The following is a 72,089-nucleotide window of genomic DNA, read 5'->3' on the forward strand; positions in this document are numbered from 1 at the left end:
GCTTAACTCTGGCTGTCACAATCAGGGACAGTCCTCGCATCCCTAACAATCGCAGCATTTAGGAGGCTAGGAGTGTTGTCCCTCTTCCAACTGAGCAGGATGTGATCTTAGGGCCCTATAGTTACCATGGCAACCCGAGGTCATCATGATGATCTCTGGATCAGTAAACTACAGCAACCCTGTTAGACCATATCAGGTGCCTTGTCTTAAGAGGCATGTGTCAGTGCAAGTGCATTAAAATACATTATACTAGATATCAGACTAATAAAAGTTAATGGACAATATAGGGACTAAGTAAAAAAAAGTTTAAAAAAAAATCTGAAAAATATTTTTTAAAAATCTTACAGAACAAAAAATATAAAAAAATGTATACCAATAAATACATTTATTTATGTAAAAACAATAATATACAAAAGAAGGACACAATCCCCACATAGCAAAAATGGTCTTTTCGTTATATAGCTGGCAAAAAAGTTGAATAAAATGTAATCAACACGTCATATATGTAAATAAAAATAAATATAAATCTGCTATCACTGTAATCATACTGACCTGAGCAATAAAGCCGCCCTATCACTTATACCACAATACAAGGTAAATGGTGGAAAATATAGTAATAAAGCCAATTGTTCAACTGCTGTTGATTTGATTACTCTGACTCCAAAAGATTGCTCAGCTCACATTCATCCTGTGCTGTATGGTGAGGTCCGACATCGGGCATTACATGTAAACCTCTGAAAAATATGATTCTGACAAAATTCCCAAAGGAAAATTCATTGAAATGAGGCAGAGGGAGTCCCTTTGAATGCAGTTTTTGGGATTTTCACAGAAACTCCTACATAAGCGCTCAGCAGAGATCACAGCATAAATGTGAACAAAGCCTTATTCCGAAATTTGGGAGGTAGACTGAACAAATAGACAGTGGTATGTGATAAGACAGCTCTATTCTTTGTATGGGTGCGATTACAGTGATAACTGATTTACAGTACAGACCAAAGGTTTGGACACACCTTCTCATCTCTAGAACAACTGTTAAGAGGAGACTTTGTACAGCAGGCCTTCATGGTAAAATAGCTGCTATGAAACCACTGCTAAGGACAGGCAACAAGCAGAAGAGACTTGTTTGGGCTAAAGAACGCAAGGAATGGACATTAGACCAGTGGAAATCTGTGCTTTGGTCTGATGAGTCCAAATTTGAGATCTTTGGATCCAACCACCGTGTCTTTGTAGAAAAGGTGAACGGATGGACTCTATATGCCTGGTTGCCACCGTGAAGCATGGAGGAGGAGGAGGTGTGACTTGTGGGGGTGCTTTGCTGATGACACTGTTGGGGATTTATTCAAAATTGAAGGCATACTAAACTAGCATAGCTACCACAGCATCTTGCAGCGGCATGCTATTCCATCCGGTTTGCGTTTAGTTGGACCATCATTTATTTTTCAACAGGAAAATTACCCCAGACACTCCTCCAGGCTGTGTAAGAGCTATTTGACTAAGAAGGAGAGTGATGGGGTGCTACGCCAGATGCTCTGGCCTCCACAGTCACCAGACCTAAACCCAATCGAGATGGTTTGGGGTGAGCTGGACCGCAGAGTGAAGGCAAAAGGACCAACAAGTGCTAAGCATTTCTGGGAACTCCTTCAAGACTGTTGGAAAACCATTTCCGGTGACTACCTCTTGAAGCTCATCAAGAGAATGCCAAGAGTGTGCAAAGCAGTAATCAAAGCAAAAGGTGGCTACTTTGAAGAACCTAGAATATAAGACTTATTTTCAGTTGTTTCACACTTTTTTAAGTATTTCATTCCACATGTTTTCATTCATAGTTTTTATGTCTTCAATGTGAATCTACAATTTTTAGAGTCATGAAAATAAAGAAAACTCTTTGAATGAGAAGGTGTGTCCAAACTTTTGGTCTGTGCTGTATGTTGGGACTTTTATATGGTGTGCTTCTATCACACAGTAAAAATGCTTATACATGTACATATGCTGTATATACTGTATATATATTATATTTTTTTTTCTTGCCATATTCTGGGAGCTAAGACTTTTTTATTTTTTTGGTAAGCAGAACTGAATGAGGGCTTATTTTTTGAGTGATGGGTTGAAGATTTTTTTGGTACCATTTGGGGGTATATGACATTTTTTGATAACTTATTATTCAAATTTTTTAGATGCACAATTAACAAAAAACAACAACTCAGATATTGTTTTTATAAAAAAAAAATTGAGCAGTAAAAGTGATAAAACTTATTTCTTTTTTTGGGTCAGTACAATTAAAGCAATACCAGATTTATACAGTTTTCTTACTGCTTTGCTACTTTTACACACTAAAAACACTTTCTTTGCCATATTCTGAGACTTTCCTGTAACTTTTTTATTTTTTTGCCAAATGAACCATATTAGAGTTTGTTTTTTATGGACCATTTGGCATTTTTTTTTTATCTCTTTTATTAAATTTTTTTGTGTTGTCAGTATGATGAAAAAGCTACATTTTTGGTGGGGTTTTTTTCAATAATTTTTTTTATAGGTGTTTACCATAAGAAATAAATAACATGAAAGTTTTAAAGTTCAGGTTCCTCCAGATGTGGTGACACCAGTTATGTGATCATTTTTTTGTTTATTTTTCTTTTAACACACAGGCTGCATTTTTAGTGGTGAAACGAGTTTTCAGGATTTTTGTGCACTTTTGTTTATTTTTTGTTATGTTTAACGTTTTTTTAACATTTAAGGGGTTAATTGGCCTCAATCGGTTGCAAAACCGAATGTGATCAATGCAACAGTTTGTCAGCTGCCACATAGCTGTCACCCATGGGATTTTCAACTGCTGGGGGCACTATACACTTAATCCTCGGCACCGTGAAAAAACGGAATGGCATCGACATGGGTGGTGAGGCTTTTTTATTTTACCAAGGGGAAATGTGAAATCGGAAGCGGTTTTCCTAGTAGTAAAAAGTAAAAAGTGTCATTTGTGATTAATTTAGAGAAACCACTTGTCATGTTAGTTTGTGTTGTGGTACTTGCATTGTTTTTGTTTCATTGGCTTATTATGAAGAGCAGAAGTTTTGTACCTTTTGCTAATAAACCTATTCTGCAATAGGAATAGGGGGGTCGTGAATATTTTGATTGCAAATGTATCCATAATATATACTGTATATCATTGTACAGTTAATTATACTGTTTTTCCAAAAAATAACCCCTCCCCTAAAATAAGCACTAGCAGGAATTTTCAGCATTTTCGGCATAAGGCTTAAATATGAGTCCTACCCCGAAAATAAGCCTTAGTCGCGGTTCAATAATGAAGGGTTCATGCAGCTAAAAAAAGATAAAGAATACTGCAGGACACTTTATTATAGACAACGGACACCAACCAAAAGAGAGAAGGAAGAAGACAGAAGACCCCACGATCATACTCACAAGATGCCGAATGGGAGGACCTGCGGTGGAGCGCACACCCATACACATGAGATCGCACTCCCACACAGAAGATCGCACACCCACACACGTGAGATTGTGCACTTAATCAGATCACACACCCACACACATCAAAATGCACACACATCAGATCACACATCAGATCGCACATACACACCACATTGGGCGATACTGATTACTTGTGACTGACAGAGAATCCTGGGACGCAGTGTGGTGGAATGCATAGAAGACCTACAGTGGAACGCATTGATGCATTCCACCGCGGAGTCCTCCATGCATTCTTCTGAAGGTCATCGCGCTCCATTCCATCCTCCTCCGCTGACCGAAGCAATCCGTATCGCCGTATATGGTGAGTGTGTGTGTGATCTGATGTGTGTTTGTGTGCGCGATCTGATGTGTGATTGTGTGTATATGCGTATGAGTGAGTGTGTGCGATCTGATGTATGTGAGTGTCGGCCAGAAGCAGGGGGGACCACATGGAGCATTCCTGCTAGGAGTTCTCACCAAAGATCCCAGGAGAACCTGGGAGCGATGCAGATGTCCGAGATCTGGTAAACATCATTTTCCTGGGAAGGGGGGTTTGCTTTTTTGGGGCGGTAAACTTACCACAACCGTGTTTTCCCAAGAATAAGACTTAAGGCTACTTTACACACTGCGATATCGGTCCCGATATTGCTAGTGTGCGTACCCGCCCCCATCTGTTGCGCGACACGGGCATATCGCTGCCCGTGGCGCACAACATCGCCCAGAGCCGTCACACATACTTACCTGTCCGGCGACGTCGCTGTGACCGGCGAACCGCCTCCTTTCTAAGGGGGCGGTCCGTGCGGCGTCACAGCGACGTCACTGAACCGCCGCCCAATCGCAGCGGAGGGGCGGAGATGAGCGGGACGTAACATCCCGCCCACCTCCTTCCTTCCGCATAGCGGCCGGGAGGCAGGTAGGGAGACGTTCCTCGCTCCTGCGGCGTCACACGCAGCGATGTGTGATGCCGCAGGAACGAGGAACAACCTCGTTACTGCTGAAGTAACGATAATTGGGAATGGACCCCCGTGTCGCCGATTAGCGATTTTTCACTGTTTTGCAACGATGCAAAATCGCTAATCGATGTCACACGCAACGGCATCGCTAATGCGGCCGGATGTGCGTCACGAATTCCGTGACCCCAACGACTCCGCATTAGCGATGTCGTAGCGTGTAAAGCCCGCTTTAGTCGAAAATAAGCCCTAGCACTTTTTTCAGTGCAAAAAAAGTATAAGACAGTGTCTTATGTTTGGAAAAACACAGTACATGGGTGAACATCTGCCTCCCTCTTCGTCTCCTTTTTTAATGTTTTTATGTGGTTGTATAATGAAGCAGACATATTTTTGACACTTTGTAGTTTTTCAGAAAGAAAAAGCTGAACATTTCGGTAGTAATATCTTGCTGTTTGTCATTTCATGAAAATTACTTAAATGTACACCATAAACCAAAAAAAGAAAGCCAATAATAATTTTGAGCCTATCCAAAAATGTCAATACAATCCGATACAAGGAAATTCTACTGCGATAAGTGAAAAAAATCTTTATTCAATCATGATTATATTAAAAGATTACAATGACAAGAATTTGATGACATGTCAGGCAGTGGATGATGTTGCAATGCGATGCCAGAGCCATATCCAGCTGTTTTGTTATAGGTAAACTCACTTCACTAGACATGTGTCTCTCAATGTAACAATCCGCTTCTTACACCTTCCTAAGCCCCATCTGAAGAAGCTAATGGGAAATGCGCATCAATGGATGATCTCTGGTGGACACACTGTCTTTTTGGTATTATGTAGTACTTTATATTGCTTTACAAGGATGCCTTGTACTCTACTATTTTTCAGTTTGGGTTTGATGTGGAACTGTACTGATAATACTGTTCTTATACATCATATTTTTCATTTGATGATCTAAGAGACTTAAAGGGGTGGTTTGAAGTCAAACTAAACTTCCACCTAAATCTCTATCTATTTAGTGCTATAAACTAAGCTATTTTCTAATATACTTGTATTAAATATTCCCTACCATTCCTTATCTAAACTATCTTACTAGTATTCTTTGTTTTTCCTATTTCCTATCTGATGATGCTTTGTTTGAGAATCCCAGTGCATGCTGGGATACTCAAAAAAAGCGTAATCAGAGCAGGGGACAGAGGTTACAGTCACTGTCACAGCCTCTGCTCCTCCTTAAAACAAAGTGTCATCAGTGACGCTCGTTTCAGGAGCAGCTCTGTCCCCACTGTGTCCCTCTCTACTCTCTCAACACTGTGCGATGTGCACAGTGACAGCGTCTGATCTTTTGCCAGCTCAGATGATTAATAATCTGCTGGCAACAGAGAGGTGTCAATACAGGGCAAGCAGGAGATTAGTGCCATCCCGAATAGTGACGTCATTGGTAGAATCCAGGTCGCTTCTCTCTGTATCATTCATATTGTACGTCTGCCTACATAGTCCTCCATTTATTATGCACCCCCGTAGTCCTCCATATACTATCATGCAACTCCATATATATGCACAGCCCATAGTCCCCCATATAGTATAGTGCACAACCCTTGTTCCAGTGTACCCACTGATTTAATAACACCCAAAAAATACCCACTTCTCGGCAGGTAGCGTTCCAAAGCTGTGTCTTCATTATTTTGCATGGTGGACGTGATGAGGTGATGTCATTACACTTGCTGTGCTGAGCTGTCAGCTCTCAGACGCAGCAAGAGAATGATGAAGGAGGGACTGGACTGTGTAGCGCTCCCACATTATTGCTTTCAATTGTATAGGCATGCATGATGGTGATACAGTTGAAAGTGTTATGCCAGGCAGGGGAAGGGCCCGCTGATGGCGCTGACAGTTGGCCCTCTTGACTGGTTGGCCGTGTGGTCTTCCGCCATAAAAATATGTACTGTATATGTGGTATGTTTTCCTGTACAATATTGATGACCTAATTGGGGGACTGAGTCTTGGCACTCCCACTACTCAGTTGTTTGCAGCACTGTCAGAGATCAGATGTAAACAGTTTGTGGGCGACAACCACCACCGCTCCATCAGTGCATCACACTGTTTAGTGTTTTTAGCCAGGTACTGCAGATAAGCTCCAATTGCTTGAATATTAGCTGTACAAGGTAAAAAAGAGAGACAAGCTTACATAGGCTGATATAGGGTGATATACAGGAGTGGACATATAATTGATGCAACATGAGCAGCTACACAGGGGCTTAAGATTTTAGGGGGCCATTTCTTTTGAATCAGATCATTTTTATTGAGTATAAAACAGTTGGTACAGAGCAAATGAGGGTAGACCTCGCATAACATTTATGTCGTCACCATAATGATCTTAAGCGGGCTTTACACGCCACGATATTTCTAGCAATTGCTAGCGATATCGTACGCAAAAGCACCCGCCCCCGTTGTGCATGCGATATCGTGTGATCGCTGCTGCAGCGAACATTATCGCTACGGCAGCGTCACACACACTTACCTGGTTGGCGTCGTCGCTGTGACTGCCGAACAATCCCTCCCTCAATGGGGAGGTGCGTTCGGCGTCACGGCGACATCACCGCGACATCACTAAGCGGCCGGCCAATCAAAGCGCAGGGGCGGAGATGAGCGGGACGAACATCCCGCCCACCTTCTCCCTTCCTCATTGCGGGCGGGACGCAGGTAAGGTGAGGTTCCTTGCTCCTGCGGTGTCACACACAGTGATGTGTGCTGCCGCAGGAACGACGAACAACATCTTTAAACAACCATTAACAATTTTTGGTTTTAGGACGACCTCTCCATGGTGAACGATTTTCACCACTTTGGAGGACGTTTAAGGTCGCTGGTCAGTGTCACACGCTGCGATACTGTTAATGACGCCGGATGTGCGTCCCTAACGACGTGACCCCGACGATAAAACATTAACGATATCGTAGCGTGTAAAGCCCCCTTTAGTGTCACAATATTATTCAAAATTACAAATCCATTCTGTTATCAATAGTTTTATTTTCCATAAAAGAACAGTTAAACAACATAACCTTGTAATTACCGAAAATTAAAGATAAAGTTTACACCAGTACATCTGTCCAACTTAAAATCATTTGATGGTCGCGTTACTCCATAACACCCATGTCCAACCCTCTCTCCCCCAATTGGTTATCAGATCAGTTCCTCCCACTCTCTCCCGACAGTGCTTTCCAAGGTTCTGTGACAATCCAGGAGTAGCCAGACCCCATCACCGAAATGACACCCTTTACTGCAGGTACAATAACAGATGGTCCAGCATAGCTTCCTGGACCAACGCATCAGAGGGAAGCCCTGGTACCTCCATCTATGGCTGCCAAATCTTATAAAGTTTACTAAGTGCTTTCCTCTTTAAGTAGACTCCTCTTTCCAGTCTAAGGACACCATTCATCTTGTTTTTTAGTTCTACTATGGTTGGAGGAGAGGGATCTAGCCAATGATATGCCAGCAATTTCTTTGCTTGGTAGGGAATGCATGTTATACCAAGGGCCGTTGCAGAATCCGGGTTCACCAAGCAGATACAGGGCGAGGGCTGTATTTTAATGTGGTACACCTGCTCTATAAGTCTCAGGGCTTGCTTCCAAAATTCACCTATATGTCCACATTCCCACATGACATGCATTAAATGGGCATAATCCTGTCCATATCTGACACATTGTGCATTTGTTCTAAGTCCTATCTTAAACAGGAGACTATGTGTCTTATATGCCCTATGAATAAGAAAGAGTTGGTAAATCCTCTGTCACTCCGAGAAATCTGCTCCAGTATGTCAGACCACTGGTTATCAGATAAAGGGCCTAAGTCCCGCTCCCATTTGTGTTTGACAGTTAGCGGATATTTATCTAGATGGACAGGCAATAGCCTCTTATATATTTCAGATATAAGACCTCTAGAGGACTCAGATGTAGCTAGAGTATACATCATAGAATTACGTGTCACATTCACAGGGCCCGACCTCCTCTGTCTACCCAGTGCATGTCGTAGCTGTAAATATTGGTAGAAAAGTACATGTGGGAGATGAAATTCAGTCCACAATTCCTCACAGCTTTTAAGAACGTCATTATGTAAAACTTGGGACACCAGGCAGACCCCCTTATCTTCCCATCCACTAAATCCTTCAAGTTTCTGGATTTCTTGCAGGTACGCGTTCCGTCATAGTGGCCAATACTCCGCAGGCCCACTAACTTTCAGAAGAGATTTGCCCCTATTCCATATCTTAAAGATCATGGCTAGCATTGGGTGTCACACTCTGTTCACCTGCCTGTGTCCCACCTCTAGCCGACTTAGTGGGTATTTCCATTCTGATCCCTCTCTCACCAAATCACCACTTACATCGTATGCCGCCTCCTTTCCCCAGCCTCTGAGGTGTTGCAGCTAAGAAGCAATATAATATAAATATGGATTTGGTACAGCCAGTTCTCCCTCCTCTTCTCCCCTCTGCAGTACCTCCAATCAGAGCCTAGCATGTTTTTTTTTTCCATATAAGTTCTCAAAATAATGTGTTAACTTTGGTAAAAAAGTCCATATGTATCCACATTGGGAAATTATATGTAAGTTATAGCAATTGTGGCATCAATACCATTTTAATTAAGTTGGTTCTGCCAATATTTGACAGGGGGAATCGGCACCAGGTATTGACCTTTACCCTGAATTGCGCCAACAGGGGATCAAGCTCGAAATGCATTCGTGTTTGGGCTAACATTTATTCCCAATTATTTAAACTCTTGGACAATGGAAACTGGGATCTGGAGGTCAGAAAAGCCCACTGGGATCTACCGGTATCAGGGCCGATTTGGACTAATTAATCCTGAGGTCAGAATGATGTCCATCGCTGGCAAGATTGAGGCGTGCACCCTATCCAAGTATAAAAGAAAATCATCAGCATAAAAAGATATTTTCTGTTCTATAGCTCCACATTGAAAGCCCACAACCTCCCTGGACATTCGTATGGCGACCGCCAATGGCTGAATCGCAGTAGTGAATACCAGAGGGGAAAGCGGGCACCCCTGTCTAGTTCCTCTTTGCCCTGGAAAAGACACGGAGACCCGACCGTTCACCCTGACTCTTGCCACTGGTGACTGTGCTCTGTGTGACTCGTAAGTCTCCTTTACAATGAAACCCTATGGAGCATCAGAATGACGCATAATAGTCAAATTTTCTCTCCAGGAAAGGAGACAAACTCTAGCGCAGCGCCACCTATTGGAAGTAGCGATTTTAAAAGTTAAATGTGGATTTTTAACAATCCTTTACAAATAACTTACGCTATATAAGCCAGATCAGAATTCCAATTTGCAGACACGGTGTTTCGGGGTGCTTGCCCCTCGTCAGTGCAAAGTATGGGGTGTCTGATCTGGCTATGAGAAGCTTTGTGGGACCACGGGGGAACACTATTCTCCTTATGGAGACTTTGCAAGCCAGTCTGACTGGATGCTAGTAAGGTGTCAGGTTTCCGGGTTTTCCAGTTCTCTTTTGACAAAAGCTTGCCCTCGGTTAACATGGAGTTTACTGTTCTGTTGCCCTACTTCCTGTCCAGCTGCTTAAAAGGCCACCTCTAAGCCTAGTCCAGTGCCTGAGTATACTGCTTGCTGTGTGCTCCTGCCTTGCTGCTTCTAATTCCTGATTGCCTTTGGATCCTCCTGAAAGAATACCGACCGACTCTGGACCATACCCGGTTTCTTCAAGCTGTGCCTGGACTCCGTCTGCCGTCTGTGTTCAGCACTTCTGCCCGGTTCCTTCCGGTTTGTAACCACTCTGGACTATCATACCGTACGGACACTCCTGGACTTTACCACTTGCCCCTTGTGTCCCGGCTGCTGCGCATTTAGGCCTTCCGGGGTGATTGCCGGACAGTCCCTGTATAGGGGTTCGCTCTGGTGGTCTCCCTGGGGGAGTCCGGTGCGTGGCCCCGGGAATTCCCTTCGCTCCGTTTCGGGAAAGTATTTCGTGTGTTTGTTCTGCTGTGTTTGTTCCGTTCTGTACCTACCGTGGTTACATATTATAAACATCTTGTACCAAGAACTCGTCTCTGGTTGTCATTGCCCTAACGCTATCGAAATCCTCAGAACATACAATAGTATTACATAAGGGGACTTATAGCTGCATAATAGTCATTCATTGTAAAATTGATTTCCAGCTCATGCATAGCGCATAGAACAAGCTGTCTAGTCAGAATTGTGGTGATGTCACAGAGAAGCAGAGAAAAATGGTGCTGGATCGCAGTAGGGGAGTATATTATCACACTCTCGCTACATTACATGCATGTACACTAACATTTAATGAATAAAAACGATAGTGAGAGTGCTTCTTTAAGAAGAATTATTGTTACATGGACACAAGGTATTGTGATTGTCAAGGATGCATACAAGGAGCATTATTACTTTCTAGGGAGTACATTGTGGGCATTGTTTTCTTGGGCAAAGGCACAGGGTATTAATCTTTTTAGTCCACTTTTACTATCTAGAGGACACAATGGATACTTTGTTATCTATGCAATCTGAGTGCAGTCCGATTTACGCTGACACAGACTATGGAGAAGATGGAGAACTTAATCTCTCTCGGTCTTCGCCTCCCCTGTGCTCTGATTGTCTCATGTGAGAGAATCGGATCACAGTAAATGACGGTCATCAGCAGAGCGTCATTAGTATAATTGGACCGATTCCCTTGTATGAGAGAGTCCACGCTCATGTGACACCCAGCCACACAGAGACAACAGGGTATCACAGTATATGGGGGACATCAGAGAGATAGATGAAACGGGAATGATTGTTCAGGCGAGCCATCTATTGTTTATAATAAAAAACAAGCACAAAATCAGTATAATTTATGCAAAACTTCTTTTTCAACTTTACTAAGTAGAACATGTAAAAATAAACCACATACTCAGTATTTTCACCCAAAAGGGCTTATTTATATCATTAAAATTCATAGCTTTTCATTCAGTAAGTCACAGGAGAACAGTTTCTGGAGGGTGGGTTTGAAATGGATAACTTGTTTGTACAAAAGTAATAAATAATCTTTGTACATTATTTGTAAAGTCAAATCTCAGAATATTTAATGTTTTCTCTATGTGTCTACAGCAGCCTCATTTGTATAAATTTCACTTAATTTTCAGTCAAATTAGACTGGTGCACATTAATATAGATGGTTGAAGGATTAATCATTCTACTGTGTCAGTGCATGAAACTAGTTTCTGTTGACAAACAAAGCTCTGTTGTTATGTAAATAATTCTTTAACGTTCAGTTTTATTTAGCTAGGGAACAGTCCACTAAATGGCACAATGCCGGTGTATATCTGATAGAGATTGATAATGTGCTACTAGCACACATTCCAGAAGAATTGTATAGTGGAGTTCTAGCAACTCCACTGACAGACATGGCACAAGCCACTCCGACCAGCAGGTCCCAGGGAATGCTTTGGTTTACATACTCTTCCTGTGCAGAAATTAGGCCTTCACTGCTGAAGTCCCTGGGTTGTATCCATGGAGTAGCTGCTGACATAAAAAGGAATTTAAAGTGGAATGGTTGGGAACCTGGGCAGTAGATAGGGACAATATCTCAGAGAGATAGGGACAATAACAGAAGGCAGGAATATGGTCAAGGGGAGTTATGCAGAGACTTAAGCCAAACAGGCCAGGACTAGACATGAGTGAACCCGAACAGTAAAGGTCGATGTTCATACTGAACATGGACTTTACAAAAACATCAATGTCCTAGTTTGGAGCTCGAGTGCTTTTCGTGTGTTAACCACTCGATTGAGTGTTCGGGTACACTTGCTGTTCAACCCAATGCGAACAGCTTTCAGTGTTTAAATGGCTCACATTGGGGGTAAAAATCAGCATTATAGGATGTAGTGTGTACAAAAAAAAATATAAATGAAAAACCCCTCCTCTGGAAGTGTTGTCTGGCTGCATGTGGGCAGAGAGTCGACCTGTCCAATCAGTGAGCGCCAATGGGGTTCAGGTCAGGTCCGGGTCCAGAACTGAACTTTATCTAAAATTCAACTGAAACAGTTCCGCTCATTTCTATTCATGATCAAATTCAGTAAAGCATCCTCACATTTAAAAGCAGAATATTGGGTCAAATAAAACAAGGCATCAACACTATCGGTACTAACAGTTGGGAGTACTAGCTCGGTTGCCAGTATGCTGCCCATTGATGAAATAATCTTCACGGCCCACAGTGTCAGCAAAGGAGTTTAGGAGCTTATGGGTTTCCAGTTCAAGAGTTAACGGAGAACGGACAGGACCAAAGGACCGAATAATATTGCACGCCCCACTTTTCAGTTTATTATTTTTTATAAAAGTTCAAATTAAGCTATAATTTTCGTTCAACCTCACAATTGTGTCCCACTTGTTGTTGATTCTTCACTATAACATTACAATTTTTTATCTTTATGTTCGAAGCCTGAAATGTGGGATAAGGTTGAAATATTCAAAGAGGCCGAATACTTTCGCAAGGCACTGTATTTTTTTTCTTAATTCTTCGTTTTTGAGGAAAATGCTAGAAAATAGGAAATGTTACATGTTCTATGAATTAGTATATTTATTATTTATTAGTATATATATATATATATATATATATGTCGTTTTGGTCAGAATTTTCTAAACTCAGCTAAAAATAAAAAAAGTTCACATACATCTTTATAGCAAATAAAATAGCGTTTTCTTTCATCACCGAAGTAGATGTTCCATGGGAGCTGTAGATGCTGTGATATGGAACAATATAAGCTAATAAAAAAAAATCTCTGAGGAAGGTTACAGCTAACAGTTTCCGAAAACCTATAATTGAAATGAAATGTAATTGTAAATGCAATTATAAGATTGGCAGGCAAAAGTAAAATTGTTCCGAGCTTAGTATGATGGGAGTAAACAGGTGACATATTACCACATAGAACTATTAATTTGTAATTGGAAAACATGATAAATAAAACTCAGGTTTACCGATGTGTCATATGTAACATGAAGGAATGTTTGCGTGCATCGGAATCAGAAAGTACAGCACACATGATTCCAAAAAACCTGGTCATATGGTCATTTGACATTGTTCAGGAGACCAGCACGAGTCACAGGACTGAGAGAAGAAGAACGACACCAGTCCGGGAGGTAAATATAAATATTGTTTCATTTATAGAGGTCATTAATAAGAATTTGTCTAGTCCTGGACAACCCCTTTTAATATCTCTGACGGAAATAAAGGTTTGTCCAGTTGTGGACAACCCCTTTCAATGTCTCTGAAGGACCCTTTAATGATAAATTTCACTTGAAGTTTACTATAGTTCCCTATAAAGGTTTCGCTATGTCGAGAATTATTTTGACACACTTTTGAAGCCCCCATATACCTTAGACTAAAGTTGAGCAAACCTAACGGGATCAACCAACCATCCAATGTATATGGGGGACTCCCAAATCTCCACAGATATGATGTTGAAGGCAAAAAATATCAGGATGGTGAAATAAGTGCTAAGCTACATTTACAAATCCTTTGTTTCTCTCATGTCATCTGTTTTGCCTTCATTTTACATGTGTGTGTTAGATCTGGTGGTTTTTTTCATGAAAAACTAAAAGAGGTCAACTATTGAACTATTTTTCATCCATTCAGTCTTAACAGTGAAAAAGTTAAAAACAGTTGAATAATGGATGGAACTCTGAAGAATAAAGTGAATTTTCAGTATTTCAATAGATGGCAATAAACTTCGCTGCTTAACCTATTCACTACCTTAAGCCTTCTTCAGACGTTCGTGTTTCCGGTACATGTGGTGTCCGTTTACACACATACCGGAGATATACACATGTAGACCCATTAAAATCAATAGGTTTGATCGCATATCCATGTTTTGACACTGACTGTGTATTTGTATGGTGTACAAGCGTGTCCATGTGCTCCACACGGAGACATGTCCGTTTTTAGCAGCACAGATGTCAAACGGACCACACACTTATGTTATCTGTCTGATATCAGTGTGACATATACCGAGGACACCCATTCACTGAAATTACCGTAAATGGATTTTTATTCTTACCTGTCTCTGGCGCTGCTGTCTCCGGCGGTGCTGTTGCTTGCTCATTAGAGTCATAGAATCATAAAATGATTATTAGTAGAGTTGGAAGGAACCTCAAGGGCCATTGGGTCTAAACCCATGCAAGTGCAGGTTTTCTTAAATCATCACAGCTATATGTTTATCCAGTTGTCTGGGCAATCATGCGGCCACAGTGACTGCAGTGATGTTGATTGCATAAAGCAGGAAGGTGACGGCTGCTTCTGACAGCACGGCACCAGAACTCATGGCCATGGGGGGGGGTTTCCTAGCACCACCATCTCCCGCAACTACGATTGATGGTCCCCCCCATATTATGATACCAAGCACAGATAGTATAGGTCTACAGGCTGCAGCCCCGAACCGTGTGCTTATCTTGGCTGTGTATTAAAATATGAAGGACCGCATGCATTCTTTTTTTTTAAATTTCAATAAATAATTTAAGAAACAGCGTGCAGTCCCCCCAATTTTGATACCCAGCCATGATAAAGCCAGATAGCGGGGGGCTGGTATTCTCAGGCTGAGTAGACCCATCGTTATTGCCCCCCCCAGCCTAACAATAGCCTGCAGACGCCTAGGATTGTCGCATCCATTAGATGCGACAACCCCAGGAACATTACCCAGCTCTTACCAATTGCCCTGTTGCAGTAGCAATCAGGGTAATGAAGGGTTAATTACAGTTCATAGCTGCCACTAAGCCCTAGATTAGTACTGGGAGAGGTTTATGAGATCCCCCATTACTAATTTGTAAGTGAGAAGAAATAAAAACAAACACAGAAAAAATACTTTATTTGAAGTCAAATACAAAAAACCCACCCTTTTTAACTCCTTTATTAACCCCCAAAACACCGAGGTCCGACATAACCCACACAAGGTCCCACAACGATTCCAGCTCTGCCACATCTGAAGTAACAGCGCGCGGCCATAGAACATGACCACCCCTGAGGTCACTGAGTTTAATGAGGTTACCTGAGGTCAGGTTACTTGCAATCACGGGTGGAAGACCATGGGAACCTCAAGCTCTGACCACAAATAATTAGAGTGACGTCACTGCTCATCGTGCAGCTCATTTATTCTCTGCCTGAAGCTCACCGCAGGTGGTCACATTCTATGGTCGAGTGCTTTGCCTTCAGATGTAGCAGAGCTGTAATTGTCATGAGACTGCACGTTGATTACATTGGACCTGGGCGTTTTGGGGAATAGTAAATTGGTAAAAGAGGGTGGTATTTTTAGTATTTTATTTCTAGTAAAGGATTTTTTCAGTATTTGTGTTTATTTATTTTTAGTTTAGTATTGAAGGGGGTCTCATAGATACCTTCTATCACTAATCTAGGGCTTAGTGGCAGCTGCGAGCTGACATTGGCTCCCTATTACCCTGATTGCCACCACACCAGGAAAATCGGGATGACCCGGGTAAAGTTCTGCTATATTTAGGCTGGGGGGACCAATAAGCATGGATTTGCCCAGCCTGAGAATACCAGGCCCCAGCTGTCAGGTTTTATCACGGCTGGGCATCAAAATTGGGGAGACCGCATGCCTTTTTTAAAATTATTTATTTAAATAATTTTAAAAAAGAGCTGCATGCAGTTCATCTTATTTTGATATACAGCCAAGATAAGCGCACTGCTGGGGGCTGCAGTTTGTAGCTGTATGCTTTATCTGTGCTGGGTAAAATTATATGGGGAGACCCTACTACAATTTTTAAAATTTATTCAGTTTTACATCATGATGGAGACCTGCAAACAAAGTCTGTGATTGCAAGCAGCCAGACCAGACACGCTGGTACACAGCAACCAATCACATACGCCAGGACTGCCAGTGGGTGAGGAAAGCAGTGAATATGCATGAACGATAATAAATGGCCCCAGAAGTAGAATGAGTGGCCCGGAAGCAATTACAGGTGCGCCGGAGACTTGGTAAGTATAGCGCCCTTGCACTAATCCCCCTATTACTTCTACCACCATTTTTAAGCGCTGGATTCTGATCCCCATAGACTTATATGGGGACCAGCGTCCGGCCATATATCTGGGATCAATTCTGGGCTGGAACCGTTTTGTTTTCTTTTAAATCCGTTTAGTCCCGCTGATCCCAGATATCTGCGAGTTCGTCCATCACTCACAAGAATATATTAGCAAAATTACTGGCAAAACATAGGTATTCCCCGATCATGTACCCACCAGTAGTCTGAATGTATACACTGCATGAAAGAAAAAAAAACATATAAAACAAGGAGCCATTTCAAAATAAATTGGGTCGTTTCTTTAACCCCTTGAAAATGTAGCTATTTTGGAACTTTTTCTGTTTTCCATAGCTGTGTGCAAATAATTATAACTTTTTTATTTTTCTATCAACACAGTGGTATAATTTTGGGTTTATTTATTACTTATTGAAAAAAGAGGTTTTTCGTTTTTTTTTTTGTTTTTTGGGGGTAGTTGTTTCTCCAGATGTCGCCATGCCATGCTGTATAAATGATACATTAACTTTATTCTGCTGGTAAATTTGATTACAGTCAATCAAATTTATATAGGCTTTTTATGCCTTACTACTTTTGCAGAACTAATTCACTTAAAAAGTAATTTATTTTTATGTTTCAGTATTACAAGAGCCGTACATTTTATGTTTCTATTGACTCAACTGTGAGGGCTTGTTTTTGCTGGACGAGCCATGTAGCTTTTATTGACACCATCTAGGAATACGTGTATCATTTCAGTGACAATATTTTATTTTTTTTTTAGTTTTACATAATAAAGTAGTTTTGAATGGTAAAGGAACTATAGTTATTGTGGATGCACAACTTGGAATACCATTTTTCTGTATTACTACTGTTTTTACGCTAAGTGTACAGCTGCAACGCTGTGTCGTAGCCAGGTAGTAAAATAAGTGAATGATTTATTTTCATTGGGAAAAATATAGAAGGGGAGGGGGGGTCTGATAATAAAGGATAAGCATGCAAAGTATTCTGTAACGCTGGTATCCTCTGCCTTATATAGGAGGGACACCAATGCACTCGCTGGCCCCTATAGGAGGTGACAGAGCAACATGGTCATTCAGTTAGATACATGTTTGCTTGTTGTCAGGTCCTGTGCCTGCTAACATGGACATGTGTTCCAGTATGTCAGTATCTATCTGTCTGTCAGTATCAGTCTGCCCACCAGTACCTGCCATCCAGTCTGCACCAGTAGCCCAGTTTGCACCAGCCGTTCAGTCCGCACCTGAGTCGTCCCTGCATCCCTGACCCTTGGGTTCAGTTGCTACAGTACTGAAAGATCCCCTGGAGTTGTACCTGTTGGCTACCCTCCAGCAAAAGCCTAACCTCTCCATCAGAGGCTCTAATGAAGAGGTAATAGCTTAGTCACACTCCTCCAGGGTGAGTTGGTACTGTGGCACAGTGGATCCACAACGACCTGCATGACAATTTGCTCAGGCTATGCACCATGCTGACTCTTAAGCCAGCTTTACACCTTACAATTAGGTATGCGATCTCGTATGCGATGTGACACGCCCAGGTCGCATATGAGATTTAATGAGATCGCACGTAGGTCGTTTATTTGCTGTCACACGTGCGTTAGTAGTCTTTTTTTAATTGATCAATATTGTGTGCGATCTTTTAGATCATGTGTTTTCTGACGTATGCATTGTGCACCCTTTTTTTTTAATTTAAATTACAACCATCAATTGACGAAATTACGTTATTTTTTTGTTTTATAAAATACACCAGAACTATGTACGTTGCATTCAAGACTATTAAAGGCTTGCAATGCATGTTTAATCTGGCAACCCACTATAAAAATATCGCACGTGCGTTAAAATTGCAAATTGTTTGTTTTTTTTGAGGGTTTTTTTTCCTTTAATTGTCATTCTTGTTTTTGTAACTTGCTAGGTAATGGCTTGATTTTAATAATGTTTATGAATCATGGCAGTGTTTCAAGGCATTGCAGGATGCCATTTAAAGAGAGATTAAGCCTAACGCAAGTGCAATTATTTAAATGTATGGTGATGGTTGTAAAAACTTGACGTTCAACAACACACCCGCACAGCTTCTGACGTATAAAAGTTGGATTTGCAAAACCGTATGATGGTTGTCACACGTTTCAATTGACTATGTTCGAAAATACGCAAATACGTCACGAATGATGCTGGATGTGCGTCACTTACAACTTGATTGACCCAGACGACGGATTGAAAGATATATTGAAGCGTGTAAAGCAGGCTTAACACTCTTACGCTTCCAAGAAATGTCTCACATGAGTGATCAGCAGGATCAGATTTTGTCTTATCTTTGGTCAGTTTACACCCCTTTGAACACAATGGCGTTTAAGGATGAGCTGTCTGGTAGTGCTATTCCCATTATGCTTGATGACCGCATTTATTTGGCCATACAAATCGAACTCAGGTTCTAGGAACGAGCCAGAGAGGTGCAGCGAGAGAAAGGGTCACTGCACCTGGCTCATTCCCCTCTGAAACGTTTGAAAATTAAGCCACCTGAGTCTGCTTCTTCTCTAGAACCCATGCAGTTTGTCCGCGTCAAGCTGACTGAGCTCTTCAAGCGCTTCAGCGTGCCATGGGACTGTGCTTCTACTGCAGGGACATCTCATCCATGTGTGTAACATTCCTGGGTACCGCAGAGGCAAGATGGTGGCTGTACGAGACTGGTCACCGGAGCGTGCTGCTCCTGGGACCGCGACCTGGATCGAGCAGGAGATGGAAAAACTCTGCAGAAAGATGCGGATGCAATTCCTTTTTATCCTGGACCACTGGAGGGAAGAGACCCGTGAGCCCGTGAGATTGAAGTCCCACGCGAGGAGCGGGTAAGCAGCTACCCATCCCCGGTTGATCTGGCCTATATGGCTGCGAGGTCCGGTCTGCCCCCTCTTAAGCAAGTGCTCAACCACCATCACCCTCGTCCTCGGCGGACGCCGAGCTGCTAATCTCAATACCGGCAGCGGAACCTTCAGCCCGCATTTGTCAAGAACAAGCTGCAGAGCTTCCGACCCAACTAACTGACCAGGCCACAACAGCGGTTCCCCCAGCATCGTGCCGACCAGGTGATACGGAGCACCCGGACTCTGCACCCCTGGGTGCGGAGCAGTCGGTCCATTTTCCCATTGTGGCGGAGGCAGAACCTGAGGAGCTGCCAGCTCTGCCGCCGCGCGGCATCCCAGCGTCTGCTGGGGCCACAGGAATCCATCTCCGAGAGCTACCAGTGAGACAGGTGAGGCCGGACGCTGAAACCCCTTACTGGGGAAAAAAAAATCAACTACAGAAATTGCAATTAGAAGTGACAACAAGAGATCAGTGATGACAGGAGACTACTGCCCGTACCAAGAGAGAAAAAGAGCATCTGAGTCACCTTTCGCGTCAGAGGGCCGCGATATCGGGGCCGTGTGAGGCGTTTTGACCGCGATAGAGGATGGGGGTTCATAATGGAAGCAGGCCTCACAGAGGAGGTGTTTGTCTCCCGGAGAGATGTAGAGGAGCATCTCCCGAGGGGGCATCCAGGCCGTAACCTTGAACCGGGAGAGGTGGTGTCTTATACGCAGCATTGTGGAGAGTGGGGCTGGTATGCTATAGATGACAAGAGGCTCGACATGATCGATGAGAAGGTCATGCCAGCCTCCACCGTAAATTATAAGCATTGATGATAGCGGTACCAGGCTATCTAAAGTAAAAAACTGTTAAAAATCTGTGTTTTCTTTTATTGTTTTCCATAGTTTGTTATTTTTCTTGAGCAATGATAAGGGGTGTTTATATGCAAAATGATGATTACCGGTTTAAATCAACAGAGTATTTTACCTGATTAAGAAAGTTGCTATGATGTTTGCACCATGTGCATGGACTCCGCCTTCCTTTTTATATATATATCTTTAGTAGTAAAAATGGACCATGGCTGCGGGACTGGTTGCGGCCAGCACGGACTTGTGCTCATTGTAAATAAGTTGCACCTCCTGTGCCTGCCAGAGGCGTTCTTTTTAAGTCCGGGACTTTAACCCTGTCCGGGAACCAATTAGGAACCAGTGGGGTGCAGGTTTGTTTGGGTGTCAGGTTAATGGGATCCGGGACGTTGGGACTGGACTGTCGCAGGAAGAGGCTGTAACAGAGCAGTTTGAGCTGCTAACATAACCGGTAGCGTTCCATCATTATTTAATAAAGATGAACTCTAAAGGCTGCTATACACATAGCGACATCGCTAGTGATGTCACTCGTGAAAGCACCCACCCCCGTCGTTTGTGCGTCACAGGCAAATCGCTGCCCGTGGCGCACAATATCGCTAGGATGTGTCACACTACTTAACTTACCTTACAAACGACATCGCTGTGGCCGCTGAACAACCTCTTCTTTAAGGGGGCGGTTCGTTCGGCGTCACAGTGACGTCACCATGCAGCGGAGGGGAGGCGCTGGATCGTCACTCCCACCTCGTTGCCGGAGGACGCAGGCACGTTGTTGTTTGTCGTTCATGGGGTGTCACACATAGCGATGTGTGCTGCCTCAGGAACACCGAACAACCTGCGTCCTGAACGAGCAATGATATTATAGAAATGAACGATGTGTCAACGATCAACAATATGGTGAGTATTTTTGATCGTTAACGGTCGCTCGTACATGTCACACGTAACGACGTCACTAACGAGGCCGGATGTGCGTCACAAATTCCGTGACCCCAACGATATCTTGTTAGCGATGTCGTTGCATGTAAAGCGGCCTTAAGAGTTAATGCAACGTTTAAGTGATGTGCCTCCCCTGTGAGGGATGTGAAACTTTTAATAAAAATGTTATTTCTTTTTGCTTTTTCCTAGTTACAAAATATACCTCTGGATGTTCTGTAGCTCAAGCATGAGCTACTTTTAACCAAGGGGGAATGTGATGCCCCTGGATTATCAGGTCGTCACAGGGTACTGCACGCTCTCTTTAGTGCAGTATTTGAATCCCCCATGTTTCTGTGTCCCCATCTTACAGTGCTTCCTCCAATAGCAAATCAAATCCTAGATACACCCTGCACCACACCCACCAGGCATACCAGTGGGCGGCTTGAGCGGAATAGGGTCGCCCACCTATGAGTCAGGAAGGGGAGGTGAGGAGTGAAGCAGTGGGTAGAGTAGTGTGTAGTGAAGGAGTAGGAGAGTGGAGGTAGCTCTCGAGCTAAGAGGAGCTCAGAGGAGGCTGGGAGTAGTGGCTCCCAGGAGAAGCTGACTAGGTAGCAGACAGTGGTCTGGGCCTAGAGGAGTCGGACCCCTGGTCTCAAGGGATTGAGGCTAGGTGCCTGGACCTGTCAAAGAGGACGGTCAGCACCCTGGTCCTATCACCGGTCTAAGACCGAAGGCACGGCGGGGTACACGGACTCCAGGTAGGGGAGACGCTTCAGGCAACCCGGCAATTAACCTGCGGAGATCAGAGCCTTTATGGACTGTTCCCACTAGCTCCAGAATCTGGGGACTAGCGCAACGAGGGGGACAGGGCCTTCCACATAAACAGCCCACTAAAATCCCAAGCGTGAGCCCTGAGAGCAGGCTCCCACACTTAGCCACAGTGGGGAGCGGGGCCCGGAAAGTTCCAGACTACTGGGCCACTGCAGTGAATTTAAACTTTGTGCCAGGAGGCATGTCACAGATCACCAGGCAGCACGGCAGGGGTTGGGACCCGGACGAGCTCCCCTTTGAGAGGCAGCGGCACCCAGAGACTTGGTTCACCTGGTTGTCAGTGTCTGCTTATTGGCTGAGTACCTGAGTGATTTCCCTTTTTTACTTTAGAGTGTGGCCCCTAAGCCCCCAGGTCCGGAGACCCTCGAGCCACGAAATGACACAACCCCTGGATCCGAGCGATTCGATCTGCTGCTGGGGCAGCACACATGCTTCTCCCAGGAGCTCAAGAGAAGCCTTAAACCTAGGGTTTGATGGAAAGGTGGTGTTGAGTGAAGATAGACCCTCTCAACTGCTGACTCTGTGTGTGTCTGGGCCATGTGAAGATACCTGGCCCTCTGTGTTGGCCTTCTTGGACTCCAGATCAGCAGGAAATTTCCTGCAGCAAGCCATGGTGGATAAATATCATAATTCGGTTCCATGTCTTCAAATACTTTGTCAATATTGTCTGTTGATGAAAGGTCACTATCTGAGTCCCTATACTTTGTTACTGAGCAGGTGGAGCTACGGGTTGGAGGTTCGTATACAGAAAAGATCTCCTTTCTGGTACTTCCGAACCTGTCACATCCTGTCCTTCTGGGACTACATTTGTTCCATACCCGCAAACCCACTCTAAACTGGAGATTTAGTGATGTGCTCCATTGGGTTGGTTATGTCACAAAGGATGTCTCAACTTGTTTCAACCACCTCAGGTGCCTGGGACTCAATCAAGCTTATAGAGTCTGCCTTCTTATTTCCATTCAAGTGCAGATGTCCTCGATAAGAAGGAGGTCTAAAAGTTGCCTCCACAAAGGCTATGCGACGGTTCCATAGAACCCACCAGAATCGTTCCCTAGCTCCGGTGAACTTGTTTCAGCTTTCTCTTAGAAAAACTTTTGTATCAAAGTCTGAGGAAGAAGATCATGATGTGGGGGCATTCTTTTAGAATGATGGTGGAAGACAACTATTCAAGTCCTCTCTTGATAGTTCTGGTGGCTGTCCATGCAGAGGGACATTCTAGAGTTCATGTCTACCTGTCCTACATGCACTTAGAACAGGACTCCTAGGCAACAGTACAACATTTCCCTGACTGTGTCTGCCATTTCTGGTATTCCTACAGCCAATAGTCTGTTTAGGGGGAATATTCTGAACCCCGTTGTCTGGAAGATATCATTATGGGACATGGGTAAGAAAGTGCGGAAGGAGGCAGGTAGTGTAACGCCAGTGTTCTCTACCTTCCACATGGCAGGGACGTCGACACACTCACCTCCCCGGAAGCCTGGCTGCTTTTTTTTTCGGTCTTCACCACATGTCTTTGTTGTGAGGGCCTTTGCACGCTGTGCAGGTCTCCTGTCAGCACACTAAGGGCATGAGCCCGCCTCTTAGACTATGTTCACATATTGCATCTTTTACTGTATTTTTAGTGCATTTTTTGTCACAAAGATGCACCTAAATGCATTAATTTCTTTCTCCCAGCATAGTCTATGAGATTTCTATCTTGCTGTGTACACTAGTGCATCTTATTTTGGCTGCATCTTGGCTGCGTTTTTAAAGATGCAGCATGTCAATTCTTTTTGTGTTTTTGCCAGCATTTTTAAGCCTTTCCAGTCAATAGATTTGACTTAAAAAATGCATTGGGCAAAATGCGGTAAAAGCACATGCCGCGGGTGCTTTTCTTTGTGCCAAAAACACTGCATCTTTGTGGTTAAGAAAGTATCAGCTTGCCCACCAGTACCTACCTGCCAGTCTGCACCAGCCGTCCTGTCTGCACCAGCTCTCCAGTCTGTTGCAGCTGTCCTACCTGCAGCTGAGTTCGTCCCGGCATCCTTGACCTTTGAGGTCAGCTGCTACAGTAGTACAGACATGGCCAAACGTTTTGAAAATGCTACAAATATTAATTTTTACAAAGTCTACTGCTTAAGTTTTTCTAATGGCAATTTGCATATACTCCAGAATGTCATAAAGAGTGATCAGCTTAACAGCAATTACTTGCAAAGTCAATATTGGCTAAGAAAATGAACTTTAACCCCCAAAACACATTTCAACATCATTGCATTCCTGCCTTAAAAGGAGCAGCTAACATTATTTTAGTGATTGTTCCATTAACACAGGTGTGGGTGTTGATGAGGACAGGTCTGGCGATCAATCAGTCATGATTAAGTAAGAATGACACCACTGGACTCTTTAAAAGGAGGCTAGTGCTTGGTATCATTGTTTCTCTTCCGTTAATCATGGTTATCTCTAAAGAAACACGTGCAACCATCTTTGCTCTGCACAAAAATGGCCTAACAGGGAAGAGTATCGCAGCTACAAAGATTGCACCTTAGTCAACAATCTATCGCATCATCAAGAACTTCAAGGAGACAGCTTCCATTGTTGCCAAAAAGGCTCCAGGGCGCCCAAGAAGGACCAGCAAATGCCAGGACTGTATCTTAAAACTGTTTCAGCTGCGGGATCGGAATACCAGCAGTGCTGAGCTAGCTCAGCAATGGCAGCAGGCTGGTGTGAGTGCTTCTGCACGCACTGTGAGGCGGAGACTGCTTGAGCAAGGCCTGGCTTCAAGGAGGGCAGCAAAGAAGCCACTTCTCTCCAGAAAAAACATCAGGGACCAACTGATATTCTGCAAAAGGTACAGGGAGTGGACTGCTGAGGACTGGGGTAAAGTCATTTTCTCAGATGAATCCTCTTTTCGATTGTTTGGGACATCTGGAAAACAGCTTATTAGGAGAAGAAGAGGTGAGCGCTACCACCAGTCTTGTCTCATGCCAACTGTTAAGCAGCCTGAAATGATTCATGTGTAGGGTTGCTTCTCAGCCAAGGGAATCGGCTCACTCACAGTCTTGCCTAAAAACAGAGCCATGAATAAAGAATGGTACCAGAATGTCCTCCAAGAGCAACTTCTGCCAACTGTCCAAGAGTAGTTTGGCGCCCAACAATACCTTTTCCAGCATGATGGAGCACCTTGCCAAAAAGCAAAGGTGATAACTAAATGGCTCATGGAACAAAACATAGAGATTTTGGGTCCATGACCTGGAAACTCCACAGATCTTAATCCCATTGAGAACTTGTGGGCAATCATCAAGAGACGGGTGGACAAACAAAAACCAACAAATTCTGGCAAAATGCAAGCATTGCTTATGCAAGAATGGACAGCTATCAGTCAGGATTTGGTCCAGAAGTTGATTGAGAGCATGCCAGGGAGAATTGCAGAGGTCCTGAAGAAGAAGGGTTAACACTGCAAATATTGACTTGCTGCATTAACTCATTCTGACTGTCAATATAACCTTTTGGTCCTCATAATATGATTGCAATTATATTTCTGTATGGGATGTAAACATCAGACAAACACAATTAAAAACCAGAGGGCAACAGATCATGTGAAAATATAATTTTTGTGTCATTCTCAAAACTTTTGGCCATGACTGTAGTATCTGGAGTAGTTCCCCTTTTCACATGTAAAGCGCCATGGAATAAATGGCGCTATAATAATAAATAATATTAATAATACCTGGTGGCTACCTTCCAGCACAAGCCATACCTTACCATCAGAAGCTCTCAAGAAGACAAGGTAGTCACTTAGTCACGCAACTCCTGGGTGAGCCTGGTCCCACAGAGCACTGGGTACACACCCACCCTCATGACAGATGCCATGGAACTGAAAATCAGAAGGATCTTATAAAAATGTAATAAGAACATATATTTTACTTTAGAAAAATTATTAATATTATCTTTGTTACTTCTTTATTTTTAAGAATTTTCAATATAGCAAATTAGAGTAAAATATAGTGCAGAGAAAAATCTACGAATGGGCCCTAAGTTTCCATACATAGGTCTGTAACACTAGCAGTTTTTTTAAACCTTGTAGTAAGTTTTACTATAGTGTCATGTGTGATGTTCATTCCATGTTTTCTGTTACATTTTCTTTCAACCATGCGACTAGTTCCTGACCCAGCCATCAGTATGATTTCAGTTTCTTGCTCTTTATTCAAACTTATTTTTTTAGGGTATCTGAAATATAATGTTATGTACCATATGTATGGAAACTTATGATGACCCACCTTTGACATGACAAAAACAGAATTGTATTTTAATGCGCTGAGCTACAATTTCCTTCTGTCACTACTCACTGGTATGTCCAGGAGGTTTGGTCACCAGAGCAGCGGTGGTGAGAATAGTGCTGTGGCGGTAATAGTTGTGCTTTATCGCAGCAGTATTTAAAGTACAATAGTAAAATCATTACACTGCTGGGCTCTGAACTCTACAAAATGACTCCGCTCTGCTCAGTCAGTGTAAACCCTCATTTAGATGTCTAGATGCAGGGACGTCTGAATGAGCCTTTACTACTTTGTCTGCAAAGGACATCAGGCGAGATGACTTTGTCAAAAAGGTTACTGTGTTGAGGAGAGCCATAGGATGAAATACTTGATTAACCTCTGGACATAGAGCACTGTGAGAAGTGTGTTCAATTAAATCAATTCTCTATACATAAGCCAGTCACTCTTAAGAGGAAGCTAAGATGGCCCCCGATGACATCACAGACCAAACCATCAGCATAGATCCACCAGATGACGTCCCTCCCATCACCATGGTTTCATCCACTGAAGTCAGACCCGCCCATCAACAGCAACACAGATCTCCCCATTGGCTAGCCCATGAACTGTCCCACTAAATGGGCATATTTGAACTTGTGTACGCCCCTAGCCTATATCAGAGACCACACGGGTTCTCCTGTTCTTTTTGGCTGCCATTTTTACTGTGACCAAGAGGAGATTTCACATCCGACTGTGTCTGATGTGAATTCTTTACGCATGCACTTGGTCTATACCAATTAGGCCAGGCAGTAGGCAACTAGTGATCTCTGGTTAAGAGTTCACCCTAACAACTGAACTCTGCACATTCAACTTCAATGTACAGAACACAGTAATATATGCATCGTAGACACCTGAATGAGGATTTACACTGACATAGCAGAGCTCAGTCAGTGTGTAATGCAAGACCCAGGTGGACTAATAAATTAAGCAAAGAAAAAAATAAAAATAAAATTCAAATCACCCACCTTGTCCCTCATGAAAGAAGAAATTCCGTAGTTTTTTTTATTCTCAAAATCCTTGTAAAATGTTATGGAATTAGTGTAAGTGTATTGATATGCTCACTGATCTCTGGTGTCACTCAAGTTCTCTTCTCAGTCAAATGAGCTTGGGCTCCATAGACATACATCCTGATAGCGACTTCCGGCTCACACATGTCTACCACATGACTCAGGGGAGGACTGGAGTGGCGCTGTGAACTGGGTAAAGACAAAGATCAGTGAGTATATCAGTACAATTTTATATAAGTTCAGGAAATAAAAAAAATGTATGTGACTGCTTCCTTTATGGGGAGAAAGTGGGTGATTTGAACTGCATTTTTACTTTTATTTTAGGGAGTGCTTCAATAAAACTAAGTTAATAAAGTAAAATAGCATTGCAGAATTTGTAAAAGTCTGGTTAATCAAAATGTAAAATAATTAATCCTAACTGTAAATGCTATAAAGAGAAAGCTAATCAAAATAGCTTAATTGCACTTCATTTGATCATCATCGCACCCGTATAAAAATGTAATAAAAAGCAACATAAAACACTAAAATAATATCAGCTCACCAACAAGTCTTCACATATCTCAACTAATGGAAAAATAAGAAGGTACCAAGGAACCATTTTTTTTTTTTAAACTTCTGACTTTCTTTTCACCTTTAAATGTAAAAGAGCAATACAAATTTGGTATCTCTACAATCATCCTGACCTGAAGAATCATGATACCATGTCATTTTTATCTAACAATGAATGCCATACACACACACACACACACACACATACACGAGGATTTGCATTTATTCATTGCATGTTTTATATTTCATTGAGGGTGAAAATGGATCATTTAAATTTCACTTCATCTATGTATATACATAAAAAACATCAAAAAGAGAAACAAAAATCCTCCAGAAATTAAGCAAAAACTCACAGACTAATGGCAGAAGATGCAAACTGCCCAGGCCAAAAAGACTAATGCACTGCCAGGATGCAGCAAGACCTCCATTAAATGGACATCACAGGTGCAAAGAGAGATGGTAAAATTGCACACTTGTGGCTTGCATAAGTCACTGTTTACACATGCGGGTTCACAGTATCTGGTATGCAGCCTATTAGTTACGCCCATCACAGTAGATGCAAGCGGGCTGCGCCAGTACTAAATATGTGCTCCATGCAGGGACAGTGAGTGTAGTATGAAGGCCTAACATAAAGAGGCCTGGCTGCATCCTGTATAAAATATTCTGTGCAAAAGAATAAATAAATATATGAGGTATTGGTAGGTAATATGGCCATAGTACGGAAGCCCACAATCCACATCAAATATCCTCATTTTTGTGGGTCCCTACACTAATATATCATATATGTATATACATAAAAAACACCAAAAAGGAATACAAATGATTGGGCAGTTTACATCTTCTGCCATTAGTCTGTGAGTTTTTGCTTAATTTCTGGAGGATTTTATTCCTCTTTTTGGTGTTTTTTATGTATATACATATATGATATATTAGTGTAGGGACCCCAAAAATGAGGATCCGTGATGTGGATTGTGGGCTTTCCATACTATGGCCATATTACCTACCAATACCTCATATATTTATTTATTCTTTTGCACAGAATATTTTATACAGGATGCAGCCAGGCCTCTTTATGTTAGGCCAAGCATATTATAGTCACTGTCCCTGCATGGAGCACATATTTAGTACTGGCGCAGCTCGCTTGCATCTACTGTGATGGACGTAACTAATAGGCTGCATACCAGATACTGTGTGCCTGCATGTGTGAACAGTGACCTATGCAAGCCACAAGTGTGCAATTTTACCATCTTCCTTTGCACAATTGATGTCTCCATTTAATGGAGGTCTTGCTGCATCCTGGCAGTGCATTAGTCTTTTTGGCCTTGGGCAGTTTACATCTTCTGCCATTAGTCTGTGAGTTTTTGCTAAATTTCGCTTCAATTAGCAGAAAAGCCTGATTGACGCTGCCAGCAATCGTTGGTGACACTGTCCGCATCTCAGATTCACATTGCAAAAAAGAACCAAAAAAGAGCCTGCACACCTTTAGTGTTAAATTAATGTATAGTAGCACAATTACGCCACTTAGCCAACATACAAACATATACATACCCTATAAGTCAGCACACTGACAAAAATTAATACATGAATTTCCCTATTGCTATATACATAAAAGAATGTTAAGAACTTAGGCGGCGCTAGAGTTTGTCTCCTTTCTCATTGGAGGGACAATTTGGATAATTCCCAGACGGGCATTGCAGCTATAAGTCCCCTTACTGACAGCAAGACTGGTTTGTCAGGTCTCCATAAGGAGAATAGTCTTCCCCGTGGTCCCCACATAGCTTCTCATAAGCTAGATCAGATACCCACACTTTGCAATGACGAAGGGCAATCACCCCGAAACACTGTCTGCAAATTGGGATTCTGATCTGGCATATATCCTAAAGGCTGCTTTACACCAGACAATCTATCATGCGATAGATCGTCGGGGTCACGGTTTTTGTGACGCACATCCGGCATCGCTGACAATGCCGGCCTGTGTGACACCTCCTAGGGGCGCAGTATCGCTCACAAATCGTGAGTCGTGTACTGCTCGCTAGGTTCCATAATATCGTTTAATTTAGTTGTTCATCGTTTCCGGGGTAGCACACATCGCTCCGTGTGACACCCCGGGAACGATGAACAGCAGCTCACCTGCGTCACGCGGCACCCGCCGGCTATGTGAAGGAAGGAGGTGGGCGGGATGTTTACGTCCCGCTCATCTCCGCCCCTCCGCTTCCATTGGCCGGCGGCCGTGTGACGTCGCTGTGACGCCGAACGTCCCTCCCTCTCCAGGAAGTGGACGTTCGCCGCCCACAGCGTGGTCGCACGAGAGGTAAGTACGTGTGACGGGGGTTACTGACTTTGTGCGACACGGGCAGCGATTTGCCCGTGACGCAAAAAGGACGGGGGCGGGTACGATCGATTGTGAAATTGCACAATCGGTCGTACCGTGTAAAGCAGCCTTTAGTCTTATGAAAAGGCTTGTTTAAAAAGCCACTTTTGACTTTAAGGATTGCTATTTCCAATACATGGCGATAGAGTTTGTCTCCTTCCTCACTGGAGGGACAATTTGAAGAACTTAGTTAACATTCTTTGATGAAAAAGCATAAAACCATCCAACCGCAACAAGGTGAACTAATTTTGAATGATCACTAATGTCCTATCTCTCCATGAGCCATACCAGGCCTCGTGTAAACTGGGGATTAGACGTTTGTGCACCTGTATTGTAATAATTTACCAAAGGTGTGCGGGCCCCAATTTTTGCTTTTTATGTATGTATTTTGGTTTGTGGCTCCCTCCAAGGCTCCACACCCTGTTGTGACATTTTTCCTAAACAAGGTTTTTATTGCGAGCTATGCTTCGTTTACTTTGACATCTCAAATTCACGAGACCTGGTATGGCACATTCAGAAGGATGAGAATAACAACCTTCCAAAATGAACTCACCTTGTTGCCGTTGGATGGTTTATGTTTTTTTCATAAAAAATGTTAATTCAGTAATTCATGTTTGTAACATTTAAAGCAATAGGGGGATTCATGTATTCATTAATTGCAGTAACACTTTGCAGTCACTAACAAAAGTCCACACTGCATTGCGAAGACCCAAAAGGGGAGAAGAGGAGACATCAGTCACATGCGAGCAGATGTCATCCACATTTCCTGCAATTGTAATGCAAGCTAGCAGTACATGAGGTTTACATGACATATATCAGCAGATGCTCACGCTAATGTTTAAAAGTTGAAAATATAAAACCCTTTTTCCATTTTCATATCAAGAAAAAAGTAATATTTTTTCTAAATATAACATCAATACATTACATGTTTCAATTATTGAAAACAAATTATGGGACATTCCCTTTAAAGTAAATGTATATCATCTTTTTTTTGTTCAAAAGTTACTTTAAATTTTTAACAAAACATTTAAACATAAAATAAAAAAAACACCATAAATAATGCTTGCAAAACTTGGCATTTTTTATTTATAAGCCATTCTTAAAATGCTAAAGAAAATGATTGCGTAAAAGTGCCTTTAGTCACTGCTGACCCAATTACTGTAGAGTGTTTTCCCCTTGCTGTTAAAGAGGATTAACTGGTATTGATTGTTGATCTGAAAGTATAGAATTTGTTAAATTACATTTGTTGGAAAAATCAACTATTTCTCTGCAGTCAGGTCCCAGTGACGATTGACTAGAAGCTCTGCAGTTCTGCTGATGATGTGTGGTTGCAGCCTCCCTGCATGGAGTAAACTGCTTCTACTTCCATCTGTGTAAGTAAAGGCATGTGCTCATCTTTGAGCTGAATAAAAAAAGCAAAAAGGTATGTCAGCTGCTAAAAAAGTGGTGTACATCCTGCACTGCCGACAATCATTCAGATGATGCAATGTTGTTGAAAGAAAGGTGGTCTTTTGTCGACCAACTCGTTTCAAAGTCCACTGACTTCTTCCTCAAGATCTCAGACACTTATGAAAATAGACAATCAACAGCAGTTTAAGCAGAGATTAATGACCTTTTTTCATGTGACAGGATCCCTTTAACCGTCCTTTAGGGTCACATAATTAGTTTTTGTTCAAAGGAATCTTTCATCATATTTGACCTCTCTAACCTATTAATATGGACATACAGGTTCTATAATACTGATAAAAGTCCTACCTTTATGTCTCATATCAGATGCCTCTTTGTGAATAAATCATCTTTTATCACTTTACATAAATGAGCTTTTCCAGGCTATGGGGCGGATGATGCCTGGAAGATAACTCCACCTCCAGAGATTATTTTAAATAGGAGTGTTAGCAGTGTGAGACAAGCAATTATCACAGAACAGGAGAATTGAAATTTGTCTCCTTGCAAACATATTTTTTTTACAGCTCTATGAACTCTGTTAAATAGCAAAATTGCCACCCGGTCTGCCTGTGAGATGGAGGCTGAAGCTGAGAGGAACATACAGAAGTATCAATTATAATCACACACAGCTCTGCAGTGAGATCAGGAGAGGAGAGAGCGGCCATCACACATCACACGGGTAATGCCCCATTTTTTTAAAAATAATCTCTGAAGTTATCTTCAAGGCAGCATATGCCCCATAGCCTGGAAGAGCTCATTTACATAAAGCGATAAAAGATGATTTATCAACAAAACATCTGATATGAGACATACAGGTATAACGTTTTTCATCAGTCTGTAACCTGTATTCCTAAATTAATATTTCTAATTAGGTCAAGTGTTGTGACAGATTCCCTTTAAGACATTAAAATTGCAATGCCTTGAGTTTTTGGTTGCTAGCTGAGCTCACCATTGAGTCCTTGTATGTCCATAGCCAACTAAACTTTCATAAACCAGGGGTCAGATTTTAAACACAGTTATTGAATTGTAAGAGAGGGCGTGGAAGATTTAGCAATAATTTTGTAAGGTGCAAAAATGTACATGCTAGTGAAAATTATGAAAATGTTACAAATTGGCTGTTGAGTTTTAAGGCACAATTTGCTAGGGATCCAGACAATTTTCTTTATAAGGAATCGGTCAGCAGGTTTTTGTTACCTCATTTGAGAGCAGCATGGTGGAGGCAAAGAAACTCTAAACCCAATGATGTAAGACTTAGTTTACTGGGTGCAGCAGTTGTGACACAATCAGATTTTTTAGATTTAGCAATCCAGCAGAGCTTAGAAAGGTAACCCACCCACACCAGGCTCAGTAGGTACAAGGTCTATATGGAAAAATAGTCTGCACTCGGACTTCTAGTAATGGTGGTGCAAGTGAAAATTGGGTCAAAGACCCTAGTATCAAATCCCAAGCGAATTCACTGCACTCGATATTTGTGATGCAAGAAGGTGACAAATTTTATTCAATAAAGAACTGCCACTGTGCAATCAGACGTTTCGACCCGCCTGGGTGTGTTAGGCTACTTTCACACTACGTTTTTTTAACATGCGTCATGAACGTTTTTTTTGCTGCAAAAGCGGATCCTGCTTTTACAGCAAAAAAACGCATGCAAACGCATGTGTTATTTTGCAGGATCCTGTCACTTTAATTTTATGGGCGGGCATTGGAGTCATGTGATTGGGAGTCAGTGGAACTGAATGTGATATACTGGGAGCCGGCTTCTAACAGCTACAGAGGCTCGTAACCAAGGTAAACATCGGGTAACTTGCTTGGAAACCCGATATTTACGTTGGTTATGAGCATCCGCATTTGCTAGGAGCCGGGCTCCCTGCTCCCTGCACACGTAACCAACGAAAACATCGGGTAATTAAGAGAAGCGCTTTGCTTGGTTACCCGATATTTATCTTGGTTACGAGTGTCCGCAGCTCTCAGGCGGGGGAGAGGTAGAGGGTGAGAGAGGAGAGGGAGAGGGAGAGAGAGGAGAGGGAGAGGGAGAGAGACAGAGAGGGAGGGGGCGAGAGGGAGGCGGAGAGAGACAGAGAGGGAAGGGGAGAGAGAGACTGATCACCCGAGGCTGGTTCTGGGCATGCTCACTAGAGGAAGCAGGATCCTGTCTATCAGCATGCCAGCGTTCACATGCGCTTGCATGCAGTATAGTCAGGATCCAGCAATTTGCAGTATTTGGATGCAGCTCAAAAACGCTACAAGTAGCGTTTTTGAAAAATGTTAAAAAACTACAACTCACTGGATCCTCACTATAACGCACGCAAACGCAGGTGAACGCATGTTGATGCAAGTCCATTGCAAATGCATTGAAATGAAAACGCATTTGCACTGGATCCGTTTTTGCGTTAAAAAAATGTTAAATAAACATAGTGTGAAAGCAGCCTTTGTCCAAAGTCGCTATAAAAAAATTAAAAACTGTTGAATTCTTGACTAATTCACATCTTATTACTCCCGTTATCTATGTATTACCGAAAATACATAAGTCCCTTCTTCCCCGGGTCGTCCAATAGTAGCCTCCACCAATTCGATCTTATCACCTTTATCTATTTTTTTTAGAAAAAATTCTAACACCTTTAACCAGATAATTACGCTCTTTTGTATTAGATACAAGTCATTTTCTTGAGAATATCCGTATCCTTAACTCCTTCCCTTCTCATAGTCTGTTGGTAACCCTAGACGTACAAAGCCTCTACACATCAATTGAACACTCTAAAGGCATAGAGGCAGTGAAAATCCTACTAGAGAACTCCGGTGTAACCACTAACTCTATCCTATTGTGCCTATACCTATTGAAACTTGTTCTCTATGAGAATTTCTTCTTATTTGGAGACAGTTATTACCTTCAGATTTGTGGGACGGCCATGGGCTCTAAGATGGCACTGGCTTATGCCAATTGTTACATGGACCATTTTGAACACGACCATGTTTATTCCAACACAATCTTCAACCAATTTGCAACCAATAGTCACAATAAGGATGATACCTCTCTCCTAGGATATCTAACATTTGATTAAACAAACTGAAAATGTGCCATGAAATTAGAGCTTGTAACTTATGCAGTAGTAGTAGGAAAAGATAAGTAAGACCTTGGTTATATGACAACGTGTCGTGTGAATGTAACACTATTAAGAAGTTGTGTGACCAAAAACATTTGTGCAACTTGCTGCTGTGTGACTGTAAAAAATGTTTTTGGTGGTATGTCAAAGGCAAAAGAAAAGAAAAGTCAAAGATGGTATAGGATTTTTACAAAACGAGAAGGGAGAAGTGGTCAAAAATGATATTGAGTAGGCCAAACTTTTAAATTCATAATTTGCATTTGTGTTCTCTAAGAATGCAAAATGTAACAGCAACTGATCTTCACTGTAAAATAATCAACATTATCTATAAACCGAGAGATGCTGAGAGAACACATAGCTAATTTAAATTAATTTAAGTCTCCTGTTCCATGTGAATTGCATCCTAAGGTACTGAAAGAAATAGAAAAGAAAATTACAGAACCACTGGCCAGAATCGTCTAAATTTCTTAGCGAACAGTAGAAGTCCCAGAAGATTGGAGAAGGGCAAATGTTGTCCTTATCATCAAAAAGGAAAGAAGATATATTACCAGGAAAGATCTTTGAACAATTATTAAACAGCATGTATGGATAATATATAAGAATGGATAATGGATAATAATACAGTTATTAACCAAAGCCAGCATTGGTTTGTAGCAAACAAGTCATGCCAGGACTAATCTAATTTCCTGTTGGAATCACTGACTGGATGGAACAGGAAAATGAGGTAGATATAGTATATCTCGAATTCAGCGAAGCCTTTGATAAAGTATCTTATACTAAAAAAATCACCAAGTATGGGATTGACAAGACTACGGTTAGATGGATTCATAACTGACTCAGTGATCTTATTCAAAGAGTGGTAATAAATGGTTACACATCCAATTGGAAGAGTCTTTCAAGTGGACTATCACAAGGCTCTGTCTTGGCCCCAGTGTTGTTCAACATTTTTATAAATGATCTAGATAAGGGAACTGTTCGTAAACTAGTCAAATTTGCAGAGGATGAAAAGCTAGAAGGGATAGCTAACACTAGAGAAGACAGAAAAGATTCAGAAGGAGATAGATAAACTAGAGCAATCAACAGAGATTAAATGGTACCTGTCACCGTTTTTTCAGCCTATAGGCTGCGGCCACCACCAGTGGACTTTTATATACAGCATTCTAACATGCTGTATATAAGAGCCCAGGCCACTGTGTAGAATGTAAAAATCACTTTATAATACTCACTTAACGGTCACGCTGCGGTGGAGTTGTGCCATATGGGCGTCTCCGTTATCCAGTGTCGGCGCCACCTCTTTCGACCATCTTCCTCCTCCTTCTGAAGCCTGTGTGCATGATGCATCCTACGTGATACACTCGCCGGTCCCGCCCAGGCGCACTACAATACTTTGATCTGCCCTGCTCAGGGCAGATAAAAGTGCTCCTGTGCAGGACCTCAATGCCAGCGAGTGTGGATGACATAGGACGTGTCATGCACCCCGGCTACAGAAGAAGGAGGATGACTAAGGCTGAAAGACGCGGCGCCGGCATCGGACAAAGGAGACGCCCATCTGACTCAAATTCAATGCAGCGCGACCATTAGGTGAGTATTATAAAGTGTTTTTTTACATTCTACACAGCGGCCTGGGCTCTTATATACAACATGTTAGAATGCTGTATATAAGAGCCCACTGGTAGTGGCTGCAGCTTATAGACCGAAAAACCGGTGACAGGTTCCCTTTAATAGAATGGTATTTAACAGGAAGAAATGCAAAATTCTATATCTGGGCAAGAAAAACGAAAATAACATCTAGGTAACGTGAGGAATAGAACTAAGCAACAGCATGTGTGAAAAAGACTTGAGTATATTAATAAATCACAGACTTCACATGAGTCAACAGTGTGATGCAGCAGGAAAAAAGACAAGCACAGTGTATTAAAAGAAGCATAGAGTCTAGATCATGAGAAGTAATTATCCCCCTCTACTCTGCTTTGGTCAGACTTCATCTGGAACAATATGTCCAGGTCTAGGCACAACATTTTAAAAAAGACATTGAAAAACTGGATCAAATTCAGAGAAGAGCTACCTAGATGGTGAGCGAACTGCAAACTATGTCTTACAAGGAACGGTTAAAGTATCTGGGAATGTTTAGCTTGCAAAAAAGAAGGCTAAGAGGAAACCTAAAGTGAACCTGTCAGGTGCAATATAAAAGCAGAACCACGAGCAGTTCTGGGTGCATATTAGTAATCCCTGCCTAGCTGTCCCTGTATTCACTAGCATAGATAAAGAGATCTTTAGAAAAAGTATTTCTAAAGATCATTTATTACATGCTAATGAAGCCAGGGACTAGTCGTGAGGGTGTTTCTTTCCTTCCCTAGTCAGCCCACATAGCATGCTAGCATGCCCCTGTGGGCATACTAACATGCTAATGATTGTGCAGCGACACATACCTCATTGTTCTTGGTGGCTGGCGGAGGATGGATCCGCACTGCACATGATCCGGGGTACCCGGGATTTCCGATCATGTGAAGTAAAGTGATTCCGGGTGTAAGCTTCCCGACTTCAGTGAGGTACAGTGCGCATGACCAGAAGTGCTGAGGACTCCGGATCATGCGCAGGGTGCATCCATCTTCAGTCAGCCCCCATGAAAAGTAAGGTATGTGCGGCGGCGCTGCGCATTCATTAACATTAGTATGCTCACAGGGGAGTGCTAACATGCTATGTGGGCTGACTAGACAAGGGGAAGCAACACCCTCGCAACTAGTCCCCGACCTCATTAGCATATAATAAATGATCTTTGGAAATCCTTTATCCAAAGATCTGTTTATTTATGATAGTGTATACAGGGACAGTTAGGCAGGGATTAGTGTGCCGCCCCCACGTCAGCAGCCGGGCTGCTCGGATCCGGATCTGCAGTGGCTCGAGGGATCTCCAGACCCGGGGGTTGCGCGGACACTCAAATAAAAGGGTACGTAATATGTACAAGGGATTGTTATAGAAACTTTGTGACGCCACCTATGGTGTGTGGTAAAGTGGAGTACCACCGCTGCTGTTGTGGAGCACCTGGGAGCAATGGAGCTAGGTGTTGACTCCTCCATGGGTAGGGGTGGATGCTCCGGGGCTCAGTGTCCAAAACACGGGAAGTGATGGCGGCCATTGGTGGTGCTTCGGGCCGGACCGGAGGGTGTTGGTGTACTATGATTAAATGATTGCACAAAAGGCCGCTGGTAATCCAAGGTGTCAGTAGCCGGCTGTCGCCTCGTGTATACGGTTCCCACACCCAGCTGGTGTACAAATGTCCCTTCCTCCGGCACTATGTACTTTTCTCCTCTTTTGGACAACTTCATATGGAACAGGGAAGTCCTCTCCCAGTTCTGTTCATGTTGGGAGATGTGCCTGCGAAAACTGACCCTTGGGATCTCAGTGGGTTGTTGCGGATACCCTATCCCCCGCAGTGTGCTGCCGTTTCGCTTTATCTGGGCTAACACACTGGAACAACGTCTGGAACCTTGTCCCCAGTCTGGTTAATTAGAGAAGGGGCTTGCAACCGTCTTCTAACTAGGATCCAGGTACCCCGCCTGTACACGGTTTCCAGACCGGATCTCCGCTGTCGGTACCGGCGGGCTCCAACCATGTCCCGGTCCACTTTGGATTTCCCGCGACCGGACTCCCGTCACCTTTGGACATGATCCTCTGCTTGCCAACTAGCCGGTAGACCAGGGCCACTACCCTGGCTACCCTTCACTAGGTTCACTTGCACCTCCACTTCCAACTTGAACTTAAACTTCCACTTCAACTAACTGGTTCCCTCCCTCGGATCCTCAAGACCCCTAGGTGGATGCTCCCAATTCACCTGGTCCCGCCCACTGGTGTGTCCTTCCTACCCTGAGGGGGGTAGCTAGGGTTTTGTGGCAGATGGTACCTGATGTGGGATGGTGTTGTGTGGGGTGTACTGTTTCTCTGTGCCCACCTGGCGGCGCCAGGGCGTCACATTAGCATATCAGCTCGTGGCTCTGGGTGCATATTGCACCTGACAGGTTTCCTTTAATAGCTGTCTACAAATATCTCAACAGCTGTCACACTATAGAAGGATCAGCACTATTCTCATTTGCACATTGAAACACAAGAATCAATGGAATGAAACAGAAATAAAGAAGATACAGATTAGATATTAGAAAAAACTTTTTGACTGGTAGGGTGATAAATGAGTGGAATAGGCTGCCACAAGAGGTGGTGAGTTCTCCTTCAATGGAAGTCTTCAAACAGAGGCTGGACAGACATCTGTCTGAGATGGTTTTGTGAATCCTGCATTGAGCAGGGGGTTGGACACGATGACCCTGGAGGTCCCTTCCAACACTTACATTCTGTGACTCTATGGCTATGTTAGAGCTCTGGTTTTGCTGTTAAAGTACAGGCAAATTATTGAAAAGACGCACATAAATCGCAGTTGCATGAGACTTTGATTATAGTCTATGACAAGTGAGTCGTGAGCGACTTGCGAACAATGGCACAAAATCGAACACTCTTACAAACATTTTCAACTCTGTGCCACAGTTGCGGTAAGGACATGTGACAATGCAACACCGGAGGAAATTAGTACATGCAATGTCACATGACACATCTAGCCCTAGTCTAAGGTTGAACCTGCTGTAAGGATCTTGACATTGCAAGTAGGTTTCTGTAATTATTAGTGAAATCATCACATAAGCCATGATTTATGCTCTCACAATAATTGCTGCTAATTGTTTAGCTGCAATGCTTCCTCCTGGGAGCAAAAGTTGTCTAATAATATGCATGTGATTCACCTACACAGGTTAAACAAGGCAGAATAACATGTGGCCAGCATGTCAATAAATGAAAATAATGACTTCATCATCACCTCTAGAATATTAGATTAATAAAGTAATACAAAAATAAGAAAGTCTACGTTAATTCACAATATTTTCTCTTGGCTTTAGTTAATTGTGAATATATTACTTTATTTGTGTTTATACTGTTTGGTTAATTAAACTCATTTGCACTGGGATACAGCACCCTGGTGATTGCTCCACGTGCCTGTACTACATAACTGCTGGTGTAGAATGACTGCGCATATTAAATATAAATGAGTCACAGAGCAGGTCAGTACAAAGATATTACAAGGAATATACTAGAGACAATTACAATGTCTGTTCCCTCATTAAGAAAGTGATGCATTTTAATAGCAGAGGAAAGCTGCAGAACTATAGCTAGCTAACATAAAATAGCAAAATTTCTAAGTAATAACGTTTATGGACAAAGAAACCCATGGACTTGTGCACAAAAACATAATAGGAGATATACACGATGAACCCTGCCAGAACCTTTCTCTATGTCATTTATGCAAATAAAGAATTGTAAAAAACTTTGGAGAAAAACTATTTGCCCACAGTTATTCCATCTACAGACTCTACAATATGTTATATCCATGGAATGGGGTAAGTCATAGCAGCTCATTGCATCCAAATACTGTTTTACTTTGGAGTAATGTCAGTTCACTATTTTGCCTATATTACAGCCGAGTGGCCTGGATTTTTGCAGTGGACTCAAGGATTTTACACTACATTGAAAAACATGAAATCTGCACTGACAATCTGCATTAGAACCTTATAGGGTGCAGTCAGGCGGCCAAATAACTCTGACGATAATCACATTGCTATGCTTGGACTCGCCGGCGGCTCTCCTGACCCAAGCATGACACATGTATTTCTATGCACCTGGCACACTCGGATCAGGAGAGCCACCTGCCTGTCTGAACATTGAAATGTGATTGTCGTCTGAATTATGTGGTTCTCCAACTGCGCTATAAGTCGCTCTCTTGGTCATTTTCCACTCAGAGAAATCCCACAACTGATATTGGATTTAGCGGTAAACTTTTTGTATTCACATCCAGAGTCTGCATGTATTTATCTAAGGGGTGAAAGCCACAGAATAAATCTGCTACAGAAATTGTCATGCTGCAGATTTTAGAGTGTGTATTTGCTGGCGAGTTTCCACAGAAGACTCACATTAACAATAATCATACTAAATCGTTGTGAATTTTCTCAAATGCTTTGAATATAACCCTGATTTCATCCTTTGCATTACAAAGGGTAAATCCATGGTAGTGGTGTACTACATAGCCGGTATAGCGCTCATGAGTAAGGGGGGCCGGGTGTCAGCATGGGCACCAGGCTCCCCCTGCCCAGCATCACACTTTCAGCTTCAGCTACGTTGGCATTGTGGATGCCAGTATAGTTGAAAGCAGGGTCCACTCCCTCCTCCATCACTCTCCCTCTGCATCTGGGTTCTGACTTCTCGGCACAGCAGACGCGATGACATCACTAGATCGGCGAGCGGTGAGGATTTTATTTTTATTTTTTTTCCAATGGATACATTGGGGGGGGCATTATACTGGGTGGAGGGCTATGGTGACCGCATTATACTACCTGAAATATGAGGCCTCATTATAGTAAATGAAAAGCTTTAGGCGCCGCAATACTACATTGAAAGAAATGTGGGGCCACATTATACTACATCAAGGGCAATGTGAGGGCAATATACACATGGAAGGCAATGGGGGGGTACAATATTGTATGGAGAGCTGTATGGGAGTCCCACTTGGAGCATCAAACTGTGTGTGTAAGGTACTGGTGAGGAATTTACTGTGGGGGTATCATAATGTGATTGGGGCAGTTTTGTTGGCATCATACTTTATGGGGGCAATGAAAAGGTAATTTAGAGGGAGATAGGCTATTCTGTGACCCCACTGAATATTTTTTTTTAGGGTGGGAGCCCTTTTAGGATTTCTGCTATGGTGCCTCATGATTTCTATGTATACCCCTAATCCATGGGGAATTTACACTACAGAAATTGTAGGCTTGGATGTTAAATCCACACTGACGATCAATTTACACTAAACAAATAAAGTTTCTGGAACTATCTTCTTAAGTTCAGGTTGCAAAGCTGTTCTCGTTGGCCAACATTTTTGGTTCCAGTGATGAGTCCTATCCTGGCTGTCCCTTTCACACAAAAAGCATGGTACTTTGTGTATCCTCCTTGCTGCCCAAGAAGCAAAGAGAGGATTTTCACATCACCACATATTGACCATCCTTGATCCTTGTAGTTACATTTCTTGAGTACAAAGTCTAAATTCAAATAGCTTTCCTTCAAGAGCACATAATGACCTACAGGCACTGAATCCTACCTGCTGCCATTGTGTTGCAGTGCAGCTTCAATCAATAAAGAGTCTCCACTCGCTCATGTCTGTTTTGGGTCTGTACTGTATTTCTTTTCCTTATTACATGCAGGTCTGAATAGTTTGTCTTTTGTTTTAGGTAAAAAATGCTCTTCTCTATTATCCCAATGCACTGATTACTTTAAAATTACTGTACTTTTTGTTTTAGAAGAGGCACCAGATTATAAGACGCACCCTAAATTTAGAGGGAAAAAAGGTGAACAAAATATGGGGTCCGTCTTATAATTCGATGCTGTCTTACTGTAGAGGGGGCGTCAGCGAAGGTGGAGCGGGGTCACAGGAGGCAGGGGCGATGGTGGAGTAGGGCGATGCTGCGGGTGGTGCAGTGGGCGTCCCAGATCCTTGCTGCAGGCAGTTTGAGGCAGGAAGATCATCCAAAAGCTGTTGGTGGTGCGGGCTTCAAAGAAATGGAGCCTGGAGTCGGCGCGTGCACAGATGGAGCTCTCAGCTCAATGACAAGCTAAGATCTCATCTGCGCACGCGCCACCTCCAGGCGCCATTTTCCATAAGTCCACTGCAAGGAATCAATGGGCCGGAGGCAGTGTGTGCGCAGATGAGAGATTATTGAAAGCCCGCATCGCCGATATTTTCAGAATGGCAGCCCATGCCTCACCGCCTGCAGCACAGCACCCAGCACCACCCTCAGCACAGCCTGCAGTAAGCCCGCAGCATCTCCCCTGTCTCCTGTGACCTCTCTCCACCACCCCCGGTAAGCTACTTTCAGATTATAAGACGCACCCCTCATTTTCCTCCCAAATGTTTGGGAGGAAAAGTGCGTCTTATAACACTAGATTGCTGAAAATGAAAATGATGCTTAAATTTTGAAATTGGCTCTAGTCTTGTATGATACAGGGGTGCGTCGATATTCTTCACAGCCTTTGATGCAACACTAGGCAAGGAATACATTATCAGCCTTGCGTCATCAATTTTGCACCATCCAACTGACTAATGGATTGCTTCATCAATATTGCATCATCTCCAAATGACTAACTAATAAATTGAGTCATCAGTATTTCATCATCTCTAAATGACCAATGGTAGATGCCAAAGAAGGATAGATGATGCAATCCTAATTAAACTTGCATCACACAACTCTATAAAAAGGCACATGTTCTCCCTCTATCAGTCACACAGCATTTTCAGCGGTCGACTGATATCATCGTTCAGCTATTCAGTGATGCCTCGGACTTGCATTAATAAAGCAGATAAATTCTGCTATATCTGTGGTGAGGCGACTTTTGAGTCACAAAAGCAAAACTTGACCCATATGGTTAAAAAAGCTTACAACCTGTATTTTGGTTGCAAAATAGATCAGGAGAAGGATCAGGATCAGTGTCTCTGTTGTGACTTAAAGGTGGTTGCCTTCATGCTTGGTCTCCAGGTTGGTTATACAAAGTACTGTTGTTTCCTATGTGAATAGGACAGTCAAGCAGGAAAGAACACTACAAGTAAAGAGACTGGCCCCTCAGAAAGGCACTGCAGCCAGGGACTAAAAATGTTCTTCATCTAGCACTTGTCGAACCACAGAAAATTATGTTACCTCCATTGCATATCAAGTTGGGTCTCATGAAGAACTTCGCAAAGGCAAATGGACAAAAATGTGGAAGCATTCAAGTATCTCATTTGTAAATTTCCAAGGTTAACTGAACAAAGATAAAGGAAGGAGTCTTTATTGGTCCTGAGATTCGTGTGCTTCTGCAAGATGAGAAGTTTCACCGCTTACTGCGTGGCAAGGTAAAGGCTTCATGGGTAGCATTCCAGTTAGTGGTAACAAATTTCCTTGGAAAGACCAAGTCAGACAACTATAAAGAGCTGGTGGAAAATCTTCTTCAGGCGTATCATAATCTTGGCTGCAACATGTCATTAAATATTCATCTCTTGCATTCGCATCTAGACTTCTTTGAACCAAACTGTGGAGCAGTGAGTGATGAGCACGGTGAGCGATTTCACCAGGAAATTGCGACTACGGAAAAAAGATAGAGTAATTGGAACCCTTCGATGCTTGCAGACTACTGTTGGACAATCACCAGAGATATCATCCAATGCTTGAATACAAGAGACAAGTAAAAATGAGCCGAGTATCCAGTGACTAAGGACATATTTTGTACTGTGCAATAACATATATTAATAGTTAAAATTATAATTGTTCAAAGTGCTTAGACATGTGAATTAATTAATTATATAGACTTGATACACTTGAGTTTCCTCTGAATACATCTAATAAAATTTGTTTGACAATATATGTGCAGTTTTATACTTGTAGAAGTAATAACTACATGTTATAATTATTTATTAATTTACGTAACAGTAAAACAAACTCTTCGATGTCATGGAAACTGGAAATAACAGTTTTCCTTGTCATATTTTAATTCAGCACATCAAAATCATTAAGAAATGGCTAATTTGATTTCTGAACCAGACAACTTTTGAAATTGTGTTGCCTAGTGTAATCTGAAAAATACGGATGAGCAGTTAAACCATGGATTAAAAACAGATGCTTTGGAGTGACTTACTTAACAGATCAATTGTTTTCCTCATTGACTTCTATTGCCAATTGTCACTTAGTAATTTGTATCAAAATATGAATACTTTATAGAATACCAGTGTGGTCAGATTTGCCGATGTGGACCTAATAAGGAAAAGCAGGAAATTAGTTGAGTGATTAAAGTGTATTAACAGATAATAGCAACAAATACAAAACCTGATCAAATAGTAGAAGACAGATTGCGAAATAGTTAAGCAACTTGTATAATCAATCATTAATTTTTGATCCAAAGTAGGGCCCTTTTCACTCGTCGTTGTTTCCAGAATTTTTGGTTTGACATGTACTGGAGACACAATCACATCCATACTAATTAAAATCAAGGGTGATCTTTACACCTCTGTGTGTTTCACATAGACCATGTGTCCATATGAATCACGGCGTGTGCGTGTGATCCACACGGAGACATGTCTGTGTTCTACTGGCAGCATGGATGAAGCATATACAGCTCATGGATGGCATTCATGTGATACCTACCGAAAAAAAAATGTTTTTTATGTGTTAAAGATGTGTAAAGATAGACAGATAGATAGAGATAGGTGAATAGATAGATAGATAGATAGATAGATAATAAATACGGTACATAGCCATATAGATTTCACAGCTATTGACCTAATAAATAATTAAATGAAAAAACTTTGTGGGATTATGTTGGATGCTTTTTGATAAATTGGTGAATGAGAGAGTCTCTTGTTTTTATTTCTTTCTTTTCAATTCACAGAAAAGGACATAAATTCACATGAGACAACCACTCACACCCTACCAGATCATGGAGGAGGTGGTTGCCGGTATTAAACATGCACATTAATGAGGTTTTACATAGGGCACCAGTCACACAGGTATGTGCAATGCACAATGTCTGGTTTACAGCCTATTGATGATGCCCTTCTATTAGATCAGGCGAGCTTGCCCAGCAACATATAAGTGCATTGACACAAAGGACAGACACCCCAAGGGGCCAGCTTCATCCTGCGGAAAACTGTGCAATAGAAAGTTATATAAAATGATGATAATGTGAGGTATTGGTCATATTTTGGCCACAATACATAAGCTCATAACCCAAACGTCAAGGATCTGCACGCTTACAAGTCCCTACAATATATTCAATGTATATTCATTTATATCCTATGTAAAACCTCATTAATTTGCATGTTTAATACCAGCAGCCACCCCCATCCATGATCTGGTAGGCTGTGAGTGGTTTTCTCATAGATATTCTGCACCTTTATCTTCGAGGGCCGGCTGCAACCTGCTAGTGCATCTGCCATTTTTTACCTTTGTTGACTGGTGGCTTTTTTCTGGTGAGTTTGTTTGAGGTTTTTTTTCTGTATTTCTTTCTATTCTTCTCTCTTTGTATGTCTTTCAGGTTTCCATTGTGGACTATGTCTAATTCCGTGGACTACATCTGACCTGCATGTTTTCTTTTAATAAATTGGTAAGCCAGGGAGAGACTCGGGGAGTGATTTTGTAAAATAAATGTTTTTTTTTGTGAGTTTTTCTCTCTGTACACTTAGTGGGTTAGTAATGGGGGTGTCTGATAGATGCCTCTCCATTCCTAACACCAGAGCTTGATGCCAGCTGACACTATACAGCTGACATCAACAACATAAATCATTACCCCGATTGCCAATGCACAAGCGCAATCGGGAATTGCTGAGAGAAAGCACCAGAATTGGTGCATCTAATATGATGTGCCACTTCTGAAGCGGCTGTGGGCTGCTATTTATAGTCTGGATAGGGCCCAATAATCATAGACCTTACTAGTCTGATAATATCAGCTGACAGCTATCTGCTTTACCTTTGCTAGTTATCAAAAATGGGGGGGGCTCAACGGTTTTGTCATTTATTTATTTATTTATTTATGTATTTGGCTACATAGCTGTAGATCTATCATTTATCTATCTTTGTACACCTTTTACACATCCAAAACATTAATTTCAGTATCATGCATTTTTTTCCTGTACGTGGCACACAGATGTCACATGGATGTCACACGGATAGCACACGGATGACACGCACAGACAAATGGCCACTCGGATAGACAAAACAGACAGTGCAACACATGTGTTTTTTATACAGACTTGTGAAGGGTGTATAGTAATACATTCATTTGGAATAGGCTGTTTTTTTACTTGCATTTTTCTGAAATCAACTAAAAAAAGTACAATAATTAGCAATTATTCTTCAAAACAAAATGACATTGCTATTTGAAACAGGGATACTTTATTACACTAAAAGCTATTAATTTAAGTGTACATTATATTGTGGTGAAAGTCTATAAACAACTGTAACTATCAAGTCAAATCTGCAATCGTTTTTACTATATTTTAGGCTTTAGTACATGACTCAATAGAGTCAATAGAGTTTGCAGTTTACAAAGTGAATGAGAATAGTGACACTTAGAGGAAGAAGCTGAATATGCAAAGAACGTTTACTTTGATATATTCTTTTGAGTTTGCATATTCAACATCCAATTAAATATAAAAATACATTTATAGACATTTTGTACAGAATTCTATACCCTAAACACTTATAAAGAGGAGGAGAATCCTATATTTTACCACAGAATAGATATCTAAACCCATCAGGATGAGCTTAATCTGCCAGAATTTACTATATGAGACAGGAGCTGCCAAACCTCAGAATTCCTATAATTCCACAACATAAAAGCAGAAGCTTCCTATAGTGGAGCACTGCAATGCTCAACCTTCAAAAGCTAAAGGTTTATTGTATACACAATAAGTCCAGCATTTATATATTGATGACGTATATTTAGGAAAATGTCACTATGATCAGGGAAGTAGGGGACCGGGGCTCCTAGACTGGCCCTCAAACTAGGGGGACCCTAGCTATCCCTTATCTCAGTTACCTCTGAAGGTGATGATGTCTGAGCCACCTACCTGACCCTGCTCCTCACTGGCCCTGATCTTTTACCCTCTCTCCCCTACCCCAGGGGAGGGAAAGGACAAGACTGTGATAAAACCAACAGAGATAGACAAACAGAGGAAACCAAAGCTCTCTCTTACAGCACGCTCATACAAAGTATAAAACTAAGAGGTAAGGAGGAAATAAGAGCAGGGAGGAAACAAGACGATGAGAGGATTCAACAACTGCAAGCACCTTGCAATATATTCACCAGCAGGACTGGAACGCAACAGCACACAGACCAACACAGCAATAAACTATAGTGGGAAGACAGATTCCGCCATCTTAAAAAAGTGGGGAGTAAATGTGATACATGTGATCCCAGCAGTAATCAGTAGGCTGGCAGAGGTTAACGCTTGCTATTATATTGATAATATTTGTATCCTGACATCATTGTTATACTATTATAAAATTATAATATCTAGATATCATCAAAATGCAGCACAACTACTTAGTGCGCAAATATTATACTGTATATATTGTATCATTGTTTTACAATAAATCAAATGCAATAAATAATATCATTACAGTATTGTTCATCCTATAATTATATAAATATATGTACAGTCATATGAAAATGTTTGGGCACCCCTAGCAATGTTAACCTTTTTTCTTTATAACAAATTGGGTTTTTGCAACAGCTATTTCAGTTTCATATATTTAATAAATGATGGACTGAGTAATATTTCTGGATTGAAATGAGGTTTATTGTACTAACAGAAAATGTGCTATCCGCATTTAAACAAAATTTCACCAGTGCAAAAGTATGGCCACCCTTATCAATTTCTTGATTTGAACACTCCTAACTACTTTTTACTGACTTACTAAAGCACTAAATTGGTTTTGTAACCTCATTGAGCTTTGAACTTCATAGGCAGGTGTATCCAATCATGAGAAAAGGTATTTAAGGTGGCCACTTGCAAGTTGTTCTCCTATTTGAATCTCCTATGAAGAGTGGCATCATGGGCTCCTCAAAACAACTCTCAAATGATCTGAAAACAAAGATTATTCAACATAGTTGTTCAGGGGAAGGATACAAAAAGTAGTCTCAGAGATTTAAACTGTCAGTTTCCACTGTGAGGAACATAGTAAGGAAATGGAAGAACACAGGTACAGTTCTTGTTAAGCCCAGAAGTGGCAGGCCAAGAAAAATATCAGAAAGGCAGAGAAGAAGAATAGTGAGAACAGTCAAGGACAATCCACAGACCACCTCCAAAGACCTGCAGCATCATCTTGCTGCAGATGGTGTCAATGTGCATCGGTCAACAATACAGTGCACGTTGCACAAGGAGAAGCTGTATGGGAGAGTGATGCAAAAGAAGCCGTTTCTACAAGCACAACACAAACAGAGTCGCCTGAGGTCTGCAAAAGCACATTTGGACAAGCCAGTTACATTTTGGAAGAAGGTCCTGTGGACTGATGAAACAAAGATTGAGTTGTTTGGTCATACAAAAAGGCGTTATGCATGGAGGCAAAAAAACACGGCATTCCAAAAAAAGCACTTGCTACCCACAGTAAAATTTGGTGGAGGTTCCATCATGCTTTGGGGCTGTGTGGCCAATGCCGGCATCGTGAACCTTGTTAAGGTTGAGGGTCACATGGATTCAACTCAGTATCAGCAGATTCTTGACAGCAATGTGCAAGAATCAGTGACGAAGTTGAAGTTACTCAGGGGATGGATATTTCAGCAAGACAATGATCCAAAACACTGCTCCAAATCTACTCAGGCATTCATGCAAAGGAACAATTACAATGTTCTAGAATGGCCATCCCAGTCCCCATACCTGAGTATCATTGAAAATCTGTGTGATGATTTGAAGCGTGCTGTCCATGCTCGGCGACCATCAAACTTAACTGAACTGGAATTGTTTTGTAAACAGGAATGGTCAAATATACCTTCACCCAGGATCCAGGAACTCATTAAAAGCTATAGGAAGCGACTAGAGGCTGTTATTTTTGCAAAAGGAGGATCTACAAAATATTAATGTCACTTATGTTGAGGTGCCCATACTTTTGCACCGGTCAAATTTTGTTTAAATGCGGATTGCACATTTTCTGTTAGTACAATAAACCTCATTTCAATCCAGAAATATTACTCAGTCCATCAGTTATTAGATATATGAAACTGAAATAGCTGTTGCAAAAACCCAAATTGTTATAAAGAAAAAAAGTTAACACTTTTTCATATGACTGTATTGTTTGAGGCTATTGAGACATCATTAGAAGAAAGATGCAATAGATACAAATAGTGAGTCATGATCACATTAAAACAAAGGAAAAAATGGTCATGAGCCCATAGAGTACAAAGTATGTTACAAAAAGCTTTATTCATTGCAACAGTAAAACACAGGGAAATAAGCAAAGCATTAGAAAGAAGGCTATCTGACCTGCAGGAGAGGACATCACGTACACACATACAAAATCAGGAAGAGAATATATTAGCAAATGGTAAGTATATTAAGCATAAATCCATCCAAGAGTCCTCTCCTGTTGGAATGGCACCTGTCCCGGCGCACATTTCGGAGACAAGCCTTACAAAAGATATTTCTAAATCACTGAAAGGGGATGTCTAACCATGTCAATCCTTGTCAGTGTGCTTTATTAGCACGTATAGAAGTAGTATGAGTATAGTGACTGCAATTTGGAGTACCTTGGACTGTCTTCAAGCCATAAAATGGAATCTACACCTCTTATGAACCAGAAAGATTCGCTCTGGCATTCATTTTCTTGAGCTGTTAATGATCACAACTGTTCTCCTGAGCCTTGCCCACTTTTTTCAGTACATTTGAAAAGTGAAAAGAAGACTTAAAACTTACAAATTATAGCGCCAAGTGACTTGTGTCATACTTTGTAACCTTTTGAAATCATAAAAAAGGCACAAATATGATGGTAAATTCTCCTTCTTGTCTTGAGGCTGACCTGTGTTAGGATGTTCTCTGAAGGACCCTTGCCCACCACATCAAGCAGCTTATGCCAACTGTTAAAAACTGTAATGTCATAATCCAAAGTGTTTTCTATGGGGCTTAGACTTTTTCTAAATTAGATCATAATCCTTATTCAGTTGATGAGACTTAAGTATATTTTATTATAGACTGACAAGCAAAAAGGGTAACAATGTTTTGAACTTTTGACTTTCAGGCTCCATATCTCATCATCCACTACTGATTCAAATGTGAGACTACGTTCATTTTATAGACAATGATCTTGGCTATCTCATGCATAAATGTGACATTCATCTATTTACAATATGATTATTTTTGCAGATTCATGTCATTGTTACTGATTTGCTCCTAAAAATTAAAATTAAAATTTTAAATTATTTTGTTAGTATTTTGTAAATCCTCCTTTGGCTTTCAATACTGCATGAATCCTTCTGGGCATACCCTTGATCAGACTCAAGCACGTGTCAACTGAAATCTGATCTCAGGTCTCTTCTACACGGTCCCAATGTTGATGCACACTGGTCGATTCACTTGGATATATACGGTATACATGTATACAGTAGTGATGAGCATAACATTGTTACCCTTTTGTTTGTCAGTATATGACATAAGAACATAATTTTGTATAAAACATATAAACAAAAAAAATTAACATACACATAGAAGCATTGTAACAAATTAGTACTGTAGCTTAATCACAATTATAATGACGTTTTTAGTATGTAACTATCTATTGGCACAAGAAGACATATAACACTTTTCTACAGGAAGTTACATGAATCCAACTGAGAAAAAATTCCTACTTTGTCTAGAGATAGATTTTACTAGAGATTCAAGTTTAGCCAATTAAGCTGGTTATAAGGTCTGTGTTTTTAGTTTTCAATCTTCTTTGCTTAACACTAGAAGTCCCAGAGAGGGGCCATTTAACATTTCTACCATTGGAACCCTATGGAGCCCGAAATTCCTGGGACTTCTAGTGTTAACAGAACATATCTGAAAAGCCTTTACCTCATGGGCCTAAATGTCAGCATGGCTGGGCCGATATTTCACCAGTTCATGAAGCATAACCTCAAAGAATGAGAAGAAATAGAGGCAAAAATGTGTGGAAAATAAAAACAAGTAGCTTTCATTGCGCTATTGTTTTGAAAGGACACAGGAACACAGCTGAGTGCAGACGTATACCCGCCTTTTATCAGAAGCGGAATGTGACACTGCTTTGCCCCCTCTTTATTTCTTTGTACACATTTACACATAAAATGGCTGGTATGATTTAATATTCTGGACCTGATTCATCAAAATGTTTTTGCTACAAATCTGGCGTTAAACAGTTTGATAAGTCGCAAAGTGGGCATAGCGTTACAGCTTGTCTAATCATTTATGAGCGTGTCGTACCTTATACCAGAAATCTTACTCCAGTCTTTGACTAGGGTAAGATTTGTGGTGAGGCACACTCCACTTGCCAGACACTCCTGATTCATTACAGGGAACCTGTCACCTACTCACCTATGGGTGGGCCGGTCCGGTCCGATGGGAGTTGCTGATCTTGATCTGGCGCTTTCTCTCTTCTTACAATCACTGTCCGCCTTCACTGCTCTGTGTGGATGACGCGTCCTACGTCATCCACACAGAGGCCTTCATTGCGCTTCTGCACATGTGCACATTTCTCTGCCCTGCTGAGAGCAGATAAAAGTACTGTAACGTGCAGGTGCCGCACGCATATGCACACTACAATACTTTGATCTGCTCTCAGCAGGACAGAGAAATGTGCACATGTGCAGAAGCGCAATGGAGGCCTCTGTGTGGATGATGTAGGACGCATCATCCACATGGAACAGGAAGGAGGACGGCCATCATGAGAACCTATAATGGTGTAATCAATATGTGTTCTATTTGAAAAACTTATTAGCCCTCCAAAAAAATGAACAAAATGTAATTAATGTGAAAAATAAAAGGATTTGGTTCAACTCACTGCAAGCGTCAGGTCTGATCTTCCTGCAGAACAACGCATGGGGCTTGTGTTTGGAGTAAAGCTGACCCAGACATCACTTTGTTAACTCTGACAAGAAGAGATTGATACAACCCTTCCTTTTCCAATTGAGGAAGACTATTGAGCATTATGGAAAATAAAATATGGTCGGAAAAAAACACAAATTTCAGAGAAACAGGATGGACTTTGATAAAAAAAAAAACAAAAAAAAAACAATGCATGTAAGTGGACGCACTGCTAACAGAAGATCACATTCAACTTCCACGCACATACCATGTAGTACACTAATGCAGGCTTCACACGGTACGATCTATCGTGCGATTGCACGAGCGATCGTACCCACCCCCGTCGTTTGTGCGTCACGGGCAAATCGCTAGCCGTGTCGCACAAAGTCGTTAAACCGCCGTCACATGTACTTACCTGCTGAGCAACCTCGCTGTGGGCGGCGAACATCCTCTTCCTGAAGGGGGAGCGACGTTCCGCGTCACAGCGACGTCACACAGCCGCCGGCCAATAGAAGCGGAGGGGCGGAGATGAGCGGGACGTAAACATCCCGCCCACCTCCTTCCTTCCTCATAGCCGGCGGGTGCCGCGGGATGCAGGTAAGCTGTGTTCATCATTCCCGGGGTGTCACACGGAGCAACGTGTGCTGCCCTGGGAACGATGAACAACCTGGGCAAATAAGAGTAAACAACTTTTTAAAAATGAGTGACGAGTACACGATCCACGATCTATAACCGATTTGGAGTCGCATGTAGGTGTCACACGAGACGACGTCGTGAACGATGCCGGATGTGCGTCACGAAAAACATGACCCCGACGACACATTGCACGATAGATCGTCTCGTGTGACGCCCGCATTAGGGTGGGAGAAAGAACTTCTAGTTATTTATTTTTGTCTACAGAGACTAACAACTCAAAAGAAAATGAGGCAAGGTGCACAGAAATAGAAAAGGGAAAGGGGCACCCAGACCAAGCGACCTCTCATTGGTGTAAAATGTCTCAAACGCAAATACAAATAAGTCCTATGAACAGTGAGGCAAAAAATGTGTGAATTTACAGATCCTATTTTCGTACACATTGTGTATGATGGAAAGGCCATTCCTTACCAATCATATATTTTGTCACTAAATCATTTATAACCGACAATATTGTGTGTACTGGGAAAATCATCCAGCCCTTTTTTAAAAGTTGTTATAGTATCTGCCATTACTACCTCTTGTGGTAGGGCATTCCACAGTCTGACTGCTCTATCAGTAAAGAACCCTTTCCTTTTTAGCTGCCGGAATCGCTTTTCTTCCACTTGCTGTGAGTTCCACCTGGTCCTTAGTATTGTCTTTGGAAGGAATAAGTCATGTTCCAGTCCTTTGTATTGACCACACATGTATTTATACATATAAATGAGATCTCCTCTGAGACGTGTTTTCTAGCTAAACAAATCCAATTTTTCCAACCTCTCATATATGAGAGACCTTCCATTCCTTGCGATAATATAGTTGCCCACCTTTGAACTGACTCTAACGCCGATGTCACACGGGACAATCTATCGTGCGATCGCACGAGCGATCGTACCCGCCCCCGTCGTTTGTGCGTCACGGGCAATTAGTTGCCCGTGGCACACAAAGTCGTGAACCCCCGTCACGCGTACTTACCTCCCAGATGACCTCGCTGTGGGCGGCGAACATCCTTTTCCTGAAGGGGGAGGGACGTTCGGTGTCACAGCGATGTCACACAGCGGCCGCCCAATAAAAGCAGAAGGGCGGAGATGAGCGGGACATAACATCCCGCCCACCTCCTTCCTTCTGCATTGCCGGCGGGATGCAGGTAAGCTGTGTTTGTCGTTCCTGTGGTGTCACACTGAGCGATGTGTGCTGCCACGGGAACGATGAAAAACCGGAGCACAGAAGGAGGACCGAGTTTTTGAAAATGAACGACATGTCAACGAGCAACGATAAGGTGAGTATTTTTGCTTGTTCACAGTCGTTCCTAGGTGTCACACGGTATGATACAGTGCTGGCCAAAAGTATTGGCACCCCTGCAATTCTGTCAGATAATACTCAGTTTCTACTTGAAAATGATTGCAATCACAAATTCTTTGGTATTATTATCTTCATTTATTTTGCTTGCAATGAAAAAACACAAAAGAGAATGAAACAAAAATCAAATTATTGATCATTTCACACAAAACTCCAAAAATGGGCCAGACAAAAGAATTGGCACCCTTAGCCTAATACTTAGTTGCACAACCTTTATCAAAATAACTGCGAACAACCGCTTCCGGTAACCATCAATGAGTTTCTTACAATGCTCTGCTGGAATTTTAGACCATTCTTCTTTGGCAAACTGCTGCAGGTCCCTGAGATTTGAAGGGGGCCTTCTCCAAACTGCCATTTTGAGATCTCTCCACAGGTGTTCTATGGGATTCAGGTCTGGACTCATTGCTGGCCACTTTAGTAGTCTCCAGTGCTTTCTATCAAACCACTTTCTAGTGCTTTTCGAAGTATGTTTTGGGTCATTGTCCTGCTGGAAGACCCATGACCTCTGAGGAAGACCCAGCTTTCTCACTCTGGGCCCTACATTATGTTGCAAAATGTGTTGGTAGTCTTCAGACTTCATAATGCCATGCACACGGTCAAGCAGTCCAGTGCCAGAGGCAGCAAAGCAACCCCGAAACATCAGGGAACCTCCGCCATGTTTGACTGTAGGGACCGTGTTCTTTTCTTTGAATGCCTCTTTTTTTCCCTATAAACTCTATGTTGATGGCTTTTCCCAAAAAGCTCTACTTTTGTCTCATCTGACCAGAGAACATTCTTCCAACATGTTTTAGGCTTTCTCAGGTAAGTTTTGGCAAACTCCAGCCTGGCTTTTTTATGTCTCGGGGTAAGAAGTGGGGTCTTCCTGAGTATCCAACCATACAGTCCCTTTTCATTCAGACGCCAACGGATAGTGCAGGTTGACACTGTTGTACCCTCGGACTGCAGGGCAACTTGAACTTGTTTGGATGTTAGTCGAGGTTCTTTATCCACCATCCGCACAAACTTGCGTTGAAATCTCTCGTCAATTTTTCTTTTCCTTCCACATCTAGGGAGGTTAGCCACAGTGCCATGGGCTTTAAACGTCTTGATAACACTGCGCACCGTAGACACAGGAACTTTCAGGTCTTTGGAGATGGACTTGTAGCCTTGAGATTGCTCATGCTTCCTCACAATTTGGATTCTCAAGTCCTCAGACAGTTCTTTGGTCTTCTTTCTTTTCTCCATGCTCAATGTGGTACACACAAGGACACAGGACAGAGGTTGAGTCAACTTTAATCCATGTCAACTGGTTGCAAGTGTGATTTAGTTATTGCCAACACCTGTTAGGTGCCACAGGTAAGTTATAGGTGCTGTTAATTACACAAATTAGAGAAGCATCAAATAATTTTTCAAACAGTCCCAATACTTTTGTCCACCCCCTTTTTTATGTTTGGTGTGGAATTATATCCAATTTGGCTTTATGATAATTTTCTTTTTGTTTTTCATTGAAGACAAATTAAATGAAGATAATAATACCAAAGAATTTGTGATTGCAATCATTTTCAAGAAGAAACTGAGTATTATCTGACAGAATTGCAGGGGTGCCAATACTTTTGGCCAGCACTGTATGTCTAACGATGCCGGATGTGCGTCACTAACGACCTGACCCAGACGACATATCGCCCGATATATCGTACTGTGTGATGCCGGCATAACTTCTGAATATCTTTTTTAAAATGTAGAGCCCGAAACTGGATCCCATATTCCAGATGTGGGCTTGCAAGTGATTCATAGAGGGGTAACAATATGTTAGGATCACGGGATTTATCACTCTTTTTATACACCCTAAAATCTTGTTTGCTTTTGCAGCTTCTGCTTGACATTGAATACTGCTGCTCAGTTATTTGTAAGTAGAATCTGTTTCCTGTTCTGTAGTCCCAAGTTTACTTCGATTTAATGTATATGCAAGTATAGGATTACTCCGTCCTATTTGCATTACTTTACATTTATCAACATTAAATCTCATTTGCCAAGTGTCTGCCATTCAGACATCTTATCCAGGTCATTTTGTACTATCAAGATCAGTTTTTAATATCCTACATAGTTTGGTGTTGTCGGCAAAGACTGACATTTTACTCTCAATCCACAAGTCATTAATAAAGGGATTAAAAAGAATTGGTCCTAGCACAGATCCCTGCAGTATCCCACTGCTGACTATTGCCCATTTAGAGAATGTACCATTTATGACTACTCTTTGTTTCCTATCTTTAGCCAATTACTTACCCAGCTGCATATAGTTTCCCCTAGTCCTTGCTGCTTGATCTTCATTACAAAACTGTTATGTTACACAGTATCAAATGCCTTGCAAACTCCAAATAAATCACATCAGCTGCATTACCAATATCAGTATTTGCCAACCAATCAGATGCGCTGTCAAAGAACCAATCAGAGACACCGGGTCTGCCGGTGGGGGGGAGCAGTGAATATGCATGAGGGTAATGAGCAGCCCTGGAAGTAGTGTTACAGCCGCACAGAAGACTCGGTAAGTATAACGCTCCTGCTTTATTCACTATTTTCATTCTTTTTCCTTTATTTTTTTTTAATTACCAGGGTGGCCGAATCCGGATAGTTACACAGAGTTCCTTGAGATCCCCGTGTCTGGTGTTGGTGCACAGTTCACGAATTTTACAGTCCGGGTTCGCACATCACTATTAATCAATCAGAAATATAAATTAATTTATAAGTAAACAAAAATTAAGTGCTGGCTGCAAGACTCTCTTGTAACAGAGTTGGTACCTCAGAATTGGAGGATGGCTCTGACATGGTACTGATATTTAAGAAAGATAAGAAGGTGGATCCAGGCTACCATCCAGTAAGTTTGACATCAGTGGTAATTTAAATGATGACATGCAATGATATATTAGAGAGACAAAATAATAAAAAAACAGCATGGATTCATGAAAGATAAGTCGCGTCTAACCAACCAAATTGCTGTATGCTGTATTTGGCAGTGTATAGCGGACAGTGCGCACCAATTCAAGTCAATGGGTGCATGCAAGACATTGGACTGCACTTAGATGTCATCCACGTGCAGTCTGATTTACGCTGACAGACAATGGAGAAGGAGAAATTATGGAGAGTTTGAGTGAGTGTCATTTTCATTATGCATCCAATTCTCTCGCACAAGAGAATCATCGCTAGTGTAAGCGAACCCTAAATGTATATGGTTCACCGTGAATATTTAATAATGATATCACTTTTTTTTTTAGTATTTTGTTTGCTTTGTTTGATGGACTTGCCTGGCTATTCCTTTTCAGACACACCGCTATGCCTTACATTATATTATTTATAAAGTCTGGCAGCTCTGAATGAAAATGATGCCTAATATATGCAAAAGTAAAAGTGTTAGTGAGCTTACCATGTTTGATTGGGATAATAAGTCCTCCAGCCTGCTAACTGTGGGTGACAGATCCTGCTGGTGATTAGCAGCAAAACCTGAGATAAAAACAAGGGCACAGTACCTAGACGTGATTAACTATATTGTTAACTTTTTACTTTATTTATTTGTAATAAAAGAAAAATTCCTACATAATAGAGAAAAAACTGATGCATTTCTGGTTTCTTAAATGCCCTTGGTCATATTTTATCACAAAGGTTTATGCAAGTGAATTTTAAAAACCATTAAAATAAGTCATATGAGGACAGGACATGTATATCTATATAATGCTATTAGCATATTGCATCTGTTACCAAAATGTATAGAAAAATACATAGAAAACATATCTTTATCAAAGTACTCATTTTCATAAATAAATAAAACATCCTTTTTGACCTTCATATCATTAAAATATTTCAGATCCAAAGTAAAAATCCAAAAAGCCCCCCTTAACCAAAGTTTCATCTGCCAGCTGCCTCCTCTAATTTGGTAATTAACTCTCAGTGCAGTAAAAGACTAGAATACTGGTGTCATTTCTATGTTCTTGCATGAAATGCTCGACTGCATCTGAATGTGACTTGTTTTTATTATTGAAGTTGGATAAATTTTCTGGAATTTGTTTGTTTTTTTACTTTCTAATGCTGCAGCTAACTTTGGGGTAACTGCTTTCTCTGGGGATACATAAAGGACTAGGTATACTGAGACACAGCAAACAGTCAAGTGCATAACAAAGGATTTAATGGCAAGTATCAGAACAGAACTGGAAATACTGCCTAGACATCGGCCATGCCACCAATTGAAATCACTTTGAAATTTTGTGGTGTTTAGATAAAATGTGGAAAGATAGTGTGTATTTTCATGTTATTGTTTGTGCTATGCTCTCTTGGTTGTGAATACCGAGGCTATCAGGGGTAGACTGGGACAAGAAAGCTCTTGCACACAAATCTCACGCAACCGCAAAGTATAACTACTCCCATCGACTCGCAATACAATATGCAGCAAATTTTGCTTTACTTGGCCATGCCCCTCTCCACACCCTTAAAGGGGATGTTTTAACAGCTATGATGGAATGGATCTGCAGTGTTCATGATCGACATAGGGCTCTTCAGAGTCCTGTTCTTGGAATTGGTGGGCGTCCCAGCTGACAGACCCTAGCGAATGGAAAGCTATCCCCCTATCTTAATGTTAGGAAATACATTCTGTGATTACCATTTTAAACAGGTTGTTAAGGATTTATTTTTATTTGCCCATAGGATTCCAGATATAGAAAATAATAAACCCCCTAATACTGACCATCCCCACATCCAATACTGCAAATCACAGCTGCCATCAAGACCTAGCATAGTAAGGGGGAGGGGTCTATGAGACCCCCATTACTAACTCTAAGTCAAAAGAAATTGTTAACCTTTTGCTCGTCAGTGTATATTTTTTTTAGAAAATTGGTGATGTGTTCAATACTTATTTCAACCGCTGTATACTTACTTATACAGATACTGAAGATTACATACATTATACAGGACAAAATAATACTACTTTGTGAACTATATTGTAGTATGTACTGTGGAGCAGTGTACAGTATATTATATTTAGTGTTTAGCTTGTGTCTGTCTACATAATATATAGTGGAGAGTAAATTCTATGCTCTATTTATAATATACAAAGCTCAGTACTATATACTGTGTTATACACTCCCTGACAGACGTTCTGTCGCTTATCCATGTTATGTAAATAAAAGCTTATAACCTGACTTTAAATTCATCCATTGGTTTCATAAATTACTCTTTTGAAAGCTGAAACCTTCCCAAATTTGGTTTTAGGTTATGAAAATAAAGTTGCTGCAAAGCTGAAATATTGATAATTTAATGAACACAGAAAGGTCAGATTTTGGGAAGACAAAAGTTTTGTCGCCCATAGAAAGTAATGTGAAATTCAAACAAATAATTAACTTCTAATACAAAGATATGTTGCATAACATTGGTGAATGAAGTTGTGTTGCTATTAGAGCCATATTTAATATTATTATTATTATTATTATTGTATTTAATTGACTTCCATGAGCTTGAAGACCTGCATCCATGCGGTTCAACAATGATTCATACAATTTATTGATAAAGTCATCAGGAATAGCAAAGAATGCAGTCTTACATGCCTCCCAGAGTTCATTTAGTTTCTTTGGTTTTGTCTTCCAAGCTTCCTCTTTTATCCTACCCCAAACATGCTCAATGATGTTCATGTCTGGTGACTGAGCTGGCCAGTGCTTGAGCACCTTGATCTTCTTTGCCAGGAGGAACCTTTTTGTAGAGATGGATGTATGAGATGGAGCACCATCCTGCTGCAGAATTTGACCCCTTTTATGATTGGGAATGTAAGAGGTAGCTAATACTTCATGATATTTTAGGTTATTGATATTGCCTTCCTCCTTGCAAATGTTTTGCACACCCCCATACTGAATGTAACTCGACACCATGATCTTTCCACCACCAAACTTAACTGTTTTCTGGATCCATACGGGCTCCAGTAGGTCTCCTACTCAGTAGGTCTCCTATTCATCAGAGAAATCCACCCTCTGCCACTTTTCCAGCGTCCATCTGTTTAGCAGGCTGTGGGACTTGGCAAATGCCACACATTTTTTTAATTGCTTTTTGTTTAGTGCTGGCTTCTGGGCACTGATTCGACCATGGATGCCGTCTTGAGACAGAATCCTACAAACTGTTCTAGTTGACAAAAGGGACTTGAGGTGACCAGGCCTGTTGGAGCTCTGCTGCAGTGGAAGAGGGGCTGGCTTTGGATTTTCTAACCAACAAACGTTCCTCCGGAGCAGTTGTCTTGCGGGGTCTGCCAGACCTGGGCTTGTCAAAAACATCTCCAGTCTCCAAGTCTTTTTTTAATTCTTTGTACTTGACGCTGAGACACATCAAAGGTGCCAGCCACCTCTGCAGTGGATCTGGTCTTCAGCCTCTAAATAATCAAGGCTTTGGTCACAGGGTGGATTTTTAGCATGTTGTCAGAGGTCAAGTTGCAGTTCAAGTGAAGGTCTGGTGTGCTGGGTTTCATTTTATACACACCCGCTAATTAACCGATCATTTAGTGAGCACAGATGAGGATGTAAACTAGGATTGGGTGCATTATATGACAAGGCGACAAAACATTTGTCTTGCCAAAATCTGACCTTTCTGTGTTCATTAAATAATCAATATTTCAGCTTTGCAGCAACTTTATTTTCATAACCTAAACCAAATTTGGGAGAGTTTCAGCTTTCAAAAGAGTAATTTATGAAACCAATGGATGAATTTAAAGTCAGGTTATAAGCTTTTATTTACATAACATGGATAAGCGACAGAACTTCTGTCAGGGACTGTAGATAAGTAACGAGTGCCCCAATCGTTACTTATCTACACTAATCGTGAACTCTCCATATGGGTGAGTTATACTAATTCTGCATGAACTCCCTCTTATATCATTAGTGGATGCTCGCAGGTCGTTTTAGGACTACCCTAGATACTTTTTTATATGACATTGAGGGCCTAGTCCCTCAGGAGTCACTTCTATATACCACATTTTTCTGTGTTATACTTTAACTGTGGTGAGCTCATCCTCCCTGTCTGGCATTGTTATCTCTCTCCTCTTGTACATGCTTTGGAGTTAGTTTATGTTCTCCTCACAGGGGTAAGGATTGTTGGACAGGCCTGCAATTTTATGTCTACCATGTAGGGAATTTTGTGGTTTTCCTATCTCTTCTTTTTACCCTGAAATATGTAATTTGTACTTAATCTTTACTATGGTAATTCTACTTTTTGTACACAATAAAAATAATTTTTATATGCAATTATTTTGGTTTGGGTTTGAGTAATTATGTTTGAATTAATAATTGGCACACAAAGTCCTTATTGTCTCTATCATCCATCACATAGGAGACACCAAGGCTGATGTATTTACATTACATAAAAGACACTGGGACTGATGTGTATATATCACATAGGAGATGCTGGGGCTAATGTACAGTACAGACCTAAAGTTTGGACACACCTTCTCATTCAATGAGTTTTCTTTATTTTCATGACTCTGAAAATTGTAGATTCACATTGAAGGCATCAAAACTATGAATTAAAACATGTGGAATGAAATACTTAAAAAAGTATGAAACAGCTGAAAATATGTCTTATATTGTAGGTTCTTCAAAGTAGTCACCTTTTGCTTTGATTACTACTTTACAGACTCTTGGCATTCTCTTGATGAGCTTCAAGAGGTAGTCACCGGAAATGGTTTTCCAACAGTCTTGAAGGAGTTCCCAGAGATGCTTAGCACTTGTTGGCCCTTTTGTCTTCACTCTGAAGTCCAGCTCACCCCAAAGCATCTCGATTGGGTTCAGGTCTGGTGACTGTGGAGACCAGGTCATCTGGTGTAGCACCCCATCACTCTCCTTCTTAGTCAAATAGCCCTTACACAGCCTGGAGGTGTGTTTGGGGTCATTGTCCTGTTGAAAAATAAATGATGGTCCAACTAAATGCAAACTGGATGGAATAGCACGCCGCTGCAAGATGCTGTGGTAAGCATGCTTGTTCTGTATGCCTTCAATTTTGAATAAATGCCCAACAGTGTCACCAGCAAAGCACCTCCACACCATCACACCTCCTCTTCCATGCTTCATGGTGGGAACCAGCCATGTAGAGTCCATCCGTTCACCTTTTCTACAAAGACACGGTGGTTGGATCCAAAGATCTCAAATTTGGACTCATCAGGCCAAAGCCCAGATTTCCACTGGTCTAATGTCCATTCCTTGTGTTCTTTAGCCCAAACAAGTCTCTTCTGCTTGTTGCCTGTCTTTAGCAGTGGTTTCCTAGAAGCTATTTAACCATGAAGGCCTGCTGCACAAAGTCTCCTCTTAACAGTTGTTCTAGAGATGAGAAGGTGTGTCCAAACTTTTGGTCTGTACTGTATATATATAACATAGGAGATGCAGAGATTGATGTATGTACAGTACACTGACAAGCAAAAGGTTAACAATATTTGAAGTTTTAATTTCAAGCTCCATATTTCACCATCCACTACAGCTTTGAGTATGAGATTAACATCATTTTATAGACAATCATCTTGGCTATCTCATACATAAATTTGACTTGCAACTATTTGCATGCGATGGGGCAGATGGCCAAATCCAGGCCTGGAGGCTATCATTTTATGCCATCCTTTTTTGAATCACGTCTAGTGACAGGTAGATCAGGACTGTAGAAGATCCGCACTGTTTCAAAAGTATCCGGGTGCCGGACCTGGGCCTTCAGTTCTCAGGAAACTCTGGATAATGATCGGGGTCTGGCAACTCAATAAATTAAAAAAATTAAAGGAAAAATAAAAATATAGCAAGCGTGCTATAGTTACCAAATCTCTGTCGCAGCTGTAACTGTTTTCAAGCGGCTCACTCTTTTTCCGGGGCTGCTTATTTACCTTCATGCATATGCACTGCTTTCACCATCTGTGATTGGGTGCAATCAGATGCATTCCCAGCCTTTGTTACAGCGTCTGACTGCTTGCAATCACAGGCCCTATCTGCGGGTCACTATCGTGGTATAAAAATAAATAAATAAATTGGCATAGGGTCCCCTTGTATTATGGTACCCAGCTCAGATAAAGCATACGGCTACAGGCTGCAGCCCCAACCCATGCGCCTATCTTCGCTGTGTATCGAAATAAGAGGAACTGCATGCGGCTTTTTTAAAAAAAAATTAAACTTGTCATTTTCTGCCAGGAGATGCAGGTTTGTGAACCAGTAAAGTCAGGTGAGGTGAGGTTATTGACTTTATTGAGGTCACCTTAGGTCAGGTTACCTGCAATCACAGGTGGAGGACCATGGGAACCTCCAACTTTGACCGCAAAAAATCTGAGTGATGTCACCGCTGATCGCGTGGTTCATTCATTGGGCGGCACGGTGGCTCAGTGGTTAGCACTGCAGTCTTGCAGCGCTGGGGTCCTGGGTTCAAATCCCACCAAGGACAACATCTGCAAGGAGTTTGTATGTTCTCCCCGTGTTTGCGTGGGTTTCCTCCGGGTACTCCGGTTTCCTCCCACACTTGAAAGACGTACAGTTAGGGACCTTAGATTGTGAGCCTCAGTGGGGACAGTGTTGCCAATGTATGTAAAGCGCTGTGGAATTAATAGCGCTATATAAATGAATAAAATTATTATTATTATTATTATTATTCTCTGTCTGAAGCTCACAGCAGGCGGTCATGTTCTATGGCCACCCCCTGCCACTTCAGAACTGCAATCGTTGTTTGACCTCGTGTGGATTACGTTGGACCTGGGTGTTTTGGGGGTTAATAAATTGGTGAAAGAGGGGTTTTTTTGTATTTTATTTCAAATAAAGCATTTTTTTGGTGTGTATGTTTATTTCTTTACACTTACAGATGAGTTATGGGGGTCTCATAAACACATCACATTACTAATCTAGCGCTTAGTGGCAGCTGTGAGTGGTTATTAACCTTTTATTACCTCAATTGCCACCGCACTAGGGCAATTAAGAAGTGCCGGGTAAAGTTCATGGATTATCACATGTAATTGATGCGACAATTCTGGGTGGCTGCAGGCTGCTATTTTTAGGCTGGGGGCCCCAATAACCCCCTGCTGTCGAGCATTATCATGGCTGAGTATCTATTAACTATTGTTTATTTTTATACCATGATAGGGAGCCGCAGACCGGGACTGTGATCGCAAGCAGTCAGACGCTGTCACAGAGACTGGTGGGCACGCTGACTGCAACCAAGCAGTTACAGCCGCGCCAGAGACTCGGTAAATATAACACACTTGCTCTAATCCCCCTATCCCTTCTACCACCATTTTTAAGCATCGGATTCTGGTCTCCATAGAATTATATGAGGACAAGTGTCCGGCCAGATATCCGGGAACAATTCTGGGCCGGAACCAAATTTTTTTTAAGTCCGGTTAGTCCTTTCAATCCCGGATATCTGTGAGTTCGCCAATCACTAATCACCTCGCATTTAAGAGTATGGAGTAAGTGCGAATCATCAGTACAAACTTTGCTTTGGTGCCATCTCTCTTAGGGTACTTTCACACTTGCGTTTATTTCCTTCCGTTACAATCCGCCCTTTTGGAAAACAGCGGAATCCGTTAACGGATTCCGCTGTTTCCCATAGACTTGTATGGGTGACGGATTGTACCAAAAGGACCTGCGTTGCTTCCGCTGGGCGACGCTCCGTTGCTTCCGCCCAGCGGGAGCAACGCAGCATGTAATGTTATTTTGAGCAGCGGAATCCTCTGGATTCCACTGCGCATGCTCTTTTTTTTTTAATCAAACTTTATTTTGGCTCGCGGTGGCCGAACGTTCAGCTGAGCGCCCGGCCGTCGGCAAGCGACAGCGCTCAGCTGAGCGACCGGCCACCGGCATGCCCGGGCGCCGGCAAGTGACAGCGCTCAGCTGAGCGCCCGCCCGCCGGCATGCCCGGGCGCCGGCAAGTGACAGCGCTCAGCTGATCACCCGGCGGCCGGCTGCAGGGAGCGATCAGCTGATCACCCGGCGGCCGGCTGCAGGGAGCGATCAGCTGATCACCCGGCGGCCGGCTACTGGGAGCGATCAGCTGATCACCCGACGGCCGGCTACTGGGAGCGAAAAGCTGATCGTTTACAAAAAGTCTGCCGCTGGTAATAAAACTGTAAAAAAAAAAAAATTCAAAACGAATTGCGTTGTTTTGCAGCATCCGTTGCATCCGTTGTGCCACTATATGCAACACATCCGTTGCATCCGTTACACAACGCAATGCAACGGATACCGTTCAACGCAAGTGTGAAAGTAGCCTTAGAATTTTACAATCCTGAGATTTTAATCCTGAATTTACCCCTGCTTAGATTACATTTTGTTCCACCACCTTTTTTGATCTTTATACAAGATAAGTGAGGTATGTTTTCTTACATATAAATGTGTTGCTGCTGGTTTTCATATACCGCATTACACCTGTCAGATGCATCAGTACAGCACAATAATATTGCCATCTCTGTCACTTCTTTATGTGTCAACATTTCTAATTTTATAGTGTATAGGTACACAAAATGATGTGATACCCCCAAACTTGAAATAAGGTGTCATTATCCAATAGGCTGCTGACTGCTCTTTATGAGGTCACAATCTTTCTCTCTATATGTCAGTATTATATGCTTCTCAACCAGCTTCAAGAGAAGGCTAGATTTGAGATATAACCACATAGCATAGCTTTTTATAAGGTTGTCCACCTTTGGGGACAATTTATTTTTTTAATACATGAATTTTTGGCTAAAAATCAATTTTGTAAATTGGCTCTTTAATATTTTGCTCCACTTGACTTCTATAGCCTTTATGTAGTGCTGTCTATTGCTGGCCGCAGAGTGAGTTAATCGATATTGAGCTTATCCTGATAATCGAATTGGAAAGTATGAAACTCTTTTATCCGTCTTTCTCTAAGGTCTGCTCAGCTGATTTATGGTCATAGACCACACAAAAGTTGAATGTGCAGGGAAACAAAGAGCCAGTAAAAGCCAAACGTTGCAAAAATGATTTTTATCCCCAAATACATGTATTTAAATAAAGAAAAAAATATACCCAAAGGCTGACAAAATCTTTAACCCCTTAACGACCGGCCGATATTTCGCTTTCCGGGTTTTTTTCGCCATTCTTCTTCTGAGAGACGTAACTTTTTTATTTTTTAATAAATATGGTCATGTGAGGGCTCATTTTTTGCGGAACGAGCTGCACTTTTAAATGACACTATAAGTTTTACCATACAGTGTACTGGAAAATTGCAAAAAAAAATTTCCAAATGCAGAAAAATTGCAAAAAAGTGCGATAGCACTATTGTTTTCAACTGTGTTCACTATATGGTAAAACTAATGTGTGGGTGTGATGCCTCAGGTCAGTGCGAGTTTGTAGACATGAAACATGTATAGGTTTACTTTTATATAAGGGGTTAAAAAAAAAATCGGAAGTTTGTCCGAAAAAAGTGGCGCACGTTTTACGCCATATTCCGTGACCCATAGCGTTCTCATTTTTCGGGATCTATGGCTCAGTGATGGCTTATTTTTTGCGGCTCGAGCTGACATTTTTAACTGCACCATTTTTGCGCAGATGCTACGTTTTGATTGCCTGTTATTGCATTTTGCGCAAAAGTTATGGCGACAAAAAACGTAATTTTGGAGTTTGGAATTTTTTGCCGCTATGCCATTTACTGATCAGATTACTTGATTTTATATTTTGATAGATCGGGCGTTTTGGAACGCGACAATACCAAATGTGTGCATTTTTTTAACCCTTTCATTTTCAATGAGGCGAAAGGAAGGGTGATTTGAACTTTTAGGTTTTTTTAATTTTTTAAAACTTTTTTTTTTTACTTTTTCTTTATTTTACTAGTCCCCCTAGGGGGTTATAGCGATCAGCAATCCGATCGCTCTGCCCTATCTGCTGATCACAGCTACACAGCTGTAAACAGCATATACGCTTACTTTCTGCTTCACTCGGCTCCGGGCCGAGTGAAACTGAAAGTAATTCATGTGTAGTACAGGAGTTATCACATGACCCTGTGCTACCATGACAACCACCGGAAGTCACGTGATCACATCACGTGACTGCTGGTATTGGCCGGTAAGTAAAAGTTTACCGCAGATGCCATTATAATGGCGCTGTCACATATTGACAGCGCCATTTAAGGGGTTAAACTGCATGAGCAGATAACGATTCTGCTCGTGCCTAGCAGGCACACATCTCAGCTGTGCAGATCAGCTGAGATGTGCGCCGAGCGCGGCATGCTGCCGGCGGCAGACCGCGGGCAGCAACATTATGACCGCTAGAATGTAATATTACTGCCCGCGGTCATTAAGGGATTAATATAATAGTATTGTGCTATCTCTGACAGGTATAGTGATTGTATATACATATACTGCAGTTAGAAAAATCATACATTCCACAGAAGGCATAGGAATAAATGAGAACCTAGTGGAGGAGCCACCCCAGGTTCACAGCAGCTCAAAGAGCATTTCAAACAAAGAGGAGAAAACGAGCAAAATTGCTGAAATCAATTCATAAGTTTTATTTTATAGAAATATCAAAGTGCAAAAAAATCACATTGTTAATACACAATTGAGGGAGGAGGGGGGAGGCAGATGGTAAAAAACAGAACAATGGCCTGGTGCGGACAACAGGAGATTGACAGTGTTCACAAATAGATTATAATAATATAGCCTAAATCAATAGCATATAAGCATCAGGATGGGTAAAAAGGTATATCTCTGATAGAGATGCATGTCTCTAAATCACCGGCATGTAAGCAGAAGAGAACTTTAATAAAACATCAAATCTCGATTAAGAGAAGTGGGCATTATGACCATAATAGGGAAAAGACTTAACCCCGAGTCTGCATTGGCCAGATGCAGACAAAGAGGAAAAGAAAATTCACCAAAAAACGGTACAAATCCCAGGTTATATAGTAAATGAGTGTAACAAATAAACCTGAGAAAGTCCCTAGCAGAGATAAGAAACCCAAATCACTGGCCGGTAAGCAAAAGGGTTTTAATAATTGTGGCAAGGTAAATGCATAAGAAAAAGCAGGAGAAAATAGCCTGTACAAATGGAAAACAGCTACAGTAGTGTTAATAAATTAAATTAAGGAAATACATATAGATCGTGCAGCCCCATCAACAAGTATTATGAGTCAAACAAAAAGCCATTAGATAAGTAAAAGAGGGGGGTGCCGAAATTCAGCGGTATTCATAAAAACACTGTAGCAGAAATCAGGGTATAGATATTAACCTAGATTAGAGTGCAGGCAAATTCCTAAAGCCAAATCAAATAAACCCATATAGAGGAAAGGGGGCTTAATAATTTAAGCCCTGGTAGAGGAACACATTATACCTGAGTCCGGTGGTAGGAGGAGGAATTTGCCTGCACTCTAATCTAGGTTAATATCTATACCCTGATTTCTGCTACAGTGTTTTTATGCATACCGCTGAATTTCGGCACCCCCCTCTTTTACTTATCTAATGGCTTTTTGTTTGACTCATAATACTTGTTGATGGGGCTGCACGATCTATATGTATTTCCTTAATTTAATTTATTAACACTACTGTAGCTGTTTTCCATTTGTACAGGCTCTTTTCTCCTGCTTTTTCTTATGCATTTACCTTGCCACAATTAGTAAAAACGCTTTTGCTTACCGGCCAGTGATTTGGGTTTCTTATCTCTGCTAGGGACTTTCTCAGGTTTATTTGTTACACTCATTTACTATATAACCTGGGATTTGTACCGTTTTTTGGTGAATTTTCTTTTCCTCTTTGTCTGCATCTGGCCAATGCAGACTCGGGGTTAAGTCTTTTCCCTATTATGGTCATAATGCCCACTTCTCTTAATCGAGATTTGATGTTTTATTAAAGTTCTCTTCTGCTTACATGCCGGTGATTTAGAGACATGCATCTCTATCAGAGATATACCTTTTTACCCATCCTGATGCTTATATGCTATTGATTTAGGCTATATTATTATAATCTTTTTGTGAACACTGTCAATCTCCTGTTGTCCGCACCAGGCCATTGTTCTGTTTTTTACCATCTGCCTCCCCCCTCCTCCCTCAATTGTGTATTATCAATGTGATTTTTTGCACTTGCACTTTGATATTTCTATAAAATAAAACTTATGAATTGATTTCAGCAATTTTGCTCGTTTTCTCCTCTTTGTTTGATATACTGCAGTTAGCATACCTGTAGTTTTACTACTCCCTGCTATGTAAATACACACGGTCAAAATTGTTGGTACCCCTCGTTTAATGAAAGAAAAACCCACAATGGTCACAGAAATAACTTGAATCTGACATATGTAATAAGTAAAAAAAAATCTATGAAAATGAACAAATGAAAGTCAGACATTTCTTTTCAACCATGCTTCCACAGAATTTTTTCAAAAATAAAACTCATGAAACAGGCCTGAACAGAAATTATGGTACCCCTGAAAATAATGTGACAAAAGGGACATGTTAAATCAAGGTGTGTCCACTAATTAGCATAACAGGTGTCTACAATCTTGTAATCAGTCATTGGGCCTGTATATAGGGCTACAGATACTCATTATGCTGTTTGGTGACATGGTGTGTACCACACTCAACATGGACTACAGGAAGCGAAGGAAAGAGTTGTCTCAGGAGATTAGAAAGAAAATTATAGACAAGCATGTTAAAAGGTAAACATTATAAGACCATCTCCAAGAAGCTTGATGTTCCTGTGACTACAGTTGCACATATTATTCAGAAATTTAAGATTCATGGGACTGTAGCCAACCTCCCTGGACGTGGCCGCAGGAGGAAAATTGATGACAAATCAAAGAGACAGATAATACGAATGTTAACAAAAGTGGCCAAAAAAACTTCTGAAGAGATTAAAGGTGAACTTCAAGCTCAAGGAACATCAGTATCAGATCGCACCATCCATCATTGTTTGAGCCAAAGTGGACTTGATGGGAGACAACCAAGGAAGACACCATTGTTGAAAAAAAGAAAACATAAAAAAGCCAAACTGGAATTGGCCATACTACATGTTGACAAGCCACAAAGCTTCTATGAGAATGCCCTATGGACATATGAGATAAAAATGGAACCTTTTTGGCAAGGCACATCAGCTCTATGTTCACAGGCGGAACAATGAAGCATATCAAGAAAAGAACACTGTCCCTACTGTGAAACATGGAGGAGTCTCGGTTATGATCTGGGGCTGCTTTGCTGCATCTGGCACAGGGTGTCTTGAATCTGTGCAGGGTACAATGAAATCTCAAGTCTATCAAGAGATTCTAGAGAGAAATGTGCTGCCCAGTATCAGAAAGTTTAGTCTCAGTCGCAGGTCATGGGTCTTGCAATAGGATAATGACCCAAAACACACAGCTAAAAACACCCAAGGATGGCTAAGAGGAAAACATTGGACTATTCTGAAGTGGCCTTCTATGAGCCTTGACCTAAATCTTATTGAGCATCTTTGGAAAGAGCTGAAGCATGCCATCTGGAAAAGGCAACCTTCAAACACAAGACAACTGGAGAAGTTTGCTCTTGAGAGTGGCCAAAATACCTGTCGAGAGGTGCGGAAGTCTCATTGACAGTTACAGGAATCATTGAAAGGTTGTGCAACAAAATATTAAGTTAAGGTACTATCATTTCTGTCCAGGCCTATTTCATGATCTTTATTTTTTTTTTAAAGTCTATGGAAGCAGAAAAGCAATGTCTGACCTCGATTTGTTCATTTTCAAAGATTTTTTTTATTTATTATTACTTTTGTCAGATCCAAGTTATTTCTGTGACCATTGTGGGTTTTGCTTTCATTAAACAAGGGGTACCAACAATTTTGAAAATGTTTGTATCTGTGTGATGTGACTTTTTCATGCAAAGTATACAGAAAATGCACTACAAGGCTGGGATCACACTGGCGTATAACATTGCTCACGATATGCTAATGACACTCAGCTGAAACTCTGCTAAGAGTGTGAGCCGAGTGTCATGTTCCAGTGCTCCAATTCTCTTGCATGCAAGGATCGGATCACAGGTGCGGAGAAGATGGAGAAATTAATTTCTCTATCTTCTCCGCTTTCTGTAGCTGCATATATCGCACTGCACTCGGGAGACATCTGAGTGCAGTCTGATGTTTCACACTCATCCACTGACTTGTATGGGTGCTAATGGGCTGAGATTCGGCATGAAAAAAAAAAGCTGATTGGTACTGCTCCATACTGTAAATATAACATTGGAGTGAGTGCTATCCAATAAAGCATTAGCTAGCACTCGTCCGATTTATACGCAAAGGTGAGCGTACCCTAAATAAAGCAGATAAAAGCCAAAAGTATAACAGTTACCGTCTCAGAAAAGGACTTTTGCTTTTTTCTTTGATGGCTCTGAAAGACAAATTTGACATCCACTGCAAAAACACAATTCATTTAGAAATACATTTAAAACGCTCACAAACCTTACAAAAGTGGCATTGTAAGACATTTCTATGGCACATAGTGAAGTAGTATGACATTGCCGGGTGTCCCTATTCTACAAATCTACCGCTGAATGATGTGTGTTGTAATGTCATTCTTTTCTTATGCTAAAAACAGTTCCAAAGCTTTTCAATTTCTCACCTGAAAAATAAAACATGGTTATTGCCGCTATTGAAATACAGCGCACAAAGCCCTGCGAGTGTTGTTGATAATCGATTGGAAATCATTTATTTGAGAGCTCTGTCGAAGTGCTCTACGCTGTCACAATAGCTACATCACTGCAGTCACTTCAATTTTATCGGGCTTTTAAGCACTTTTATGTCCTGTTTGCCCATCTCGGAGCCAAGGCACGGGAAAAATGGA

Source organism: Anomaloglossus baeobatrachus, chromosome 6, assembly GCF_048569485.1.
Source record: "Anomaloglossus baeobatrachus isolate aAnoBae1 chromosome 6, aAnoBae1.hap1, whole genome shotgun sequence".
Classification (NCBI taxonomy): Eukaryota; Metazoa; Chordata; class Amphibia; order Anura; family Aromobatidae; genus Anomaloglossus; species Anomaloglossus baeobatrachus.